Source organism: Myotis myotis, unplaced genomic scaffold (assembly GCF_014108235.1).
Source record: "Myotis myotis isolate mMyoMyo1 unplaced genomic scaffold, mMyoMyo1.p scaffold_m19_p_23, whole genome shotgun sequence".
Lineage (NCBI taxonomy): Eukaryota > Metazoa > Chordata > Mammalia > Chiroptera > Vespertilionidae > Myotis > Myotis myotis.
Window position 1 is genome coordinate 943,192 of NW_023416328.1, and position 58,396 is coordinate 1,001,587.

Below are 58,396 nucleotides of genomic sequence, written 5' to 3' on the forward strand. Positions count from 1 at the left end.
CCATTTCCTTCTCCGCAGCGGAAACCACTTTCTCTCCTTTAGCGGATCCTGCGCAGATTTGCTTCTTTATCTCTCACCCGTATGCACGTCCTGCTCTGTCTTGATTTCTCAGATTTAGTCACTGTCTGTTGACTTTCCACTGGAGAGGATGAAGGTTGAACTCTCACTGTTAGAATACATGCATATGCGCATGCATGCACTACATACACACACACACACACACACACACACACACACACCCCTTCCCAGTCCTCCTGAGCGGGTAGGAGGTAGGAGAATGAATGAATGAACTTTAGTATCCTATATAATAAAAGGCTAATATGCAAATAGACCAAACAGCAGAACAACCAAACAACAGGCTGCTATGACGTGCACTGACCACCAGAGGGGGTGCGTGGAACATGGCAGGCATTGGCCGTGGCGGAATGGTGGAGCAGGTGAGCAGGGGCGCCAGACCAAGGCGGGGCACTGGTGGCTGTCATCAGAGTGAGCCTCTGGTGGTTACTGAAAATTTTTTGCTCCCGCGTGCCGCAGCCCCGCCTGGCGCTCGCACCTGCTGCCAGTGCCCGGTACCAGCCCCAATCGCCCCTGAGGGCTTCTCCACCGCCCCCTGCTCACACCCACTGAGGGCACCGGCCCCGCTCAAACCTTCTGCTGGCACCAGCCCCAATCGCTCCCCGCCATCAGCAGAGCCATCAGTGGGAGCCAGTGTGTGGGGGCGGTGGCAACTGGAGTGGGGCTGCCGGCAGACAGGGGACTGGGGGCCGCGGCAGGAGGGGCCGGGCGGGGGTGTGGAGGATGGGCCAACACCCACAGTTCCTTTCAAGGTGCACGAATTCATGCACTGGGCCCCCAGTGTTCAAATAATAGGCCATCACACAGCTGTGAAAATGAAAGAACTATGGCTTCAGGTAACAACCACTTCAAATCCGGACGGTATAATGATGAGTGAAGAAAAGCATGTCTTGCCCGGCTGGCATGGGTCTAGTGGTTGAGCATGGACTTATGAACCAGGAGGTCACGGTTTGATTCCCGGTCAGGGCACATGCCTGGGTTGCGGGCTCGATCCCCAGTAGAGGGTGTGCAGGAGGCAGCCTATCAATGACTCTCTCTTATCTTTAATGTTTCTATCTCTCTCTCCCTCTCCCTTCCTCTCTGAAATCAATAAAAAAAGATTAAAAAGAGAAGAAAAGCATGTCTCAGAGACCACATAATGACATCTTTAAAAAATTTTATTATTTTTTTTTTTATTGATTTGAGAGAGAGAGAGACAAAGGGAGAGAGAAACATGGATTTGTTGTTCCACTTACTGATGCATTCATTGGTTGCTTCTTTTTTTTTTTTAAATATATTTTATTGATTTTTTTACAGAGAGGAAGGGAGAGAGATAGAGAGTTAGAAACATCGATGAGAGAGAATCATTGACCGGCTGCCTCCTGCATGGAATCAAACCCACAACCCAGGCCTGTGCCCTTGACCGGAATTGAACCCAAGACCCTTCAGTCCGCAGGCTGACATTCTATATACTGAGCCAAACCAGCTCAGGCAGGCTATATATATATATTTTTTAATATATTTTATTGATTTTTTTACAGAGAGGAAGGGAGAGAGATAGAGACTTAGAAACATCGATGAGAGAGAAACATCAATCAGCTGCCTCCTGCACACCTCCTACTGGGGATGTGCCCGCAACCAAGGTACATGCCCTTGACCGGAATCGAACCTGGGACCTTTCAGTCCGCAGGCCGACGCTCTATCCACTGAGCCAAACCGGTTTCGGCCATTGGTCGATTCTTAATGTGTCCTGACCGGGGATGGAACCCGGCGTATCTGGACGCCGCTCTAACCCACTGAGCTACTGGGCCAGGACCTCGTATCTTGCATTTCTGAGTTAAGAGCCTCTGACTGCTCTGGGCTTCTGTAGCAGTCATCTTCTTGCGAGTGGTTTATGCTGCAATTTCCGCCTTTAATCTCGTCTCATTCTCTTTCCTTCTTCCAAGGGTCCCTGACCACTTCTGGTCTATTGAGAGCACTCCTGGTCTTTCCAGTGTTGCCATGGTGTGTGCGTGTGTGCGCGCACGCGTGTGTGTGTGTGTCTGCCTACCTCATATCTGATCCAGTAACTACGATTTATATTCATGAAAAGAATAGTGCCGAAACCGGTTTGGCTCAGTGGATAGAGCGTCGGCCTGCGGACTGAAGGGTCCCAGGTTCGATTCCGGTCAAGGGCATGCACCTGGGTTGCAGGCACATCCCCAGTAGGAGATGTGCAGGAGGCAGCTGATCGATGTTTCTCTCTCATCGATGTTTCTGACTCTCTATCTCTCTCCCTTCCCCTCTGTAAAAAATCAATAACATATATTTAAAAAAAAAAAAGAAAGAAGAAGAATAGTCAGGACACGAACCTTGGTTGCAGGCTCCTCCCCAGCCTGGGCCCTGGTCAGAATCGTGCAGGAGGCAACCAATCGATGTGTTTCTCTGTCTTTCCCTCTCTCTTCAACTCTCTCTAAAAAAAAATGAATGGGGCCCTAACCGGTTTGGCTCAGTATATAGAGCGTCGGCCTGCGGACTGAAGGGTCCCAGGTTCGATTCCAGTCAAGGGCATGTACCTTGGTTGCGGGCACATCCCCAGTGGGGGGTGTGCAGAAGGCAGCTGATCGATGTTTCTCTCTCATCGATGTTTCTCACTCTCTATCCCTCTCCCTTCCTCTCTGTAAAAAATCAATAAAATATATTTTTAATAAAATGAATGGGAAAATATCCTTGGGTGAGGATTAATAAATAGAAAAAGAAAAGAAACAGGATACTCTTTAATATTCTGGAACTTGAATCTGGGAATGCCCTTAGGCACACCTTGCTTCAAATAGGGAGGTATTGTCGCTCAGAATGTACCTTAGCATGGGGGTTCCTGCTGGGCAGAGAGAGAGAGAGAGAGAGAAAGAGAGAGAGAGAGAGGCCTGCCAGGGAAGCCCTAAGCCCTAAGGTTGATTGTCACGCCAGAGGTTCTAATTGGTCTGGAGTAGATAGATACACCTATACAAACAAGTGCAGGAGGAAAATTCAAGGTCAAGTTAAGAAGAGTGACAAGGGGCATTTGCCTAGTTATGGAAAAATCTCATAGAACTACAGACATGAAAACATCACGGACCCACACAGGCAGACAGTGGGCCAGAATAAAAAGCCAAGAAATAGGCCCCAGTCGGGCAGCTCAGCTGCTTAGAGCATCGTCTGATACGACAAGGCTGTGGGTTTGGTCTGTGGTCATGGCACGTATGAGAATCAACCAATGGCCCTGGCTGGTTTGGTTCAGTGGATAGGGTATCGGCCTACGGACAGAAGGGTCCCGGGTTCGATCTAGGCAAGGGCACGTGCCCGGGTTGCAGGCTCGATCCCCAGTGTGGGGTGTGCAGGAGGCAGCCGATCCATGATTCTTTCTCATCATTGATATTTCTAGCTCTCTCTCTCTCTCTTCCTTCCTTTCTGAAATCAATAAGAATATATATATTATATTCTGGAACTTGAGTCTGGGAATGCCCTTAGGCATTTATATATATGATTTATTTATAATATATAAATAAACTTATATATATATATATATATATATATATAAATGAATCAACCAATGAATGCATAAATGAATGGAACAACAAATCAATGTTTCTCTCCCTCTCTCTAGAATTGATAAATACATTTAGAAAGGAATATCTGCAAGTAGAGTAGCCATATATATTTTTTAAACGATCTAGCAAAGATGGCATTTCAAATAAACTTTTAGGGATGCGTTTAGTTCTGAATATAATGACAAATTAGGGAGGGAGGAGGGAATATGAGGAGACTTATAGATGAACAAGAATTAGCTCGTATTTCATAACTTATGATAACTCCATGACTTATATACACTGAGTGGCCAGATTATTATGACCACCCCATCAGTACTTCATTGACACGTCCAAAAATACTGAATATTGAAAACTTCCTAAGCAAATACTCTCAAGGTTTTATTATTATTATTATTATTTGCATAACTAATTCACTTCGTTGTACTGATGGGGTGAATTATGCTCATTTCCGTGAATGAAACATACAGACAGTACAGGAGCTCATTTTCTCATGTCCTCATCAACTGTGAGCTTTATTCGTTTTTAAGTCCTTCCTAAAAAGATGTTATTTCCACGATGTTTTCATTTGCATCTCTCTGATTACAGCTGAGATGGAATATTACGCTGTTTCCACAGTTTAAAAAATTAACTAGTTTTTAATTGAAGAAAATAATTCGTGTACATGGTACAAATCTCAAAGAGCATCAAAAGCTGCACTGTGAAACATGCATCTCCTTCCCACGCCCGAGGCGCCGCAGTCCCTGAGGCAGCCGCCGAGATCCGCTTCTTCTCTCTCCTTCCAGAAATATGACGTGCACAGACCAGCACATTATGGAAGAAGAAACGCATCTGTGTACCTCTGTATCCTCCTTTATTTTATGATTATTTTTTAACACAACGAGAACATGTTTTTAGAGTAAAATACAAAATCTGAGCCCTTTGTACCACTCAGATGTCATCTGTACCCCGGCTGGACTGGCCAGCATTGTGGCCCTTGGCGCTAAACTCTTTCCTGTCTTTTCTTTTTTTCTTTCTTTCTTTTTTTTTAAAATATATTTTATTGATTTTTTTACAGAGAGGAAGGGAGAGAGATAGAGAGTTAGAAACATCGATGAGAGAGAAACATCCATCAGCTGCCTCCTGCACATCCCCCACTGGGGATGTGCCCGCAACCCAGGTACATGCCCTTGACCGGAATCGAACCTGGAACCTTTCAGTCTGCAGGCCGATGCTCTATTCACTGAGCCAAACCGGTTTCGGCATCTGGTTCTTGTTCTTTTCTTTGTATTTTTATTGATTTCAGAGAGGAAGGAAGTGGGAGAGAGAGATAGAAACATCAATGATGAGAGAGAATCATGGATCGGCTGCCTCCTGCACGCCCCACACTGGGGATCGAGCCCGAAACCAGGGCATGTGCCCTGACTGGGATTCGAACTGTGACCTCCTGGTTCATAGGTCGATGCTTAATCATTGAGCCACACCGGCCAGCCAACACCTAAGTAATTTTTTAAAGTATTTTTATTGATTTCAGAGAGGAAGGGGGAGGGAGAGAGAGATAGAAACAATGATGTGAGAGAATCCTTGACTGGCTGCCTCCTGCACGCCCCCTACTGGGGATCAGTCAGAAACCCGGGCATGTGCCCTTGACCGGAATCGAATCCGGGACCCTTCTGTCCGCAGGCTGATGCTCTATCCACTGAGCCAAACCAGCCAGGACAACACCTGAGTAATTTGGATGCCTCTTCACGCCAAGGGGTTTTCACCACCCACTTACCATTAGCAATCATGTCCCTTTGGCCATTGGAACAATAGGCAATGCGATTTCTCAGTCCTATCCGGAGAGATCTCTTGTAAGGAGCACGCTGGGGACCGGTTGTGTGAGGGGCAAGTGGTGTGGCGGGGCCATAAGGTGAGGCGTGGAGGATTGCTTCTGCCTGCAGCCAGCGGAGCCCAAGCAGAGCTGGTCACCAGGGCGGAGGGGCTGGGACAGGCCGCGTCAAAGGCCCTGGGAGGCCGAGAGGCTGGGATATGGCAGGACGAGCTGTCTGGTACGAAGGCCTGTCACGGATTTTCCTTCCAAACAAGGCCTGCCCTATTTGCATTTATTGATGCCACGTGATGGATAGGTTTGGTTCTTATTCTGACATCTTATTTTACACGATGCCTTCTCTCCGGCGTGCTTTCTTTGTTGTGCGTCTTCTGCTCTGTGCCGTGTGTGTGTGTGTGTGTGTGTGTGTGTGTGTGTGTGTGTGTTTCCTTCAGGTAATTTCTCTGCGTTTGTGGCCATTTGGCATTCTAGCTCTGGAACCACCAGACTTTGTCAAGACGAGACAGACGTTGTCAGATCTGCTAAGATGTGATCCGACGCATAGAGACCTAAGACTCCAGCCCAGCTGGTGTGGCTCAGTGGTTGAGCGTCGACCCATGCACCAAGAGGTTGCCTGTTCGATTCCTGGTCAGGGCACATGCCCAGGTTGTGGTCTCAATCCCCAGTGGGGGGCGTGTAGGAGGTAGCTCATCAATGTTTCTCTCTCTCCTGCTCCCTTAAAAAAAAAAAAAAAAAAGGCAAAGCCCTAGCTAGTTTGGCTCAGTGGATAGAGTGTTGGCCTGCGGACTAAAGGGTCCTGGGTTTGATTCTGATCAAGGGCACATGCCCGGGTTGTGGGTTCAATCCCCAGTGGGGGTGGGAGGGTGCAGGAGTCAGCCGATCAATGATTCTCTCTCATCGTTGATGTTTCTATTTCTCCCTCCCTCTTCCTTCCTCTCTGGATAAAAACAAAAACAAAAGAACAACTAAGCCCTGGTCGGTGTGGCTCAGTGGATAGAGCGTCAACCTGTGGACCAAAGGGTCTTGGGTTCGATTTTGGTCAAGGCATGTACCTGGGCTGCAGGCTCCTCCCTGTCCATGGCCCTGGTTGGGGGACATGCAGGAGGCAACCAATTGATGTGTTTCTCTCACATCTATGTTTCTCTCTGTCTTTCCCTCTCTCTAAAAAGAAAAAAAAAATTAATGGAAAAACATCCTTGGGTGGGGATTAACACACACACACACACACACGACAACTAAGACTCCAGCCCTGTCCTGGCTCAGTTGGTTGCAGTGTCAGTGCACCCTACAAAGGGACATATTTGGACAAAGGGCAGTGGGGAGCCTGACGGGTCCAAGCACGCCAAGGGAGGACAGAGAGGGGCAATGCTGTGTTCCGGAGCGAGTTTATGACTCTTTACAGCCTCCCCGCTACTAACCTCATTTTATTTTATTTTTAAAAATACATTTTTATTGATTTCAGAGAGCAAGGGAGAGGGAGAGAGAGAAACATCAATGATGAGAGAGAATCCTGGATCGGCTGCCTCTCGCACGCCCCCTACTGGGGATTCATCCGCAACCCAGGCCTGTGCCCTTGATGGGAATGGAACCTGGGACCCTTCAGTCCGCAGGCCGGGGCTCTATCCACTGAGCCAAACCGGCTGGGGCCTAACCCCGTTTTACAGAGGAGGAATCACAGGCTCAGAGATTGAGGAACTTGTCCAAGCGCGCACAGCTGGGGCGCACAACCCGCGGGGAGCCCCGGATCTGACACCCAACCCTAGGTTCCTGCATCGCAGACCCCAGGAACCTCAGCCATTGTGGGACCTGGGAGGGGGGGCCCGAAGAGCAGGCGCCCCCCACCGCCCCCCACCCCCTCACCCCAAGAGCTTTTCCCTTTTCTCCATTCCTGTTCTCTGGAAACCCGCCCTTTCAGAGCTGATGCTATAGCATCTCGGGGCCTCCATTTCTCCTCTGTGCGTGTGTTGGGGCAGGGGTCTCTCTCCAGTAACAGGAAAAGGGAGAGAAAAAGGAAGGAAGCGCTCGGGCCCCAGCCCAGGGTCTTCCCCGATGTCCCCTCCCTGCGCGCATGGTCCCAAGGGCAGGAATGAAGCTCGGCCCCTTTAGGTCCCGCCCAGGAACTCCCGGCGCCGCGGCCTTCCCGGAACCGCAGCGGGAATCGCTGGTCTCTGCTCGTCGTCCCGGTCCCGCACAGCGGCCCGGCCCGGCCCGGGGAGGATGAGCCGCATCTACCAGGACAGCGCGCTCCGGAACAAGGCGGTGCGGAGCGCACAGCTGCCCGGCGCCTGGGAGCCGGCCGCCCACCAGGGGTAACCCGCGCGCCCCTCCCCGCGCCTCCGCCGGGCCTCCCGCCGCCCGGCTTTGAACTGGGGCGCCTGGATCGGGTGGGGTCTCCTGGGCGGGGGCCGGTGGGAGGAAAAGCAGGCGGTGCCAACGCTCCTCACGCGCCCCCCTTGGCCCGCAGGCGGGGCGCACCCCCTGACACCGATCGAGCGCTTTAAAGCGCCCTTGCTCTCCCCAGACCTTTGGAGAGGGTTGGGTTTTGACCCCCCAAACGTGGCTCAAAAGTGGGTGCTGGGTTCTCACGATCGTGGTCTCCACCCCACCCCCTGGCACCCCCTTGCCAGCTTGCCGTACCTTCCTTCTGGCCCGGGCACGGGTTGCACCGGATCCAGAGTCCAGAGGGAGAATCACCAGCGGATGTCAGGCCCGAGGGGTGGGGCGAGTGTGGGATGGGAGGGCCAGGCCTGCCGGGAGGGACCCCGAGGTTGTGAGAACGAGTGGGCCTTTGAGGGTTGAAGGGGTCTTAGGGGCACTTGGGTACAGCCAGCTGCCAGGTTTTGCACCCCGCACTCCTCTCCCATTTCTGTGGTTCCGGAATAAGAAACCCACAGCTTCTGCTTTTATGAAAAGTGGAATCAGGAAGTGGGGTCCAGCTCCTCTAGGTGGGAACCCCGCGATCTGGACTGGGGGCTTCTTTGCCTCCACAGTGGCCATGAGAACAGGAATGTGAAAGTGCTTTAAACAGGTGAAAAGGGAAAGCTTTTATTTTAAAAAAAATTTTTTATTGATTGATTAGAAAGAGAGAGAGAGAGCCCTGACCGGTTTGGCTCAGTGGATAGAGCGTTGGCCTGCGGACTGAAGGGTCCCAGGTTCGATTCTGGTCAAGGGCATGTACCCTGGTTGCGGGCACATCCCCAGTAGGGGGGGTGCAGGAGGCAGCTGATGGATGTGTCTCTCTCATCGATGTTTCTAACTCTCTATCCCTCTCCCTTCCTCGCTGTAAAAAATCAATAAAATATATTTTAAAAAAATAAAAAAGAGAGAGAGAGAAAGCAATAGCATCAATTTGTAGTTCCACTTATTTATTCATTGGTTGATTCTTTTTTTAAAATATATTTTTATTGATTTCAGAGAGGAAGGGAGAGAGACAGACATCAATGATGAGAGAATCATTGACCAGATGCCTCCTGCACGCCCCCCACTGGGATCAAGCCCACAACCCCAGGCATGTGCCCTTGAATGGAATCGAACCCGTGACCCTTCAGTCCGCAGGCCGAAGATCTTATCCACTGAGCCAAACCAGCTAGAGTGATTGGTCCTTATAGTAGTATATGCCCTGACCCGGGATCAAACCTGCAACCTTGGTCCACCAGTGGTCGGCAAACTCATTAGTCAACAGAGCCAAATATCAACAGTACAACGATGGAAATTTCTTTTGAGAGCCACATTTTTTAAGCTTAAACTATACAGGTAGGTACATTGTTATTAACTTAATTAGGGTACTCCTAAGGCTTAGGAAGAGCCACACTCAAGGGGCCAAAGAGCCGCATGTGGCTTGCGAGCCGCAGTTTGCCGACCACGGGTAACCAACCGAATTACCTAGCCAAGGCAGGAAAGATACTTGATAGCAACTGAGACACCCCTCCTAATTTGGTTAAATAAAAAAGTAAAATCCTTTCTACTTATTAAACACTGATTAGTTTACCAAACACTTCACATACATGATCTTATGTCATCATCATAGAAGCAGAGTGAGATGACTGTTACTCTCCCATTTTGTAGATAGGAAGACTGAGTCTCTGGTTACAGTCCTCCCTGCAGGAGGGGCCGTAGTTTGGCCTTGCAGCCTGACAAGGTTCCCTCCTACCCCCTGAGCAGCGAGCACCCCAGCCTTTGGGACCCTCAAAGGAATGGAGGCCCCATGTGGGACGCACAGAGAAGGGGGCTGCTCATACACATGGGCATTGCCTCAGTCCCGGTGCAGACTCTGACCTGGGCCTGGAACTTGGGGCTCTTTCCTGGCGCCTGGCAGAACCAGCTGATCCCTCCTTCTCCTTTCATCCCAGGGGAAGTGGTGTGCTGCTGGAGGGAGAACTGGTTGATGTATCTCGGCACAGCATCTCGGACGCCCATGGCAGGAAGGTGAGGATGCTGGGGGCACCGGCAGGAACAGGCACAGAGGCCCCACGGTCCTCACCCACCAAGGCACCTCCCCGAGTCTTGGGTCCAGCGCTTTCCTCCCTGAGGGACTCAGGTGGGGAGATGGATCGGGTGGAAAAGGATCCGTTATGGTGCGCTAGGCTATGGACAGATGGGAGGGCCTGGGTTCTTTCTGAGAAGACAGACCAGGCCCTGAACCCAAGTGGTGTGTTTGGGGCAGAGATTGGGAGGGTTGAGCGCAGGAAGGGGTGAGGTGAGGTGAGGTGAATGGTTCGGGAATGGGACCATGGGTGTGGAGTGGGCTGTAAGGCCCTTGGAAGAGGTCCCACGGCCTTCTGATGGAAGAGATTTATTTTATTTATTTACTAGAGGCCTGGTGCACCCGGTGGGGTCCCTCGGCCTGGCCTGCGGGGATCGGGCCGAAACCGGCTCTCTGACATCCCCTGAGGGGTCCTGGATTGTGAGAGGGCGCAGGCCAGGCCGAGGGACCCCACCAGTGCACTATTGGGGCCAGCGAGGGACCGCGGGAGGTTGGCCAGGCAGGGAGGGAGGGCTCCAGGGCGTGTCTGGCCCATCTTGCCCAGTCCCAATCAGCTGGACCCCAGCAGCAAACTAACCTACCAGTCAGAGCATCTGCCCCCTGGTGGTCAGTGTGCATAATAGCGACCGGCCCAACGGTTGAACAATCGGACACTTTGCATATTAGGCTTTTATTACATAGGATTTAAAAAATATATTTTTATTGATTTCAGAGAGAAAGGGAGAGGGAGATAGAAACATCAGTGATGAGAGAGAATCATCGATCGGCTGCCTCCTGCAGGCCCCCCACTGGGGATTGAGCCTGCAACCCTGGCAGGTGCCCTGACCGGGAATCGAACCTTGACCTCCTGGTTCATAGGTCAATGCTCAACCACTGGGCCATGCCGGCTGGGCTGATGGGACAGACTTAGTGCCGGGTGCCTTGCTGGTTGTTCCACCTTCAGGGCCTCGCTTTCCTTCCCTGTTTCTCCCCGGAGGCGGTTCCCTCTTCCTCGTCGCCGGGAGCATTTTGCCGCCTGCTTTGATTAGAACAGCTGCAGCCGGCACTACAGACTGTTCATGCTTTCCGCTGTGCTTGCTCCCGCGTTACCTCACTGACCCCGTGCGACATTCCTGAGAGCAGACGTCACGTTGTCCCCGTGCGACAGGGGAAGCTGAGGCTCGGATGCGCCCCAGGCGCCGGATCTGTTGGAGGAGGCACAGCGGCTGCCCTCAGTCAGACCTCCCTGTCAGCGCCTTTCCGGGGCGTCTTGGCTGTGCCACGCCTGCTGCGTGGTATTTGGGGCCCTTGGCGCTCAGGTTGGGGCTGTCTGTGTGTACTTTTTGTCTTGGCTGTTAGGGGACCTTGGGGTCAGGCCGTGGGCCCACCCTCTCATGGACGTCTAGCCTGGTTCATCGTGTGTGGTGATACTGTATGAAACACGCGAATGGCCCGTCCCGTGTGGCTCAGTGGTTGAGCGTCCATGTATGAACCAGGAGGTCACGGTTCGATTCCCGGTCAGGGCACATGCCCAGGTTGCAGGCTCCACCCACTAGGGGGTGTGCAGGAGGCAGCTGATCAATGATTCTCTCTTATCATTGCTATATTTCTTTTTTTAAAAAAAACATATTTTATTGATTTTTTAAAGAGAGGAAGGGAGAGGGATAGAGAGTTAGAAACATCGATGAGAGAGAAGCATTGATCAGCTGCCTCCTGCACACCCCCCACTGGGGCTGTGCCCTCAACCAAGGCACACGCCCTTGACCGGAATCGAACCCGGGACCTCTCAGTCCACAGATCGACGCTCTATCCACTGAGCCAAACCGGCCTCGGCGGTATATTTCTTAATGAGATTTATTTATTCATTTAATTTTAATCTTCACTTAAAGATATTTTTCCATTGATTTTTAGAGTGGAATAGAGAGGGAAAGACAGAAATATAGATGTGACACAAACACATCAATTGGTTGCTTCCTGCACGAGCCCTAACCAGGGCCCGGGCCGGGGTGGAGCCTGCAACTGAGGTCCGTGCCCTTGACCGGAATCGAACCCAGGACTCTTTGGTCTGCAGGCCGACGCTCTACCCACTGATCCAAACCGGCTAGGGCTATCATTGGTATTTCTATCGCTCTCTCTCCCTCTCCCTTCCTCTCTCTGAAATCAATAAAAATATATCAAAACAAAACGTGAATGAATGAACGGTGTACGTATGGATGGATGAATGGATCGATATTGGAGTAGGGATCTGCGGAGCTTGAATATTTTTGGAGCTGAGGGTGGGGTTCCAGGGTAGAGAACGAGTTTGGGGCGGGCTGCGTGGAGCCCTGCAGGGCGTGTGTGTGTATTGGGGGTGAAGCGGGGAGTGGAGCAGCCCCCTGACTCTCTGCCTGCCCCCAGGAGCGCTACTACGTGCTGTATGTCCGGCCCAGTCGCATCCATCGCCGGAGGTTCGACCCCAAGGGAAATGAAATCGAACCCAACTTCAGCGACACCAGGAAGGTGAACACTGGCTTCCTCATGTCCTCCTACAGTAGGTACCCCTGCCCTCTGCCCTCTGCCCTCTGCCCTCCTCTCTCCCGCCCTGTGGCCCGAGAAAGGGTCTTTTCAGCATGATTGACTTTATTTATTTGTTATTTATTTCTTTATTTTATTTTATTTTTATTTTTTTATTTTTTTTGTTATTTATTTCTAAATATATTTTTATTGATTTCAGAGAGGAAGGGAGAGGGAGAGAGAGATAGAAACATCAATGATGAGAGAGAATCATGGATCGGCTGCCTCCTGCACGCCCTCCCCCCACCCCCCCAATGGGGGAACTGAGCCCGAAATCTGGGCATGTGCCCTGACGGGAATCGAACCTGGACCTCCTGGTTCATAGGTCGAGTCAAGTGCTGAGCCAAGCCAGCCGGGCAGCACGATTGGCTTTAACGTCTGGCCTGAGGGCCCCTGGCTGGACTCCTTCCTGTACCCCGTTCACTCAGATGATCCCAGTGCCTCCTCAGTCTGGCAGGATCGTCCATGAACCTGGCTCTGGCTCTCACTTTCTTGGTGCAGAGCCCAGGCTCGGGCCCTGAGGGCCTCCACTTTCCTGCCAAATTCTCATTTGGGTCTTGGGCCCTTCAGGATGTCATATCTCGCCCTGGTTTTGGCAGTAGCAAGACCTCTGCTATCTACCCCCGTGTGGGAAGGTTTTGAGGTTGCGCCACATCCATCCATCCCTCTGTCATTGCATTCACTCGTGCTTTCCACGGCTCATTCATTCTCTGCATTCTCTGATCATTGTTGTTGTTGTTAATCCTCACCCGAGGATATTTTTCCCGTTGATGTTTAGAGAGGGGAAAGGAAGGGGAGAGACAAAGAGAAACATCGATGTGAGAGAGACACATCGATTGGTTGCCTCCCGCATGTGCCCCGACCAGGGCCAGGAATCAGGCCCGCAACCTGTGCGTGCCCTTGACTGGAATCGAACCCGGGATCCTTCAGTCTGCAGGCTGACACTCTGTCCACTGGGCCAAACCGGCTAGGGCTGAACATTATTTATTTATTCATTTATTTTCTACTGATTTCAGAGAGAGGAAGGTAGAAGGAGAGATAGAAACATCAATGATGAGAGAGAACCATTGATCAGCTGCCTCCTGCACGCCCCCTACTGGGCATCAAGCCTGCAACCCGGGCATGTGCCCCGACTGGGAATCGAACCGTGACCTCCTGGTGAATGGGTTGATGCTCAAGCACTGAGCCACACCAGCCGGGCAATTGTCTGCACATTTATTTATTTTTTTAATATATTTTATTGATTTTTTACAGAGAGGAAGGGAGAGAGATAGAGAGTTAGAAACATCGATGGGAGAGAAACATCGATCAGCTGCCTCCTGCACATCTCCCACTGGGGATGTGCCTGCAACCCAGGCACATGCCCTTGACCAGAGTCGAACCTGGGACCCCTCAGTCCGCAGTCTGACGCTCTATCCACTGAGCCAAACCGGTTTCGGCTTGTCTGCACATTTAATGAGCATCTACCATGAGCCAGGCCCAGAGCCCATGCCTGACCACCTCCGCCGTGAGCTCCTTGATGAGTCCTGGAAGGATGGGCTCACTCCTGCCCTCAGTTGGCTGTGAGCCTTAACTTCATTTGAGAATATTTTTCCATTGATTTTTAGGGAGATAGAAGAGAGAGGGAAAGACAGAGAGAAAAACACATTGATTGGTTGCCTCCTGCTTAGGGCCGGGGAGGAGCCTGCAATTGAGGTACGTGCCCTTGACCGGAATCAAACCTGGGCCCCTTCGGTCTGCAGGCCGACGCTCTATCCACTGAGCCAAACCGGCCAGGGCCCTCAGCGCTGGCCCTACAGCAGGAACAATCCTCTTGTGCTGTGTGCCTGCAGAGGTGGACGCCAAGGGGGACACGGACAGACTCACGCCTGAGGCACTGAAGGAGCTGGTGAATAAGCCGGCGCTGCTCGCCCTGACGGAGAGCCTCACGCCCGAGCAGACCGTGGCCTTCTGGATGCCCGAGTCGGAGATGGAGGCCCTGGAGCTGGAGCTGGGGGCCGGGGTTCGGCTGAAAACCCGAGGCGACGGCCCCTTCCTGGGTGAGCAGTGCAGCCCTTGCTGCGGCCTCGTGTTCCCATTGGCCTGGGGGTGCCCCCACCCCCCACAACCCAGGAGCAGCCAGGTCTGGCCTCTGCGGGGACAAGACCACTTGAGATATATTCCTAAGTCCCAAGGCAGTGCCCTGAGGCCAGTAGTCTGGACACCCTGGATCGTGGGGTGCTGTCTAATCCCAGGGTACCTGTGGGTGGTGCCCTCTCCTATCTAGGGCTTTGGGGGTCGCATCCAGGGTCTCCCCGAGGTCCACACCCAGGCCTGCAGAGAACAATGGGTTACCCCCAGCCTCAGGGACCCCAGTAGAATGAGCCAGCCCCCCCCCCCCCACTGTGTTTCTGCCACAGGAAGAGAGGCCACTCACCTTCTTTCCTTCTCTCAGATTCATTAGCCAAACTTGAGGCTGGAACAGTGACCAAGTGTAATTTCGCTGGTGATGCAAAGACGGGGGCATCGTGGACCGACAACATCATGGCCCGAAAGTCTTCCGAGGGGACCACGGCGGAGACCCGAGAGCAGGGGGACGGGGCAGAGGATGCGGAGTGGGTAGGTCAAGGGCAATGACTATGGACCTGGCGTGGGAGTGGTTTACCTCTTGGCAGGAGTTGTGTGTTTCTAATATGTTTTTATTGCTTTTTAGAGAGGAAGGGAGCGGGAGAGAGAGATAAAAACATCAGTGAGAAGAGAGAATCATGGATCGGCTGCCTCCTGCATGCCCCCTACTGGGGATCGAGCCCACAACCCGGGCATGTGCCCTTGACCAGGAATGGAACTGTGACCTCTTGGTTCCTGGGTCAACACTCAACCGCTGAGCCACACAGGCCGGGCTTGGCAGGAGTTTTGTTCGTACCAGCGGTGGTTGTGCGTAGGACAAGGAGACAGCATGTAAACTTGACCCTCCAGCCTGTTGGAATTCCGTGGCCTTCCTAGAGTGTGTTAGCATAGGGAAAATTCCTTCAAGGTGTGAATGAGGACAATCTGGACCTTCCTTTTTTTTTCAATATATTTTATTGATTTCTTACAGAGAGGAAGGGAGAGAGATAGAGAGTCAGAAACATCGATGAGAGAGAAACATCGATCAGCTGCCTCCTGCACATCTACTGGGGATGTGCCCGCAACCAAGGTACATGCCCTTGACCGGAATCGAACCTGGGACCCTTCAGTCCGCAGGCCGACGCTCTATCCACTGAGCCAAACCAGTTAGGGCTCCTTTTTTCCATTGATTTTTAGAGAGAGTGGAAGAGCGGGAAAAAGACAGACAGAAATGTTGATGTCAGAGGAACACATCGATTGGTTGCCTCCTGCACAATCCCTGACCAGGGCCCGGGCCAGGGAGGAGCCTGCAACCGAGGTACGTGCCCTTGATCGGAATTGAACCCAGATCCCTTCAGTCCGAAGGCCGACGCTCTATCCACTGAACCAAACCGGCTAGGGCCCGGCACCTTTCTTTTTGGTGGATCTGAACTGTGCCAATCTACAAGAAATCCCCAGAGATTTATAAAAGCAAGGGACAGCCCTAGCCGGTTTGGCTCAGTGGATAGAGCGTCAGCCTGCGGACCGGGAGGTCCCAGGTTCGATTCCGGTCAAGGGCATGTACCTGGGTTGTGGGCTCATCCCCAGTGGGAGATGTGCAGGAGGCAGCGGATCGATGTTTCTCTCGCATCCATGTTTCTAACTCTCTATCCCTCTCCCTTCCTCTCTGTAAAAAATCAATAAAATATATTGAAGAAAAAAAAAAGACTTATAAAATGTGCTCAGTTCATGTCTCTTTGCTTTATCCCCAGGACGACTGAGGTTCCTGGGAGAAGCGGGGTCCCCGGGGCTCACCCGCACTGAGAATGTCTTCCATCGACTTCCATTCTGGAGTTCAAGGATGAGCCCCGCAGCCTTACTCGCCTTGCACAGGCCGTGCTAAGACCAAATCCACAACCACACGCTTAGCAGCAGGGCCCCCTGCCCTGGCTCACGGAAGGCCTTCCCTGAGTGGGAGTGGAGCCTCCTAGTGTCATGACAACCACGCCCTGATGGCAGTGGTGTCTCTGGAGGCCGGAGGTGAGCGAGTGCCCGGCTCAGACAGGGGAAGTGGGCTTGGTCTTGGTGCAGAATCGGGGGACATCCCTCTTGTATATGCAAAGCGGCTCAGAGCGGGAGCTGGCAGCCTCCTTCCTCTGCCCTGGTCTTTTCTGCTTTCCTCCCTCGCCTGCCTGCCCTGGTGCTCTGGGCTGTGGTCTCTGCTCTCCTGCTCAGTCCTCCTGTCCCCTGCGCCCTTTTCTCTCCCCGAAGCTGCCAGTTCTCTATTCCTTTTTGGTTTATCAAGGTTATTTTGGTTTATCAGGTTATTTCTATTTTAAAATAGAAGCATTTGCCATATTTTAACAACTTTTCCATTTTTATTTGTTCATTTTTATTTTTTCCCCATGTTTAAAAATTGGTTTTACAAATATGAAGTCTTTATATAGAGCTGTTGGCTTGTGATTTTTATTGCTTCTAACATATTCTCTTTTCAGATGTTACTCAACTTCATTTTCGTCCATTTTGGTTATTATCTAGTTTTATATTTAAGTCTCTTGCCGAGGCCGGTTTGGCTCAGTGGATAGACCGTCGGCCTGCGGACTGAGGGGTCCCAGGTTCGATTCCGGTCGGGGGCATGTGCCTGGGTTGCGGGCACATCCCTGGTGGGGGATGTACAGGAGGCGGCTGGTCGATGTTTCTCTCTCATCGATGTTTCTGACTCTCTGTCTCTCCCTTCCTCTCTGTGGGAAATCAATAAAATATATTTAAAAAAAAATAAGTCTCTAATACACTTTACCTTTAATTTGTAGAAGGATATGAAGTGAGATAACTAAATTGCTTAATTTCAAATTGCTAACCAGTTATCCCAACATATTTATTGAATTTTCCCCCACTGTCAGGTTATCATTTCTCCCACATCACATAGGAAATTATTTTATACTAGAGGCCCAGTGCATGAAATTCATGCACGGATAGGGTCCCTAGGCCTGGCCGGTGATCAGGGCCATGAGGGGCCTTCCGGCTGCCAGCCGGGGCCTTCGTTCTGTGCCGCACCCTGGTGGTCAGTGCACGTCATAGCAAGCAATCAAACTCCCAGTCTCCTGGTCGAACTCCTGAGGGGAAACTTTGCATATTAGCCTTTTATATATATATAGTTTCAATTAGCCATTATATTTCAGTAGGTCTACTATAAGGACAATATGACTATCACAGTAGGTTGTTGTGTTTTTTTTAATGTATTTTATTGATTTTTTACAGAAAGGAAGGAAGAGGGATAGAGTTAGAAACATCGATGAGAGAGAAACATGGATCAGCTGCCTCCTGCACACCCCCTACTGGGGATGTGCCCGCAACCAAGGTACATGCCCTTAACCGGAATCGAACCTGGGACCCTTGAGTCCGCAGGCTGACGCTCTATCCACTGAGCCAAACCGGTTACGGCCACAGTAGGTTTTGATAGTTGGTAGAGCTAGGTCCCCTCATTCTCAACACTGAAAACATTTTGTCAAGTTTCAGTGCGTATTTACTGCCTTTGGATTTTTTTGAATTGAAAAATCTTGGCTACAAGAGTAATACATATTTCTTTTAGAAAAAAATTTTTATTGATTGATTTTGAGAAAGAAATATTCATTTGTTGTGTCTACTATTATTATTTTTTTAAATATATTTTTATTGATTTCAGAGAGGAAGGGAGAGGGAGGGAGCGATAGAAACGTCAATGACGAGACAGAATGATTGATCAGCTGCCTCCTGCACGCCCCACACTGGGGAGCCAGCCTGCAACCCGGGCCTGTGAGGGCTGGGCGTGGGTCTAATACATTTCAAAGGTGTTTGAAACATTTCCAGTCATTTGGGTAAATGATCCCGTTTGCACCTCGATCTATAACATAAGAACGTGCTCCACCTCACCCCGACTGTCAAACGAAAAAAACAACAAATTTTACCAATATGGGCTCGCCAGTACCTTTTAAATGGGATTGCATTAGAGAGCTCTTGATTCCACCATTCACTATCTACCATGGATGGAATGCCGGAAAAGCAAAAGGAAAAAAAAAAGACCTTAATGTGCCCCAACTGGGGGAAATGGCTAAATGAGCCTGCATCTCACAGCGGGAAAAGCAGGACGTCATGTCGGGATGCGGACGGTGAGAAAGAGAGGCCCCCGTCGCTTCGCGCAGGCGTTCCTGCGTGGGAACCTGCTTTTCCCACGAGCTCGGGGAGGCAGGCGGGCGGCCTGGGCAAAGGACACCGATCCGGGCCCGCGTCCCGGCCAGGCTGACCGCGGAGACGACCCTCCCCAGCTCGGGGTCTCGTGGTCCCCACCAGCCCCCCAACCGCGGGCCCTGGATCCTTCTCTGCGATCGGGAAGCCGGACTCTTCGCGGTCCGGCCCCTGGGCGCCGGGCAACGTTTCCGCCGGGGAACTTTCCACGGCGCACCCACCGGAAGTGTCCGTGTGGTGGCGGAAGTGGATGTTTTCTGGAAACAGCCGGGCGGAGAGGAGCGTGGCCGGCAGAGATGATTCAGGCGATTCTGGTTTTCAACAACCACGGGAAGCCGCGGCTGGTCCGCTTCTACCAGCGTTTCGTGAGTGCGGCCCAGCGTCCTCACGTCCCTCCCGGGCACCGCGTCCCCTTCCTCCCGACCCTGAGGCCCCGACGGCGCCCGCGGGCCCCCACCGCCCCCGCCCGCTGCCCGCCTCGGGCTCCCGCACCACGCGCGACCCTCACACTCGAGTCTAATCTCTTTCCCGACCCCTTTCTGGACCCCGGCGTTTCTGTGCCATTTTGTGACATTTCTTCTTGGTCTCAGCGTTCTCTCTGTAAGTGACCGGGGTGCCTCGTGGAGACCCTGAAAGATTTTTAAGCCACTTTGATCTTGTTTAAACTCGGTTTCCCGAGGAGGAAGGCATATGCAGACTCTTAAAAAGTTTTTGCTTTCGCCGGAGAGTCAGGGAAGGTGCTTTCTTGGGATAATTTCATTTCCGAGTTGCCTGGGACCGCTCAGCGACTCGGAAAAAGTCACTTCAAAAGTGGGGACTGTGCCTTGACGGTGCGGCTCAGTGGTTGGGCGTTGACCTATGAACCAGGAGGTCACGGTTGGATTCCTGGTCAGGGCACCTGCCGGGGTTGCAGGCTCGATCCCCAGCAGGGGGCGTGCAGGAGGCAGCCGGTCCATGATTCTCTCTCATCATTGATGTTTTTCTCGCCCTCTCCCCTCCTCTTTGGAATCGATGCAAATATATATATATATATATATATATATATATATATTATATATATATATATATATATTTTTTTTAAAGTGGGGAAGGAGCCCTAGCTGGTTTGGCTCAGTGGATAGAGCGTCGGCCTGCGGACTGAAGGGTCCCAGGTTCGATTCCGGTCAAGGGCATGTACCTTGGTTTCGGGCCCATCCCCAGTGGGGGGTGTGCAGGAGGCAGCTGATCGATGTTTCTGTCTCATCGATGTTTCTGACTCTCTATCCCTCTCCCTTCCTCTCTGTAAAAAAAATCAGTAAAATATATTTTAGAAAAAAAGTGGGGAAGGAGAAACTGTACATGCTGCTGCATGAGGGCTCAATAAATAATAATGTGAACTTGGAACTTTTCAGAAAGCATTTCTGTGGGAAAACGCAAACATCACCACTTGCCTCCTGTCCCTGAACGTTTTGGAACGTTTTGTTTCTCGGTGATGAGGTTTCAAAATGTTACATATGCAGTTGGTGGACCCCTGAAACCTTGGAGGGGGGAAGAGAAAATTTACGTTCAAGCCTTAACTCCACCTTTTTTACCTTTGTGTCTGTTGACAAGTTAACGAACTTCTTTCAGGCTTTATTTCCTCTTCTTCCAAGTAGAAATGAAAGAAGAAAAAAAAACACACACCATTACAGTTTCATAGAATATTTTTCAGCCAGATTACATTTTATTAAATAATTACATCGAGGTAAAAATTTGCATTTTGTGTGTGTGTGTGTGTGTGAATTTTCCCCTCTGTTTTCTACTTTTATTTTTTTATTGATTTCAGAGAGGAAGGGAGAGAGAGAGAGAAACATCAATGATGAGAGAGAATCGTTGATTAGCTGCCTCCTGCAAGCCCCCTACTGAGGCGGGGGGGGGGGGGGGGGTGTTGAGCCCAAAATCCTGGCACGTGCCCTTGACCGGAATTGAACCTGGGACCCTTTAGTCCACAGGCCGACGCTCTATCCACTGAGCCAAACCGGCTAGGGCTCCCCTCTGTTTTTTTAAAGTTGAGATATGTCACATACCACAGAATTCACCTATTTAAAATGTTCAGTTGAGCCCGGCCACGGTGGTTCAGTGGTTGAGCATCGACCTATGAACCAGGAGGTCAAATTCCCTGTTAGGACACATGCCCGAGTTGCGGGCTCAATCCCCAGTAGGGGGCGCTGCAGGAGGCAGCCGATCCATGATGCTCTCTCATCATTGATGTTTCTCTCTCCCTCTCTCTTCTCTGAAATCAATAAAAATATATTTTTTTAAATAAGTAAAATGTACAACTCATTGGTTTTTGGTAGGGTCACAAAGCTATGCAACCATCACCGCAATTTTAGAACACTGTCATTAACCCAAAAAGAAACTCCTACCCATTAGCAATTATTCTGTATTTCACCCTCTAGTCCCCCAGCCCTAGACAACCACTAATCTATTTTCTGTCTCTCTACATTTGCCTATTGTGGGCATTTCATGTAAATGGAATCATATAATATGTGGGTTTTATTTTTATGACCGGCTTTTTTTACTTGGTACAGTATGTTCTCAGGGTTATCCATGCTATAGTGTGTATCAGTTCTTCATCCCTTTTTGTTGCCAAGTTTTATTTATTTATTTATTTTTATTGATTTTTTACAGAGAGGAAGGGAGAGGGATAGAGAGTTAGAAACATCGATGAGAGAGAAACATCGATCTGCTGCCTCCTGCACACCCCTTACTGGGAATGTGCCTGCAACCAAGGTGCATGCCCTTGACCGGAATCAACCTGGGACCCTTCAGTCCGCAGGCCGACGCTAAACCGGTTAGGGCCTAAGTTATACTTTATCGTATGGATGGATATGTCACGCTTTGATTGTCCATTCATCGGTTGATGTTTCCACCTATGGCTCTTGTGAATAATGGTGCTATGAACACTCATGTCCAGAAGTTTGTTTTTTCTTTATTGTTTAAAGTATTACATGAGTCTCCTTTTTGCCCCCATTGACTTCTCCCCTGCCATCCTCTCTCCCAAACACAAGCCCTCACCCCCCTACTGTCTGTGTCCATTGGTTTTGCTCATATGCCAGCATACAGGTCCTTTGATTGATCTCTTACCCACTCACCGCCCGCCTTGCCTCATAGGTTGTTCAGTCTGTTTGATGCTTCTATGTCTCTGGTTCTATTATTGTTCATCAGTTTATGTTGGTCATTATATTCCACAAATGAGTGAGATCCTGTGATATTTATCTTTCTCCGACTGGCTTATTTTGCTTAGCATAATGCTCTCTAGTTCCATCCATGCTGCTGCAAATGGTAAGAATTCCTTCTTTTTTTACAGCAGCATAGCATTCCATTGTATAGATGTACCACAGTTTTCTAATCCACTCTTCTGCTGATGGGCACTTAGGCTGTTTCCAAATCTTAGCTATTGTAAGTTGTGCTGCTATGAACATAGGGGTGCGTATATTTACAAGTTTCTTTTTTTTTTAATATATTTTTGTTGGTTTCAGAGAGAAAGGGAGAGGGATAAAGAGATAGAAACATCAATGATGAGAGTGAACCATTGATTCGCTGCCTCCTGCACACCCCCTACTGAGGATCGAGCCTGCAACCAGGGCATGTGCCCTTGACCAGAATCAAACCTGGGACCATCCAGTCCACACACCAACACTCTATACACTGAGCCAAACCAGCTAGGGCCACGTACTACAAGTTTTTATGTGGACATGTGATCCTCATTTCTCTTGATTTTATACCTAGGAGTAGAATTTCTGGGTCATATGGTAACTTTATGGTGAACGTTTTGAGGAACTGCCAAATTTTTTCAAAGTGGCTGAACCCTTTGGCATTCCCATCAGCAGTATGCGTTCCGATTTCTCTATCTCCCTAGTGACTTTTGTTCATCTTTTCGATTACAGCTGTTTTAGTGAGTGTGAAGTAGATTTTCATTGTGGTTTTAATTTCCATTTCCCTAATGTCTAATGGTGTTGAGCATCTTTTCCTGTCCTTGTTAACCATTTGTAGATCTTTGAAGGACATAGTATTTTTATAAGAACCGTATTAGCTCAGGAGTGAAAATTAACCTTGTAAAAAGAAGAGTATTGAAGGCTATGAGGGATTATTAAAACAGTTGAGGTCTAGCCTTAGCTGGTGTGGCTCAGTGGATAGAGCGTTGGCCTGGAGACTGGAAGGCCCCAGGTTCGATTCCAGTCAAGGGCACATGCCTGAGTTGCAGGCTCCATCCCCAGTGTGGGGTGTGTAGGAGGCAGCCAATCACTGATTCTCATCAGTGATGTTTCTATCTTTCTCTCCCTCTCCCTTCCTCTCTGAATTCAATAAAAATATTTTTAAAAAAATAATTGAGGACTATAAAAAATTGGTAGTTTACCTTTTTGTTGAATTAGAAATTAGGTAGCTTTGTCATTTCATACCATTTTCCCACTAACTGCTGCCACCTCCACCCTAGAGTCAGATTAAAGGCTTTAGCTTGAAAGATGTTTTTCTCAGTTTAAAAAAGTGCTGATGCTTCCCCCTGTGAGCGTCTTTAAATGGAAACCAGGAAAGTACCTGGTCGATTTACTCAAATTTACAGGGGCCAGTGATTAGTACGGTTTCATTCATCCTTCAGTAAATACTGAGCCGCTGTATACCCACGGCGAGTCAGACCTCTGAAAAATGGTTTCTCCACAGTGACATTTTCCCTGTTTTTACCTCTTTCTTTAAAAAATATATATATATATTTTATTGATTTTTTACAGAGGGGAAGGGAGATAGATAGAGAGTTAGAAACATCGATGAGAGAGAAACATCAATTCAGCTGCCTCCTGCACACCCCCCACTGGGGATGGGCCCGCAACCCAGGTACATGCCCTTGACCAGAATCGAACCTGGGACCTTTCAGTCCGCAGGCCGACGCTCTATCCACTGAGCCAAACCGGTTTCGGCTCTTTTAAATAACTAAACATTTCAAATATACATTGCTGCAGAAAGAAAGGTATTAACATTTTTGAGTCTATTATCTGACTCTTAGGGCAAGTCCAGTCTGAAGGTTTGCTTAAGCTTTGCTTCTCAAAGTGTGGTCCCAGCAGCATTGGTATCGCCTAGAAACTTGTTAGAAACGGTCTCAGGACTTACCCAGACCTACTAAGTCAGAATAATCGGCATTTTAATAACATTGCCAGGTGATTTATTGCACACTTATCAAGATTTGAGAGCACTGGTCTAGAGCTTTTGATTGCTTCTGTAATGACTGGTTTCTCACTCCCATCCTTTTTTTTTAAACCATACTCATTTTGAACCTTATATGTATAAATAGAAATCAAATGTGAATTATCAAGACATTCCATCACAGTCGACCTTTCTCGGATGTAGTAAGGGGGGAGGGAGTATTTGTAGCTCTGCGATTATTCAAAATTCTTATTCTCTATAGAACCATCTTTCTCAGTAACACTGTTGGTAACACAACATCTTACATGTAATACCTACATCACCAGCACATAAGATGGCAAGTTCAGTTTTGTTTGTTTTTTAATGTGTACACAATTACATCTTGACCTCTTTAAGGTGTTAGACCTGTTGACATTATTTACCCTGCCATAGATGTTTTCGAGGGCAAGAAAAAATATTTCAGGAGCAGGCCTTCTAGTTTTTATTTCACCTCGCTGGAGAGTTATCAATTCTCCTTTCTTCGTTATTAACTATAAAGAAATATCAGCTTACCTGTCAGGACAGTGGTCAGTGACTACATAGCTAGTTAAATATACCCCTTCTTATTTGTTTGTTTTGTTTTTATGATATTTTTATTGATTTCAGAGCAGAAGGGAGAGAGAGATACAACCACCAATGATGAGAGAGAATCAATGATCAGCCGCCTCCTGCACACCCCACACTGGGGATCGAGCCTGCAACCCAGGCATGTGCCCTGATGGGAATCGAACCGTGACCTCCTGGTTCATAGGTCAACGCTCAACCACTGAGCCACACCGGCTGGGCAATATACCCTTGCTTAATTCCTATAACAGAGCCTTGTCCATTTTTCCAGAGATTCCCCTATTATTATTTTTTTCTCTGCTCATCACGTTTTTTCTGGAATCTGGTACCATACGTTCAGATCATTCCCAGCTTGGAAGCACTTCTCTCCCTGTCCACCTCCATCAGTGGGATATATTTTCAGATGCCCCGCTGATTCACTTTATTTCTCTATTCCACAGCCAGAAGAAGTTCAACAGCAGATTGTGCGAGAGACCTTCCATCTAGTTCTCAAACGGGATGACAACATCTGTAATTTCTTGGAGGGTGGAAGGTAAGCGATCAGCTTCCGTTTTCTCCTCGTGTCCACTTTTGGGCGGCCATCATTACTGCTTCCTAAGGCAGTGTTCAAGTGTCACGTGGGTCCCCAGTGCAGCTGGAGCTGACCGTAGCATGATGGGCCGAGGGAGAGACCCGATTCTGTTTGGAAGCTGTTGCACGGTTGTATTTCGGATTTTTGTTTGGTTTCTGGGAGGATGGGCAGAAGAAAAGGTGAGGAAAGTGATGTAGGCACCACTGCCAAACTTGGTCACATTCACCTGGTAGAACTGCACTGTGCTTTGGCCCATCCTCCCCCTGTGTGTTGGCTCAGTTCTCCTGCCCTGGGACAGGGTTTCTCTTTGATGTGTTTAATTAAGATGCAGGGATTTATATATTTCTTTACTGACTTCAGAGAGGAAGGGAGAAGGAGAGAGAGACAGAAACATCAATGATGAGAGAGAATCATTGATCGGCTGCCTCCTGCACACCCCCCACTGGGGAATGAGCCTGCAACCCAGGCTTGTGCCCTCGGCCGGAATTGAACCTGGGACCCCTCAGTCCGCAGGCTGATGCTCTATCCACTGAGCCAAGCCGGCCAGGGAAAGATGCAGGGATTTAAATGTTTCCTGTCTTCCACAGCTTGATTGGTGGTGCTGATTACAAACTGATTTATCGGCACTATGCTACCCTCTACTTTGTATTTTGTGTGGATTCATCGGAGAGTGAACTTGGGATCTTGGACCTCATCCAGGTATGTGTAGTCAGCTAATGATGGCAGGTGCTTTGGGTTTCTCTGGGTTTTTGAGGAGCCACCCTGTAGATCAGTGGTTCTCAACCTTCCCAATGCCGCGACCCTTTAATACAGTTCCTCATGTTGTGGTGACCCCCAATCATAAAATTATTTTCATTGCTACTTCATAACTGTCATTTTGCTACTGTTATGAATCATCATGTAAATATCTGATACGCAAGATGTATTTTCATTGTTACAAATTGAACATAAAGCATAGTGATTAATCACAAAAACAATATGGAATTATATATGTGTTTTCTGATGGTCTTAGGTGACTCCTGTGAAAGGGTCATTCGACCTCCAAAGGGGTCGCGACCCACAGGTTGAGAACCGCTGCTGTAGATCCTTTTGTCAGTCTCTTTACTGATAATTGGTAAAAGTTGCCAGATGTCCACCAGGTGGTGCTATGAGAAAGCTCCATAGCAACCCTTAAACACTCAGAGCTTTTGGATTCATTGGTTAGTACCTAGCCATCTCGCTGCCCTTGGTTTCCATGTACAATTCTGACACCGGTTTATAACTCAGTTCTGTGGACACTGACCAGGTGGCCCATAAGTTTAACTCAATTCTGGCACAGTATATCTGGAGATAGACAGCAAACGCAAGACCAGGTTGTCTATCACCTGTGCTTCTGACCGAATGGCTATAGATGAGAGATTCCCATGACCTCCTCCGTGGGCTTGATTAGTTTGCTAACGCAGCTTACAGAACTCTCTAGAGAAACATTGTACTTACTAGATTGGCAGCTTGTTATGAGGATAAAACACATAATAGGCTGATGGAAGAGATGTGTAGAGCGAGGTATGGGGAAAGGGCACGAGCTTGCATGCTCTCTCCAGGCACACCACTCTCCCCAAATCTCCTGGTGTTCACCAGCCTAGAAGCTCTCTGAGCCCTGTCCTTTTGGGGTTTTATGGAGACTTCATGGCATAGTTAAGTTCAACTAAAAATCATTGGCCATTGGGGATTGATTCAACCTCCAGTCCCCCTCCCTTCCAGGGAGGGGTGGGTGGGAGGAGGCACTGAAAGGTCCAAACCCTCTAATCACGTGGCTGGTTCCCCTAGCAACCAGACCCCCATCCTTAGATGTTCTCCGAAAGTCACCTTAGTGGAAGCGAATAGCTTCCTTTTCTCTCAGTAGGTACTGAAAGAAATGATCATCCAAATCGTATTCCTAAATACTCTCACATTGGAATAGGAAGCATTTTTATTTGATTATTTAGTGTGTGTTTATTTATTTAGCATAAACTATTTATTGTTGAAGAAATAATACATTTTTGTGGTTCAAAATTCAAAAGGCACACCAGAAGTATATACAGTGGGAAAGTATCTTTCTTCCCCACCCCCCGCACCTATTTTATTTTTCTGGAAGTAGCCAATTTTAGTTTTAAAACCAAGAGCCAGGGGCAGTGTTACCTCAGGGGCACTCAGGTAGACAAGGTGTATCTTACTGTTTACTTCCTTTTGGACAAACATTTGTAATGAGTGATAAAAAAAAGAAATGAAGTAACATAGTAAAGGAAGAGAGAGAGACGTTATCACTGTAAGATGGCCTAATTATGTACCTAGAAAACCTAAAAAGAAAAATGCAAAATGTATCACAAGTAATGGTTGATATGAGAGCAAAATAGCAGAATATGAGATTGAATTCATCAAAATTGAATTTCTTATTCCTGCAGAAATAGCTAGAAAATTCATAATTAATGAAATTTCACTTCCAGCAGTAACAAAAGGTATTTAGTGTTTTGAAATTAACTTAGTATGGAATACTTGACATTGATTCCAATAACATAAAATCTTAAAGGAAAGACATAAAGGAATGTCTTTTTTGGTAGATTTATTGATTTCAGAGCAGAAGGGAGAGAGCTATAAGCCTTCCCCCTGTTGGGGAGAATCAAGTAAAGATGACAGTAGTAATCAACAGATTAAATGGGAAACCCAGGTATAATTCCATCAGATCTTACAGAACTTGGTAAAGGAAAATTTGTCAGGAAAACAAACGGCCAGGAAATCTAAAAGTATGTTTTGAGGGGAAAAGGGCAGTATTGGGGTATTGGCTTTACTAGCCTTAAGAATATGTAATGTTTGGCTCTGGCTGGTGTGGCTTAGTTGCTCGGGCGTCATCCGGTGCACTGAGAGGTCAAAGGTTCGATTCCCTGGTCAGGGCACATGCCCGGCTGCAGGCTCCATCCCCAGTAGGGGGCGAGCAGGAGGCAGCTGATCAATGTTTCTCTCTCCTCTCCCTCCCTCCCTCCCTCCCTCTCTTCTCTCAAATCAATAAAAACATATTTAAAGAACATGTAATGTTTGCAGATGAAATTATCTACCTAGAAAACCCAAAACAACCAGATAACAATTAGAGTTCAGTAAGGGGACTGGATACATGTTTAACATATAAAAATTCATAGCTTTACTTTAGAATAATAAGTTAGAAAACAATATTTGAAAGGGGCCGACTCGCAATAGCAAAAAGGTCCATAAACTACCCAGGAATAAATGTAAAAAACCGGCACGGTCTATATAAAGAAATCTTTAAAACTACTGAAAATATGAAAAAAAGAGCAAACTAAATAAATCAAACTTGTTCTTTACCAGGTGAGAAAACTCATTAAAATGTCAGTACTTCCAGGTTATAAATTACTGAAATGCTTGTCAGAATCCCAGAAAGATTATTATTGTTCTATAAATTATTTTTGAGTGTGAAACATACTGTGTATACATAAAGTATGCAAACATGCCTATATTCCATAGTGTAAAAAATGCCAATAAAATGAAACTGTCCCTCAGATTAGAAATAGTATGTTACCTAGTCCCTTAAAGCTCCTGTATCCTCCTCATTCATTGCCTCCTCCCTTAAGACTTTTTTTTTTTAATTTTTTATTGATTTCAGAGAGGTAGGGAGAGGAAGGGAGAGATAGAAACATCCATGATGAGAGAGAATCATGGACCGGCTGCCTCCTGCACGCCCTCTACTGGGGATGGAGCCCACAACCTGGCCATGTGCCCTGACCGGAATTGAACCGTGACCTCCTGGTTCATAGGTGGATGCTCAACCACTGAGCCACGCTGGCCGGGCTAGACATTTTTTTTTTTTTTTTAAATCCCTCCTTAGACTTTTGAGTTACCATTCCTTTGCTTCTCGTTATAGTTTTACTGGGTGATGTATATTCCCTAAATTATAAAAAGCTAAGCACAAACTTAGCTGTGTAAGGAAAGGGTAATTTGCCACTTTTATTTTATTTATTTATTTTGTGAATCCTCACCCAAAGATATTTTTTCCATTGATTTTTAGGTAGAGTGGAAAGGAGGGAGGAGGAGGAGTGGAGGGGGGCGGGGTGAAGAAACATCGATGTGAGAGAGACACATCCGTTGGTTGTCTCCTGCACAAGGCCCCGGTCGAACCTGCAACCAAGGTATGTCCTCTTGACTGAGAATTGAACCCATGACCCTTCAGTGCTCAGGCTGATGCTCTAACCACTGAGCGCACCAGCCAGGGCGAATTGCCACTTTTAGATGAAGGCTCCCAAGAAGAGATAATGTGAGCAAAGTGTCTGGGTCATGGTCTGGCTTTAGTATCCCTGATAGTTTACACAAGAGCCCCTTCTGGGGAAGCCTGAGGTCAAGGGTGAACCCCGGGAAACTTCGAAGAAGATTTGATATTTATAAAAAATGAAATTTTCTTTTTTCCTTGGCTTCACTGAGATATAATTAACATATAACATTGTGCAAGTTTAAGGTGTGCAGCCTGTTGACTTGGCACTCGAATGTATTGCAAAATGATGACCACCATAGTGGTATCTAACCTCTTTTACCACCCCACACAACCACCTTTTTTGTATGTGCAAGAACCAGATTTTTTTTTTAATATATTTTATTGATTTTTTACAGAGAGGAAGGGAGAGAGATAGAGAGTTAGAAACATCGATGAGAGAGAAACATCGATCAGCTGCCTCCTGCACACCCCCCACTGGGGATATGCCCGCAACCCAGGTACGTGCCCTTGACCGGAATCGAACCTGGGACCCCTCAGTCCGCAGGCTGACGCTCTATCCACTGAGCCAAACCGGTTTCGGCAAGAACCAGATTTTTTAATGGATGAAGGTACAACACCCTTGCAAGCTAGAATGCTAGCTGTTTGGTGACAGAGGACCTAACATTAGAAGAAGAAGTCTGTAAAGCCCCAAACTTTAAAAGTGTGACCTTTTTCCAACTGCTTCCGCCCCTGGACGGAAGCCATGAACCGCACTCCACTCCTCCTGCTGTGTGGGTTTGTGATCTCGCCACGTCAGGCTGGGCTTCTGGATTTCCAAATACTTCTTCCTGTTGTTCAGTCTTGTCACCTTATCAGCTGAGCTACATCCATCTTCACTGTTCATACCCATTCATTTTCGAAATTTGACATTTTGGTCTTCATTTTCAAATTCAATGGATCCCATATGTAAGCAGGCTGGATTTGTCTCCTGTTTCTCTCACCGCCGAGGCGTTTTCCTGTTTTTTTCTCTTGTTCAACAAGTTTCATGTGATTCCCAGCTGCTGGGTTATAATCGCTAAACCTGGTTATTCTGCTTCCTGCGGAAGCTTCGCTCCGGGGGCTGCCACGTGAGCGCCATCGCTGTCCAAGGCGCCACTGTGTTCCCGGTGCCCACAGGCCAGCACATTGAGAACTGAACTTCCAGTAGCTCGGCTTCTTGTTGCTTTTGCTTTTCAGCCATTTCCTTTTCTCGCTGTTCTTGTCATTTCTCTGCCCTTCCCAGCCTCCCAGCAGTCAGGCTGAAACTTTCGCTAAATCTTCCTTTCCCCATTCCCCTCTTTCTCTCTCGACTTCTGCTTTTTGGGGCACTCGTGCTGCTACCCCTTGACCTTGAGCAGGAAGAGGTCTGATCGCACATTTCTTGGCTTCTGGATCAGGATTCTTCTGCCCCCTGGTCCTGGATGGAGACTCTTCCCACTTCCGGCTTTAACTACCTTTTACGCGACTGAGATCTTTTTATATATATATATCTTTATTGATTTCAGAGAGGAAGGAAGAGGGAGAGAGAGAAACATCAATGATGAGAGAGAATCATGGATCGGCTGCCTCCTGCAAGTCCCCCACTGGGGATCGAGCCCGAAACCCGGCCATGTGCCCTTGACCGGAATCAAACCTGGGACCTTTCAGTTCGAAGACCGACGCTCTATCCACTGAGCCAAACCGGCCAGGGCGCGACTGAGGTCTTGAGTGACTTCTGCCTCTTGAGGATTTCCTTTGCATTTGTGTGTCCTCACCATTTTCAGATGAATTAGTCACTCGCTTCCTCTACGTGACGAATGTTCTTTGTCATTTTGTTCCTCAGAATTGTGTTTTTAGGGATTGAATTTTAGATACGTATCTTATTATTTGGCTGCCTGAGCCTGCAGTACCTTCGTTTCAGTCTCTTCACGCATCAGCACGCCTTTTGCCTCAGTTTTGACTCCTTCGGTTCTTGATCTTGATCATGAACTTGAATGATGGTGTGTTGAGGCTCGAGGAAAAACATACATGTGACTGCTCTTTTTTTTATATATACGCTCTTTTTTATTGATTTTTTTTATTTAGAGAGAGGGAGAGGGAGAAACAACCCCTTATCTCTAAGCCACAGAGCAATAAAAGAAGACAAACATGGGCTGCGAATCAAACAAGAAACAAACAGAATGATCTCTTAGAAATTAAAAACCTGAGAGGAAAATGGGAGAGAAAAGATAAGAAAATAAGGCGATTTTGTTTTGTTTGAGATTTACCTTAAGGTAAATAGTATGGCTTCCCCCTTGACTTTCACATGTGATATTTATGAAGATGTGGATATTCCCTGTTTCTCTTCTTTACCTATTTCTTTATGTTTTCCTAGGTTTTTGTGGAGACCCTGGATAAATGTTTCGAAAATGTTTGTGAATTGGATTTGATCTTCCATATGGATAAGGTACCTTCTCTCCCAAACCAGGGTTACAAGAAAGCCAAGAGCCTCGGCCATCCCAGCCACCTCTCACCTTCATGTGCTTTTTTTGTGTTTTTTTTCACTCTGGGGATATTCCTAGAACCTGGTTTTGCTTTTTCTTAATATGTTTTTTTTGACGCTCCACCAACTAAGCCACACCGGCTGGGCCTAGAACCTGTTTGTTTTTTAAATATATATATATATATTATTGATTTCAGAGAGGAAGGGAGAGGGAGAGAGAATCATTGATCGGCTGCCTCCTGCACGCTCCACACTGGGGATCGAGCCCACAACCCAGGCATGTGCCCTGACTGGGAATCAAACCCTGACCTCCTGGTTCATAGGTCGACGTTCAACCACTGGGCTACGTCAGCTGGGCAGAACCGGTTTTTATTTAATAACTGAAGTGTGATAGTTTTGGGGGTATTTTGCAAAGATCTGTTACCAGTTGTAACACACAGAGACTACCATTGGGCCTGTATCATGGTTCAGCTTTTCAGACAGACCTCCTGGTAGATGGCAGTGATGTCCCTAGAAAGTGAAATCAGTAGATTTATGTTGGTTATCAAATGAGTTTCCCCGCAATAGTCCAGTGAGAGTGAAGCTTTCGAATAATCACGATACAGAGGCTTTGACTTCATGAAATTTTTACTGTTCCTGAACAGTAAAGCAGTGACTAAGACATCATTAATGCAGTTTAAGGTCATGTGATGCTCCGTAGGGAAGCTGATATCAGGCAGGATTGAAGTGGTTCGTAGTCCATGTTCTCCGCATGGCCTCCACCCTCATGATCCAGATTAAACGTGGGCGGCTGCCAGCACGGGGACAGCAGCTGCCGAGTTTGTTTTATTCCCCTGGGCACACACCCCACCCAGTCCTGCTCGCTGGTGGAAGTCCATGCATCTCAGGTTTGCTTGGTCCTGGTGTTTCTTCAGCTGATTGTCACTGTGATCCTTGGCCCTTGGAGGGTGGTAGTGATTTTTAGGAGACTATGTGCTCGTTGCTAAGCCATGATCCTTTATTACTCCGTTTCCACCCTGATGAGGCAGACGTTTTCATTTTTATTTATTTATTTATTTTTTTAATCCGCACCCAAGGATATTTTTCCATTGATTTTTAGAGAGAGAGGGAAAGACAGAGAAATAGCGATGTGAGAGAAACACATTGATTGGTTACGTCCTGCACATGCCCTAACCAGGGCCCGGGCCAGGGAGGAGCCTGCAACCTAGGTACATGCCCTGGATGGGAATCGAACCCAGGACCCTTTATCTGCAGGCCGATGCCCTATCCATTGAGCCATACCGGTGAGGGCAAAGCGGATGTTGTTAGATCCCTCACTGTAGCATTGCTGTCCGGGGTGCACTCGCCCAGGCTCTCAGGTGGCACTCTGCCGGCTAGCGCAGGCTGGCCATTCTCAAGGTTGGCTGTTGGAACACTGGAAAGTTCCTCTCAGCATGTACCTTGACTCTGACTCCACAAGGAGCCTGGTACCAGGGAGTCACAGAGCCCCATTCCTTCTGGTCTTTGAATAACGTCCTTTTGTTCAGTGTCGTTTCACTGTGACATTGGTGAGATGTTGTTCATATCGATCAGCCCATGGTACAGTGGTTTCATGTATGTCATTTCACTTCAAGATGTGTTTACCTGTCATTGACGTTAAACGAGGACTTGCTGTACTTGACTTGGCGCTCCCCGAGCCTCACAAGGCTTCCAGAACCCTGGTTGCTGGTTCCATTCCCAGTCAGGGCACATGCCCAGGTTGTGGGCTCGATCCCTGGTAGGCGGTGTGCAGGAGGCCGCTGATCGATATTTCCCTCTCACATCGTTCTCGTTCTCTCTCTCTCTCTCTCTCTCTCTCTCTCTCTCTCTCTCTCTCGCCCTCGCCCTCTCTAAAAATATTTTTTTTAAAGTTTTCTCTTATCTCCTGAGATAATTGTGAGCTTTTGCCTTATCACTTACGTTATTTTTAAAATATTTGTGAGGATACCTGCTAGGGCTGTAAAGTAATTTGAGGCCCAAGTACTTCACTGGACATGGCTTTAAAAGGAAATAAGAGGCCATAAAAATGTTGTTTCTCATATGTCTTATCTTCGCATAAGTTCTGTGCAGTGTTTTGACACCGCTGCAGGTTGCTTTTACAGTCCGTAGAGCTGTAATGTTGGATTGTTCTTACGACATCAGGACATTGCTCTCCCTGTGTCCTGGGCTTTCTGAAACGTGAGGATGTGAGGAGGCGGACTCTCTCTCTGCCCCCCTGGAGCCTGCCTGAAGGTGTTTTCCGGCAGGTGACTTCCTTTCGCTGGGATTTCAAGCTTATCTCTGCCCCCATGTAGAGCGTTTCTGGCTCAGCCATATCTTCTTTCGAGAATAGAAAGTGATCTTCTTCACTCAGACGCAAAGGCCGCGTGGTGGGATCATTGGAATGCCACCTGGAACTCTCCATTCTAATTAGCTGAAGACTCTCTGCACTTTAAGTCAGGAACTCCCATGGGTCCCTAGACCTTTCCACTGTGCGTGGGGTTGTCCTGGGTGCGGCCCCATCACCCGAACAGGTGTGGCTGGAGCAGCAGGCCTGTGGGAGGACCAGAGATGGCAGTCCTGCTGCCTGGCAGTCAGTTACTTTCTAATCTTGGGATTTTTTTTAAAGTATTTTTATTGATTTCAGAGAGGAAGGGAGAGGGAGAGAGAGAGAGAAACATCAGAGATGAGAGAGAATCATTGATTGGCTGTCTCCTGCCCGCTCCCTACTGGGGATCAAGCCCGCAACCCGGGCATGTGTGCTTGACCGGAATGGAACCCGGGACTCTTCAGTCCGAAGGTTGATGCTCTATCCACTGATCCACACCAGCCAGGGCTAATCTCGGGATTTCTCTTTTCAGCTCCTGTGTTGATAACCTGTTTTATTTCTGCGGCTCTCTTCCTCTCTTCTCTCTCCCCTTCTTCCTGTCTTCCATTCCATTTCTGGAGTTTATAGTCATTCCGCTTCCTTTCTCTTCCCAACGTACACCAGTCTCGCTTCTGCGCCTCATCGCCAAGGTGTGTCTTTCTTGATTCCGTTTCCTGTAACCACAGATCTCCCCAGTCTCCCCCGGAACGCCACTTTTCCCATGCTTCTACCGCCTCTTCCAACTGGAGTTCCATCTCTGTCATTCATTTAAGGACTGTAATGAGTGAGTGGTCTACACCCTCTCTTGCGTTTCTCCTTCATCTGCTCCCTTTCTGGGGCCCAGTCGCCTGGCTTCCACTCCTGCCCAAGCAAAATTCCCTGATTTCTTAACCCCATTGCCGGCCATCACCTTTAATGTTTCTGCTGTATTTGGTGCTATTGACCATTCCCTGGAGGGCTGCCTTCCTCCTCCTCATGCTGCCTTGGTTCCCGTCATAGGCCCCTCCTGGCTTTTCTCTTACTCTCCTCCCACCTCCTACCAGTAAATTATATCGTCAGTGATCTCTCACCTCACTCTTCTCCCTCTCCTGCTTCTATCTGAGATCTCGTCCGTGTTTCCTACTGTTATCCATTTAGGTGGGCACCGCCTTGGTAACTACCAAGTGGCCTGAGTCTTGTTCCTATTTTTCCAACTTCCGGAGGCATTTCCCTCACTTCCTCCCAGCACCTTGTTTCTTCCCGCCACCTCTTACCCAGGACCAGATTCAGCATCTGTCTCCTGGAAGCCAGCTCTTCCCCAGCTCCCCTCTTCCAGGGGGCAGCCCCATCCTCTGCCAGGTACACCCTAAACCTTCCCTTCCTCTTCCTCACCCCAGCAGCCAGTCAGGCACCAAAATCTGGGCTTCTTCACGTAGAGTCCCTTTAAAAAAAAAAATTTTTTTTTTATTGATTTCAGAGAGGAAGGGAAAGGGAGAGAGAGCTAGAAACATCAGTGCTGAGAGAGAATCATCGATCGGCTGCCTCCTGCACATCCCACACTGGAGATCCTGGAGATCAAGCCTGCAACCCGGGCATGTGCCCTGACCGGGGATCGAACCTCCTGGTTCATAGGTTGACACTCAACCTCTGAGCCACACCAGCAGGCCCCATAGAGTCCTTCTTATATCTGGTTCTCGGCTGTTCACATTTGGCACACATGCTTTTGTATCTCACTGGATAGGTACATTTTTCCTGACCCACCTGAAAGTTAGTTGCAGGTATCATAACTTTTCATCCCCAAGTACTTCAGCAGACGTCTCTGAAGAACAGGGACAGTGTCTCAGATTATGCTGTGCCTAATTCTCTAACACACCTAATGGCCACATAACTAGTTAGCAACCACAACATAATTAACATATTTAGGAAATGTAATGTTAATAAATACTCTTTTTTTAATTTTTTTTTTTTTTATTGATTTCAGAGAGGAAGGGAGAGGGAAAGAGAGGTAGAAACATCAATGATGGGAGAGAATCATGTGCCCTGACTGGAGTCGAACCCAGGACCCTTTAGTCCCTTAGAGGACACTCAATCCACTGAGCCAAACCGGCTAGGGCTCGTTTTGCTCTCTCTCCTGGGAGCAATCACAACCACTGCATCTAGTCAAATATATATATAGCAAAGCTGCACGTCGCACTTCATAGAACTGTGTGTAAATTATACCGAATGATACAGTATCTACTCATGAGCTCTTTCATATAAGGACATTTGATCAGAGGTAGAGAAAGAAGAACGGGACTGGGAAGAAATGGCTGCTTCAGAGCCTGGGCTCTGAAAAGCAGGGGGCAGGAGAGATGGGGGCCCATTGGCAGCTTTTGGCTGAGAGCCTGGGGTCCCGGATGCGGGAGCACGTTGGGCAGCACTGGTGGCCCTTGTGTGCCGGGTGTGTCACAGCCTCAGTAAAGCTGGGTGAGCACCACAGGTGTGACGACCATTGGAGGTAGATCAGTGCCAAGTGAGAAAAGCAGGAAGGCTATATAAATTCCTGAGTGGAGAGTCACCAAGGGCAGGGCGGCCAAGGTGACTGGACAGCTGCCAAGGGCCGGGCCTGTGCTGGGTGCTTCATGTCCAGTCATCTTACATAACGTGGGTGTGATACCCCCATGTAACAACCAGCAAGCTGGGGCTTAGACTAAAGGGCCCGAAACTTTAAAAATTCATGTTTTAGCCCGGCCGGCGTGGGTCAGCGGTTGAACGTCAACCTTTGAACCAGGAGGTCACGGTTCGACTCCAGTCAGGGCACATGCCCGGGTTGCGGGCTGGATCCCCAGTGTGGGGCATGCAGGAGGCAGCTGATCAATGATTCTCTCTGATCATTGATGTTTCTAGCTATCTCTCCCTCTCTCTCTCTCTAAAATCAATAAAAACATATTTTTAAAAACTTCATGTTTTATCTAGGAAACCACAGAATTGGAGAATTTAAAAGCATGATTACTATAATAGACATGATATATAAAATTTTACAGAATTTGGCGACTTCTGTAAAAAAACCAGAATTCCAGGAGAGTCTAGACTTTCAGAATCCTCACACCTGACACAGCAGGAACACAAGCTGAAGGTACGGCGAGGGGCGGAGAGCAGTATGTGCAGGTTAGGGGTGAAGGCCACTGGCGATTTGGAACTATGCATAAACTCCAGCTCGACAAAGGGTCGCCAAAGAGGTGCTAGTGACATTTTGGCATCTTTTCATCGAGTTGCTGATACTTAGCATCGCTTGCCCCTCTGATAAATGCCAGCGGGACCCCTGCCCGACGCCTCTCCAGAGGCCCTCAGGTGGGAGCAGCACCGCCCTACATGAGCGCTCTGGGTAGGGTACGCAGAGGGTGTATGTGATCAGCCAAGAGAAGTCTGAAGAAGAAGAGGGTGATCAGACTGGAGAGCCTTGTCCTCTGCGTTTCTTTCTCTGAAGGACACTTCCCAGTGTCCCTTTCACCCAGGAGTTCTGATGCTTCCTCATTCTTTCCTCCTTTAAATATGTTTGTATTGATTTTATTTTATTTTTTATTTATTTATTTATTTTTAAAACATATTTTATTGATTTTTTACAGAGAGGAAGGGAGAGGGATAGAGAGTTAGAAACATCGATGAGAGAGAAACATCGATCAGCTGCCTCCTGCACATCCCCCACCGGGGATGTGCCCACAACCCAGGTACATGCCCTTGACCGGAATCGAACCCGGGACCTCTCAGTCCGCAGGCCAACGCTCTATCCATTGAGCCAAACCGGTTTCGGCCATGTTTGTATTGATTTTAGAGGCAGGAAGGGAGAAGGCTAGAGAGAGAAACATGGATGTGAGAGAGGGGCATCAAATTGGCTGCCTTCCGTACACACCCCGACCGGGGACTCAACCTGCAACCTGGGCACGTGCCTGACTGGGAATAGAGCCAGAGACCTTTGGGTGCACAGGACGGCACTCAGCCAGCTGAGCCACACTGGCCAAGGCACTCACATTCTTAAAGCTTTCTCTGTTCCTGATTTCCGGGATACACATGTACCTGGTTTTTGTCTGTCTTATCTGGCTGTTCCATCTGGCCTTTTCTTTCCTCTTAAGTGGTCACTCTTCTCTTTTTTAAACTTTCTCTTAGGAAATCTCATACGATATCATGACTTCAGTGATTTGTCTGCTGGTGAATCCTAAATTTCCACCAAAATTCACTTCACTTTAAACTCGGTTATGCCTAAAACTGAATCTCCAGCCTGGCCGGTGTGGCTCAGAGGTCGAGCGTCGACCTATGAACCAGAAGGTCATGAGATCAATTCCCGGTCAGGGCACAAGCCCAGGTTTCAGGCTCCATCCCTACAGTGGGGATGCAGGAGGCAGCCAGTCAGTGATTTTCATCATTGCTGTTTCTATATCTCTCTCTCCCTCTCCCTTCCTTTCTGAAATCAATAAAAATATTTAAAAATAAAATAAAACTGAATCTCCAGTCGCTGCCTCTCCAGACTGACAACTCTGACTCACCCTTCAAGGAAATTAGTTTTCAGAAAACCTTTCTTGACACTCCTTGCCCATAAACTGAAATACCCGGACCTGTCTCATTATCCCCCATCCCCCTCCACCCCCCCAACACCCTGGTGCCGTTGCTTATTTGCCTGATTTGCTTATTTGCCTGATTAAGAGCAGACACTCTAGAGCCCGTATGGCTGCGCTGGATCCTGGCTCTGCCCCTTAGGCACTGGGTGTGGACAGGGCGTCATGGTAGCACCTGGCTTCTGTGGTGGATGTGAGCATTACATCTATGGAAAGTGCTTAGAACAGGGCCTAAATGTAGTATTTCTTTCTTTTGTTTATTTGTCCTCCCTTCTAACCCCCCAGATATTATTAAGGTAAAAAACTGTTCAGTTTTGTTTTTTTAATCCTCACCCCGTGACATGTTTTTATTGATTTGAGAGAGAGACAGGGAGAGAAACATCGATCGGCTGCCACCACCCTCTATATGTACCTCAACCGGGGATTGGACCCACAAGCTAGGTATGTGCCCTGACCGGGTATCGAACCTGTAACCTTTCAGTGCATGGCCTGATGCTCCAACCAACGGAGCCAGCTGTCCAGGGCCAGGATCAGACTGTCTTGCTCGCCACAACTTTTCCAGGTGTTAGCACAATACTTGGCACATACTAGTTCCTCGTTGTTGAATTCATTTATCCATCCACTGTTCCCAGTGCTGGGAAATAGATAATAAAACACCCTGTCTTCATGAATCTTATCTGTTGGGGGAGACAAAATAAATGCTAGGTCGTGATGAATGCAGGGGAGAAAATAAAGCAGGCCAAGGAGTGGGTAGCTACGGCTTGATAATTTTTTTTAATATATATTTTATTGGTTTTTTTACAGAGAGGAAGGGAGAGGGATAGAGAGCTAGAAACATCCATGAGAGAGAAACATCGATCAGCTGCCTCCTGCACACCCCCTACTGGGGATGTGCCCGCAACCAAGCACTGTGCTTATGCTCTTAGTGGTTTTAGTGCTTGAGGATGCAATTCAGACTTTCAATCTGGTGGTTCATAATTCCTTAATCCTTGACTGGAATCGAACCTGGGACCTTGCAGTCTGCAGGCCGATGCTCTATCCACTGAGCCAAACCGGTTAGGCTACGGCTTGATATTTCATATGGGGTGGCCAGGGAGGGCATCTCTGAGAAGATGGCATTTGAACATAAACCTGAAGGAAGGAAGAGAGAGGTGTGTGGCTCCCCAGAGAAGAACAGGTGGATGGAGGCAGTGCAGAGGCCTGAGCCAGTACGGCTGAGCGGGAGTGAGAAAGGGGGGAAGGAACGGGGCGGGGGGCGGGGGTGTAAGGTAGGGGTGGGGAAGGGGATCGGATCGGATCGGTCCTTGTTACACGAGAAACCCATCCCTGCCTAGGGGAGAGGGGGGCTTGGTACGCGTGGGAACTCCCTTCCAGAAATGCACTATGTTCATGTGTGGTGTGGCGGAGTACAGGAAGTCCTCTCTCTCTGCTTTATTGCCTGGCACAGTAAACAGCTTAAACTCTCTGCTGCTCAAGGCAAAGTCTGAGCTAGAAGCCAGATGAATTGATATATTGTGTGCACATTATCCCTTCACCCTGGGCTAGGAACTACATTAACTCCCAGAGCCCCAGTGGGGAGGGCCCCAGAGTGTGGGCGCAGCGATGGTAATGGCTCCGTTGGCCTCGGGATATGTTTATGAGTCTCCCGAGCAGATGGATCTGTTAGCTTGGGGAAAACACTACATTTATATCTCTATCATCTGAGAGTCTCGGTGACCTGACCTGCCTATGACCTTCGAGTTAACATTCTCTAGAGAAGTTTCTGAAGTCAGCCAGGTCTGCACCCCGAAACAGCAGCTTATGGCAGAGGGATGCCCAGGCCCCTCTCTGGTGGCTTAACTGCTGGTAGCACTAAGGGCAGCCATCCTGTCACAGTCTGGGGCTGAGCATTTCCTAGGTCGTCTCCCCCCCACACACCCCCACCCCGATCACTGCACAAGTGCTTCCCTTTAGATTCTCAGAATCCATGCACCTGAATTTCCCCGAAAGTATCAGGTTTAATGTTGGTTGTGGAAACCTCAGGGAAGGAGTGGAAGAGCTCCCACTGACGGGCCCTGACCCCTGGGCTGCTCCCCTTCCTGCCCACAGCGGGCACCTCCCCGCCCTCTGTCCCCGGACCCTGCTGCTCTCTGCACCCCCGGGCACTCCTCCGCAGTGATGCACGGACGCATGTGTACCTCACTCTGACCCAGAGGGGGCGTGTGCTTCCAGGTCAGGGTGCACCGAGCCACTGTTTCCCCTCCGAACCCACCTCTATTCCTGCTTCCCCCACCCACCCAGTATCTTCTCTTCTTACCTCCCCTAGTTCTCTTAGCGGTAGCCGTCTTCAAGGCATGAAGTCTCAGGGATGCCTGCTTTCCCTTCTGCTTCCAAGTGGTCACCAGATGGCATTGGTTCTTCTTTCAGTATCTGCTTCAGGTCCACCGCTCCCTTTTCTGTTCCGTCTAAACTCACTGAACCCGAATCCAGGGAACTAACTTACCAGCTCTTCAGCTCTATCCAGTCTGGCCCCCACCCCTCTCACCTGGTCTAATCTCCCACAGGAAACATTGTTCCCATTTTCCTCTCCACCTGCATTCCTGCCTCTGGCCTCCAAGGATCTCTGGATTGTAGGCCCTGGGGGCCCTCAGGCTCTCCCTGACCTTCACCAACCCCATCCAGCTTTCCAGACCTCGGGGCCCAGCTCACGTTTGACGTTCCGTGAAGTCTCTGAGCTCCCTTGTGGTCATCCTCCAGCCAGTTTACCTTCCTGCTCGTGCGCTCAAGGTTTCCGTCCTAATTGTTTCCAGCTTACTGTAAACTCCTGGAATAGTGCCCATATGTAATACTTCGGCCCTGGCCGGTTTGGCTCCGTGGATAGAGCGTCAGCCTTCGGGCCGAGGAGTCCTGGGTTCAATTCTGGTCAAGGGCACATGCCCACGTTGCGGGTTCGATCCCCAGTAGGGGACGTGCAGGAGGCAACCGATAGGTGATTCTCTCTCATCATTGATGTTTCTCTCTCTCCCTCTCCCTTCCTCTCTGAAATCAATAAAGATAGATTTAAAAAACAATACCTTGTTGGTTATCAGAACAGTACAGGACACTCAGATATGATTGGTTGATTGATTGTCCAAATCCTGTGTGGTTTTTAATTTTTTAAATTTTCATAGTACTTTTCAGATGTAATGTCAGATGTGCATATTTAAAAACCAGATACTCCAATTAGTCCCTAACTTTCAGGCGGATGACCTGTACATGCTCCCTAATTTCAGGGTTCTAATCGTGTGACTTAGGCAACCCTCTTAAAGACCTCTTTGTGCCTCAGTTTCTTCCATTGTAAAACAGGGATGATACCATATTTTATCAATTTAGTCTCCCTTTTTTTCTAATAATTATAATTTTAACAGATCAAGATTTGTCTTACAGTCATGCCATTTATAGTTCGATTGACAATGTTTTTCTTTTTTGGTGGTACACACAGCAATGATGTGATTTATAGTCAGTGGAGTCTTAGCTGTGATGAAAAACATTAACATCCACTATTCAGGTGATTTTGAGGATTGCAGTTAGTAATGCTTAGCTCAGTAAATGGTGGTTTTTGTCTTTATTTTTACTTTTTTCCTGCCGTTCTCTCTTACTCCAAATTCTCTCTTCACTCCATCCTTACCTCTGTTTGATGACATAGTTAAAGGGCTTTTGACTCTCTCACCCCCTTGTCTGAGCTATTCTGTGGCTCTTTACCCCCTACAGCAGCTGTTCTGATGGAGGAGGACATGCCTCACGCCTCCGCCTGCCGTCCTTAAAGCCTCTGAGTGCCGAATGACGCCGAGTGGTTGAGGGACGTGTGTTGTGCCAGTGAATTCCCGGGAATGTACACAAAGAGATGGGGCCACTGCCAGAAGGATGGGGCGAAGGCCCCTTCACCTGCAGACCTTCCCGCCTGCCTCTCTCTCTCACTCACCACTTGCTGTTCCCTCCCTTCCACTTTGTGCTGCAGCAACACTGAGCTCTTTTAGACCTTGTCTGCAGGGAGGTCACAGCTTTGTAAGGTTTCGATTCCCCGTAAAGGGCTAGCTCGGGCGGGGTGGGGCCAAGGCCGTTGCAGGAGCAGCGCTTCAGAAGGAACAGGAAGCACGGGATGGCGATCATCTCAGAAACAGGTTTATGGCACTTGGAAGTTTTTCTTTTATATATATACATATATATATATATATATATATATATATATATATACACATATACATATACATATACATATACATATACATATATATATATATTTACACACACATATGTTTTTATTGATTTCAGAGAGGAAGAGACAGGGAGAGAGGGAGAGGAACATCAATGATGAGAGAGAATCATGGATAGGCTGCCTCCTGCACGCCCCACACTGGGGATCAAGCCCACAACCCCAGCATGTGCCCTGACTGGGAATCAAACCGTGACCTGGTTCATAGGTTGACGCTCAACCACTTGCCGCTGGCCGGGTGGAAATTTTTCTTGATGGTCAAATGAATTGTGCTTCACTTACCTGCCTGCCTGCCATTTGGGCAAATTAGGAAAAGTGATAGAATCCCGGGTGTATGCCCTGGCTCGTTTTGCTTAGTGGTTAGAGCTTGAGGCCCAAAGGGTCATGGGTTTGATTCCCCGTCAAGGGCACACACCTCGGTTACAGGTGCTTCAGCCCTGGTAGTGGCTCGTGCGAGAGGCAATCAACCAATTGATGATTGATGTGTCTGTCTCTCTCTCTCTCTCTCTCTCTCTCTCTCTCTCTCTCTCTCTCTCTCTCCCTCTCTCTCCCTCCCTCCCTTCCACTCTAATAATCAATGGAAAATATATCCTTGGCTGAGGATTTAAAGAAACAACAAACAATCCCAGAGTGTAGAATCTCGGAGTGGTGTGCAGGGACTTATTCTTTGCTACCAGGGGGCACAGGTCAGGCCGGGGATGGACATGGCTCCATGCACATGGCGGCTCAGTAAAGAACCCTGACAGTTCCTGCTGCTGCTCAGTAGACCAGGCGGCTTGGGAGCAGCGTGAGCTCTCTGCACCGAGGTGAAGGGGCTGTCTGTCTCCGGAGCCAAGAATCAGTCCCTGTGTTGGGAAGGAGGTTGGTCAAGAAGACTGACTGTAATTACTCCATCAACTATAGTCATTCACTGCTTAAGTATCTGGCACCTAACGGCTACACCATCTATTAATTTTGGAAAAGGCATCAGTAAGGACTCTAGTTCTCCCCATTTTACAGATGAAGAAGCTGACGTTTAGAGCCGGGACACCTGTTTCTTTAAAGCCACACCCTAGTAAGTGGCAGCGAAGTGTCTTCACCGAGAACTCTGACTCATAATGGGAATTTGTTTTTTATTTTTTAAGGAAGGAATACTGTGCAGCGAGCACACTTCGCTGCAGTCAGCTATATTTCAAAGCCCAGAAGTGAGTGATCCTTTTATCGGAGAAGAATTACTTACCAGGGCCCACAGAAGAGTTAATGAGTTGCTGGGAGATTTGTCATTCCTTCCTCCATTTACCATTCGTCTGAGCCCCGCCCTTCTCTGAACTTTTATAGCTTTTGCCCTTGGTCATGGCACTTATCACAGTCTTCCTTTTATTACAGTTATTTTATGTTCCGTAGTTATTCTAAGCCCTGTGAGGTCAAGGTCCACAGGCTGTCCTCATTTCTTCCTTACGCCCTGACCATCCTGGGGTGGGAAGCATAGCTGACAGTAGACATGGCTGCAGGTCACATGCTCTTGGTGAAAACGGGCGAGAGCCTTGACCCTGACACACGATCTTGTGTCTGGCGGGTCCAGTGGGCTCCCATGTACTGACTTAGCTAACACAGGGTCCGCTCGAGCCATTCAGCAAAAAGAAAGAGAATAAAAGTTCTAAGTACAGAACGATTCTGCCCACAATTCTGCTCACTCAGCGTGGGCCTGGAGTGAGACAGGTTTGAATTGGCTCTTCTTTGCCTCTACTCTCGCGTGCCTGTCACTTGCCTGTCATAAGCATGCCACGGTGCCTGGAGTGATTTTAGTGCTTGAGGATGCAATTCAGACTTTCCATCTGTGTGGTCCCTGAATAGACCACTTTGTCTAGTGCCCAACTGGAAAGGCAAAATAATCCTTGTCATTGGTGGAGGGAGAATGGCCGGGTTGGACTGTAGAGGTGATGTAAGGGATTTTTTTTTTTATGTAAGGGATTCTTGGCTGTGTCTACTTTCCTCTTACTTGGTGGCTTTAGGGCTTGATCTTATGTAAGATGAGGTTCCACTAGATTCACTTGTTCATTGAAAGAATGAATGATCACATGACTGAAAGAGAGGAAAGACCATCAGGAGCGAGGGATGGAGTCTTACGGAATTTCATGACGAGAAGACATCTGGAGAAAAGGGTGGAATTGCCCAGTCTGCAGACCAAGGCAGGTCATGAAAGTGCTGCAGGAGACACTGATCGCCAGCAAGAGAGAAATAATTTATGGAACTTTACAAAGCAGGTTGCTGTCTTTGCTTTAGCGGAGCTGGCTGGGACCAGACCGCCCTGCGTGCGTGAGTTCCCAAGGGCATCTCAGCATAGAGTAAATTCATTGATCACCGTTAGCAACGAGAGGCAAAGGAAAGGCTAAGTCAAGGTCAGAATATTCTGATGTCCAAGTCATGGGAGTGCGTCGTTCACGTTTGAAGGTTTTCCTTCAGATCGTTTAATGGTGACTGGACATTTGGACGCACCGTGTCCTCTCCCGGGGGTGCCCGGTGCTGCTCCGTGTGCTCCGTTTTGTTCATGGCAGATGGACCTGCAAAGACACTCAGCCCACAGCGGTCGACTGTAATGACCATGTGTTCATTTGTGGACCCGTGAGATAAAGGGTGAGCCATGGGGACAGGCAGTCCGTAGCGTGACTTAAAACACTGATAAAACGTTGGACTTTGGAACGAAAGTGGGGGTAAGAGAGAAGGCTGGTGTGCCAGGTTTCTGGAGGGTGTTTTTACGCCCTCTTCCTCTTTCATTTTTTTTTTCGAGAATAGATCATTTGGGAACTAGAGATTGACTCTGGACCAAGGTGACTCAAATAATTTCCTCTTCCCCGTCACTGCTCCGTCCTCTTAAAGTGTCCCCTGTCCTCTTCCTTGGTTTATTCGCAAACCAGCGCACCCTCTGCAGGGACTACAGGTGATACGTACCCCAGCTGACCAGGACTTCCCTTTCCTTACGCGCGGGAGCCCTTTCCTAGGAATTAAGTCACTAAGGGGTAGAGAAACCTTATCCACCTTAGCTTTTTATAATGGTAGAGTAGATATTTATTTATTTATTTATTTAATATCCTCACCCGAGGATATTTTTTCATTGATTTTCAGAGAGAGGGAAAGACAGACAGAAATACCGATGTGAGAGAAACACATCGATTGGTTGCCTCCTGCACTCGCCCCGACCAGGGCCTCAGCCGGGGAGGAGCCTGCAACCAAGGTACATGCCCTTGACCGGAATCGAACCCGGGACCCTATGGTCCACAGGCTGACGCTCTATCCACTGAGCCACACCGACTAGGGCTGGACTGGATATGTTATTAGTGATTACCACTTCTTTTTTAAAACTTGAGTCTTGCAGTATCGGCAGCCTCACATTTCAGGACAAGCACTGTGCTTACGCTCTTAAATGATTTGTTTTATTGTCTTCGGTGCAGTGACAACGGTTTTAAGAAAGGTATGAGAGTCCGCATCGGCGATGTGAACCTTGTTTGTGGTACAACAGGCTTTTGTCCCGCAATGAAAAACACCCCGGGAGATGTTGATCTAGTCTAGAGGCTTCTGTGGGGGTGAGCGAGCTTGGGTTGTGGTGTGTGTTAATGTGCCCCTGGTGTCTCGCAAGATCTTACCTGCCCTCTGCCCCTGGCATTCCGCTAGATGGGTTCCTGCCATTCCCGTATAGGACCGCATTTTACTGTAGAAGCTGTGCTATTCACGGCACTTACCTGTAGCTGCAGGGTGCCGTGTGGTACCACGTTCTAGGTAGCATTGTGGACGTGAGTCAGCTTTTGTGAGCTGTGAGCGTGAGGACCCTACTTCTTACATCTATAGAAAAATACATTGTAAGTTTAATACTGGAGTTTATTAAAGAAATAAACTTTTAGGACATGACCAGCTTAAGGTTTGGAGCTGTTTTCACTAGCGGAAAAAAGTCATGTTCGGGAAAAAAAAAAAGATAAAGAAAATATTGGGCAAGTGAAAAAAAAATCCAACTTATTCAATTAAAAAAAAGAAAGTCATTCATGTTCGTTGTCTTCTGGCTCCAGATCATTTTGCTCCTGGTGATGGTCTCTGTTGACCTGGGATAGGACTCGCATCTTTTTTATTTTTTATTTTTTTAATATATTTTATTGACTTTTACAGAGAGGAAGGGAGAGGGATAGAGAGCCAGAAACATCGATGAGAGAGAAACATCGACCAGCCGCCTCCTGCACACTCCCCACTGGGGATGTGCCCGCAACCCAGGAACACGCCCTTGACCGGAATCGAACCTGGGACCCCTCAGTCCGAAGGCTGACGCTCTCTCCACTGAGCCACACTGGCTGCGGCTGGACTCGGATCTTTTTTGTTTTGTTTTGTTTATTTTCTGGACTCAGAATTTTTTGACTTCAGTGCGAAACATGAAGGTGGCACTCGAAGACCCTGCAGTCCTCTGTCCGCGGGCGGGGCTGTCGACACTGCCTCCGCCCCGTCCCCAGCAGTCCCCGCGCTGTGTCCCTAAGGAGCACCTCTGTCCTTGCGGCGGGTGACACTGGTCTTTCCTCTGTCCATCCTGACACAAAACCAGCAAGCTCGTCGTGACTCCCTTTCTCTGTGGAGGTGAAGTCTGGCCCAGGCAGGAACATGTGTTTCTCTGAGTTGTGTACGTGGCAATAACAGCCACACAGGTAGGGTTTTTATTAAACTCAGAGACAGGATAGGGATCCAGGCCCACTCGGAAGGCCTGTCTCCTCAAAATCAGAGCTGGGCCTGGGCACTGTGGCCTCCTCGGCACTCACTGGATTTCCCCTCTTTCCTCTGTTAATACAGTGGAGCCCCGGGCCCAAACTCCTAGCTCTCCATTTAAAAAAAAAAAAAAATATATATATATATATATATATATATATATATATATATACACACACACACACACACACACACACACACACATATATGTGTGTATATATATATATATATATATATTTTTTTTTATTGATTTCAGAGAGGAAGGGAGAGGGGGAGAGAGAGAGAGAGAGAAACATCAACGATGAGAGAGAATCATGGATCAGCTGCCTCCTGCACACCCCCTACTGGGGATCAAGCCCACAACCCTTGACCAACATTGAACCCGGGATCCTTCAGTCCTCAGGCCAAATCTGTCCACTGAGCCAAACCGGCTAGGCTAGGTCTCCGTCTTGGCCAGGGCATTCAGAGTGCCTCCAGGGGAAGAGGCGGGGGAGGGCTCAAGCAGTTCCCTTCTATTGACAGAACAGAGAGTGGAGCCAAACTGGATGTCCAGTGCATCCGATCATAGAAGCAAGTACCTCCAGGGGCGAGGGGGTGAGGACGATGGGACAGCTTCCTGGAAAAGAAACAGGAAGGAGGACAGATGTCCGTGCGTGTGGGGAGGAGGGAATAGAGGCTTGGTAGGGCGTTAGAGTGCCTTCAGAGGGTAGACTCTGGTAATCATCCGTACTTTTTTACTGCTCTGAGGGGTTTTAAGATAAAATTTTTAATGGGACAGAATTATAAACTGCAACTCTCAGTCACTAATGTGTGGCCATACATTTATGTATTTTGGGCTTGTAAAAAAACATGTTTCCATCCAGCATTTCACCTGTTGAGATTTCAGCTTCATCACCAAGAGTATTTTCACTGGCCCTGGCCCGTTTGGCTCAGCCTGCGGACCGAAGGATCCCGGGTTCGATTCCGATCAAGAGCACGCACCTCGGTTGCAGGCTCCTCCCCGGCCCGGGCCCTGGTTGGGGCGCATGCAGGAGGCAGCCAATCGATGTGTTTCTCTCACATCGATATTTCTCTGTCTTTCCCTCTCTCTTCCTCTCTCTAAAAAATCAATGGAAAAATATCCTCCAGTGAGGATTTAAAAAAAAAAAAGAAAAAGTATTTTCTCTGTTGCCTTCCCTCCCATCAAGATAACCTGTAGTTTATTGGGGTTATCGTAATCTTTATGTTCAGATGAAACTCTTCCTGGTTGTGATTATTCCTGGATCGAATTGCTGGTGCATTTGCCAAGAACCAAGGAATCAGTGGTACTCTTGTTCTCTGAACAAACACTTTGGAATGAGTTTTGCTGGTGTCATTGTTTTAGGTGGCTGCTGAAATAGCAGAATGTTGTGAATTGTTATTAATTGGCAGTTCATATTTGTTCAGTGCCCGCTGTGTGTGGCTGGGTTAGGGCTCTCGACCTTTACCTCTCTACTTTCTTCTACTTCTGTGGTTTTGTTGTTGTTTTTCAGTCCTCACCCGAGGATATTGTTCCATTGATTTTTAGGGAGAGTGGAAGAGAGAGGGAAAGACAGAAGCATCAATGTGAGAGAGGCACATCGATTGGTTGCCTCCTGCACACGCCCTGATCAGGGCCGGGGCCAGGGAGGAGCCTGCAACCAAGGTATGTGCCCTTGACCAGAATCGAACCTGGAACCCTTTGGTCCACAGGCCAACACTATCCACTGAGCCAAACGGTCTAGCAGGGGTGGGCAAACTTTTTGACTCGAGGGCCACAATGGGTTCTTAAACTGGACCGGAGGGCCGGAACCAAAGCATGGATGGAGTGTTTGTGTGAACTAATATAAATTCAAAGTAAACATCATTACATAAAAGGGTACGGTCTTTTTTTTTTTTTTTTTAGTTTTATTCATTTCAAATGGACCGGATCCGGCCCGCGGGCCGTAGTTTGCCCACGGCTGGGCTAGGGCTACTTGTGGGGTTTTTATTGCCACCTTCACGACTCAGATTTCAGATTTCCCTTTCCCCTGCCTCCCTTTGTCATGTTGGTCCTTTAACTCTCGGGGCCCTCTGAGGTGTTTACCCACATTTCTCTTGACCTCAAGATCACTCCATCAGTCCACGGCTGTCATTGGACAGAACCAGGCTTTGTGATTTGACTGGCTGACTGCCTTCTCCCCACACCTGTGCTTGGCAACCTCTGACTTTCGCAAGTCCCCTTGACCTCCACTCAGAGAACGATGCCCACGTTCAGGGGAAGAGGTCTCCCCGGCTTGTCAGGTGGACACAGGCCGCTGGGCGGCTGTCCCCTAGTGGCTTGGCCTTGCTTATTTACACCACGAGAGACTGTGTCCACCTAAGGTCAGTGTGACTGACGTGTTCAGACCTGTTGATGCCACTTCCACTGGTATTGTAATCATGTCATTCACTCAGTAATAGCCAGGTAAGCCATGCGTGAGAAACGAGAATTTGTCCCATGAAAACAAAGGGGAGCGCTCTGGCAAGGCCAGGTCCCTGGAAAAGGCAATGGCGTGGAATTAGGTTTGGACAAGGAACCTTGAAGATGAGGGATGGGCCTGAGCTGGTTTGGCTCAGTGGACAGAGGGTCAGCCTGCAGACTGAAGGGTCCCGGGTTCAATTCCAGTCAATGGCACATGCCAGGGTTGTGAGCTCGATCCCCAGTAGGGGGCGTGCAGGAGGCAGCTGATCCATGATTCTCTCTCATCATTGATGTTTTCATCTCTCTCCCCCTCTCCCTTCCTCTCTGAAGTCAATAAAAATATTTTTTTAAAAAGATGAGTGGTGGGGGCCTAAAAAACCTACAAGGGTTCTGTACTGAATGCTTCACTGGACTCTGAGTGCTCCCTGTTCAGGGAAACTGGAAATTGTAGGGGATGCATTACGGGCGAAGGTTATGCAAGAAAAATAGCATAGAACGCATCAGACAAAAAGGTCCTGTTGGCCCTAAATCAAAAGTTCGGTGGCTCTGAAAATACTGTTGATAGCAAATGATTGTGGGCTTGGACGTGAGGGAAGTCATAACGCCCATTTCTATTTTTTTTTCTTTTTTTAAATGTATTTTATTGATTTTTTTACAGAGAGGAAGGGAGAGGGATAGAGAGTTAGAAACATCCATGAGAGAGAAACATCCATCAGCTGCCTCCTGCACACACCCTACTGGGGATGTGCCCGCAACCAAGGTACATGCCCTTGACCAGAATCGAACCTGGGACCCTTCAGTCCGCAGGCCGACGCTCTATCCACTGAGCCAAACCGGTTAGGGCATGCCCGTTTCTTTACAAGATGAGTTGTTGGTTTTAAGTGCTATCCATCGGCTCTCAGCCATTGAGGATGAGTTATTGTTACTGTTATTCTATCTACTGCCCTCCTGTTCTCCCCTGTGTCTTCCTAATGTTGGTGCCTTGTCAGGGCAGCACTGACATTCTGTCATCACTCTCATCGCCTTTAGTCTTAGTCCTACCAGTATGTGGGCTCACTGCTCACCACCCGTCCTTCTGCCGGCAGTTTTCCAGTCACCCCTCAGCTGCCAGAAGTGCGTCCTGTAGATCCTCCAGAAAGACCCGCGGGAGCAGTGGTTCCTACTGTATCACTCTTGGTTGATGATCAACGCAGTATAAAATGCTCTGCTCATACTTTTTCTTTTTGGGCATTTTGTAGGTATTGCTCCTTTTCTGCTAGAATTTTACTGTGGAAATCTTCAAGATTTGCCCCCCTTTTTTTTATCCTCACCAGGGATATGTTTATTGATTGATTGATTGAGAGAGAGAGAGAAGAAAAAAAAAACATCGATGTGAGAGAGAAACATCTATCAGTTGCCTTTTATATGTGCCCTGACCGGGATTCGAACCCACAGCCTTTTGGTGTGTGGGATGATGCTCCAACCGACTGAGCCACCCAGCAGGGCAGATACTGCCCCTCTCAGTGATTTGATCTCTTGCCTGGTTGCGGAAGTCCAGTTGTCTTGCCCACAAGGTCTGGCGCTGCCTGTGGAGGGTCAGTTTTCCCTGGGACCCACGGTGTCCTTTTGGCGCGTAGCTCCTCTCGTATCCCAGCTACGCCCTCAGGCCCATCTTTATGGAATCTTTATGAACAAGTCACTGTATGTTTATGGAATCTTTATGAACAAGTCGCTATATATTTGTCCATTTTAGTTTCAGGCATGTGTAGCCTCTCCTTAGCTGTCTTCTGTAACTTGTTTTCTCTCTGTTCCTTTCAAGTATTTTTTTTTTGTTTGTTTCAGTTTACTTGCTGTTTTTCATTGCTCTCCTTTTTCGCTCCTTACTGTGCTAGCAGCAGCTCTCCTCCCTGTCTTTCCTTGCACGTCCACCTTCATTTCTGCACGTTTTTCTGAGCTGTGCTGGAAGGCGTCTTCTTACCTCCCTGCTTATCCCATAAGCTCTTGCTTGCATCTCTGCTTTGAGCTCTTGCTTCAGAGTTTTCTTTTTTTTAATTTGCAAAATATTTTATGACAATTTTATCTGCCCCGCGGCAGTGTTTTCCCAAGGTGTAGTGTGAGCCTGCCTCTTTGCTTTCCTGTTTCTTTCCTCATTGGTTCTTGTGAGTCTTTATATAAGTCCTTTTTTATAACTCGTCTTTAAGTAGGTGAGTTTTCAGGGGCCGGCTGTTTGCAGAATGCTTGGTTGGGGAGGTGTCAAGTCTGTGTTCCCGGCTCGCGGCAGTTGTCACGGTGTGGGATTCTGGGTGAGTTCCCTTACCTGTGTTCTCTCCAGCCAACAGGCAGGCACCGTGCGCTTGCCCACAGCGCACGCCTGTCGTTTCTGCAGCTGCAGAGACCAGCTCTGGGAGGCAAACAGAGCTTGTACGTGTGGTTTCTCATTTCACCTCAGCTCCAGCTCCAAGGAAGCTCTGTCGTCCAAAAACGAGGAATCTGTTTGTGCCCAGAGGGTGTGCCCCCTACCTCCAGGAAGTGGATTTGTGCCATTTCTCTGAGCTTCCCAGCCTGTGTTCTCTCTCCATAGCATCCTTTCATCCTTTCGTGCTCTGAAGGAGAGGAGCCCTTGCATTGAGCTCCCTGCTCTTGACAGCGTTTGGGGGGCCTGTACTTCTTCCAAGTGTTGAAAATGGAGATTGCATTTTTATTTATTTCTCCCTTTTGCACTTTGCACTGATACATTTTGAATAGCATTTAAAAGTTAAGAGTTCATGATGCAGTGTTCAAATCAGAAGTCTTAACTGCTGTTGTCGATTAGCCAGTGGCTGGTCCTGTATCAGGCCTTTCATACCTTCTCCATGAAGCCTCCCACCACACTGCCACCCGCCTCCTAAGCACAAGGAATACGCTGCTCAGACTTACAAAAGGCCTGTCACTCAGTGCGCCTGCTCTGCCTGGGGCACAGTTCGGGCCTTGGGGATGAAGCACGGAAAAATTCCTACAAGATCCTTGGCACAGCAAAGGCAAGTCTTAAGCGATTCCATGTGGACGAGGGATGAGCAGAGGGAAGGCATTTGGGATTTCGAGGAAGTGTGGTGGGAAGGGTAGACCGTGAGCTCTGCGGCCAGGCCGCCTAGATTCAGCGCTCGGTTCTGCTGCGAATACACGTGACACTGGGAGGTTCCACGTGTCCGTTTTCTCATCTGTAAAATGAAGATTGCATTACCTGTCTTGGGTGGATGTTGTGATATTAAAATAAGTCGCATATTGCCCTAGCCGGTTTGGTTCAGTGGATAGAGCATCGGCCTGTGGACCAAAGGGTCCCGGGTTCGATTCCGGTCAAGGGCACGTACGTTGGTTGCAGGCTCCTCCCTGGCCTGGGCCCTGGTTTGGGCTCCTGCAGGAGGCAACCAATCGATGTGTTTCTCTCACATTGATGTTTCTCTCTGTCTTTCCCTCTCTCTTCCACTCTCTCTAAAAATCAATGGAAAAATAACTTCGGGTGAGGATTAAAAAATAATAATAATAAAAATAAAAGATACTTAAAAATAAAATAAAATAAGTCACATATACAGTGCTCAGCAGGTAGTGGATGTTCCGCCGGTACTGCTTCTCCGGGAAGACAGTGCGCTAAACAAACGGATTAATGCTAGGAGTATAGGTGTGGAGACCTGTTATTTTTCATTGTGAAATTTATCCAACGTGAAGTTTACCGTCTTCGTCTCCAAGTGCAGTTCAGCAGTATTAGGTGCATTCGCTGTCTTGTGCATCCATCTCAGAACTCTTTTCATCCTGCAAAACTGAAACTCTGCCCATCAAACATCAACCCCCCGTGCCCTCCTTCCCCTAGCCCCTGGCAGCCACATCTACTTCTGCCTCCATGATTTTGACCACTAGGTACCTCATAGAAATGGAATCATACCCTGTTTGTCCTTTGGTGTCTGGCTTATTTCACTCAGCTTCGTGTCTTTAAGGTTCATCCATGTTGTAGCAGGTGTGAGAATTTTCTTCCTTTCTAAGGCTGAATTATAGTCCATTGTATGAATATGCCACATTTTGTTTATCCACTCATCTGTGGATGGATGTCGATGAACGATGATAATGTAATGAATGCCGTCATTATCTATTTAGGTTCCACTGTGTGTGGGCACCAGGTTATCCTGTTCAGTCTTTGCCACCATCCCGGAAGCATTGAAAGGATAGTGTGGCCCTGACCGGTTTGGCTCAGTGGATAGAGTGTCGGCCCGTGGACTGAAGGGTCCCAGGTTCGATTCCGATCAAGGGCATGTATCTTGGTTGCGGGTTCTATCGATGTTGCGGCTGATCAATGTTTCTCTCTCATTGATGTTTCTAACTCTCTATCCCTCTCCCTCCCTCTCTGTAGAAATCAATAAAATATATTTTAAAAAAGAAAAAAGGCTAGCGTGCCCAAGTTCACAAGCTAACAACAGAGCGGAATTTAACCGAGGTCTGCCCCACCTCAGAGCCCGTGCTCTCAGCACCGCCTCCCTACCTTGAGTGTGGCCAGGCACCTCCACCCCTGCTCCTGGGAGATTCATGTATGACGTGTACACATGAGGGAAGCCCCTGTGGCCTCCCTTGAGAGGTGGATGACCCAGGGGCTTCGTGTCTGTTTGGGGGCCGGTGTCCCGTCCCACGGCCCTGCCGCCGCAGGAGCGCCCGCGAGGCTCCCACACTAACTGCCCAGGGTGCTCTGACCCTTCTCATTTCTGCTTCCCCTCTAGGTGCACTACATCCTACAGGAGGTGGTGATGGGAGGGATGGTGTTGGAAACAAACATGAATGAAATCGTGGCTCAGATCGAAGCTCAGAACAGGCTGGAGAAATCGGAGGTGAGCGCACAGCTGTCCTGGCCCGTTTGTGTCTGGGAATGTTTACACTCCTTTCTTCCTTGAGTCCGTGAAAGCTCATTGATTTGAAGGCCAGGTAAGAAGGAGGCAAAAAATGTGCATGGAAAAGCCAGATAGCACCGGAAGGCAAGCAGCTGCGGGGGGCTGTGGCCTGTGTTTATGGTTTGTAATTCTTCCTCTCAAAGCCACACGTTCAAGGCCCAGCACCCCTTCTCCAATTCAGTGTGGTTTCCTAGTTTGTGTGCCAGATGAGTCTGATCTCCCAGCAGCCATTTCTCGCGGTGTCTTTCGGACCTCAGAGTCGCCAATGTCCGTATTTACAGTTACAGCCTTATAACGAGCTACAGGAGTGATTGAGCTGGGCTTGAAAGTAACATGCCCCAGTCCACCCCGACGTGGTGCAGATGCTCCCAGGAAGTCTGTCCTGTCCCCATTGGGCCTCCATCACCTTCATCCGCCTGGCAGGGGCCCACCTTCACACGCTGCGAAATCGCGGGGCAAATGACCGCTTTAATTTCCCCCGTGTCGGAGGCAGCTTCCTTGCTTTGGGTAACAGATTTGATCTTGCGAAACCAGGAATTCTTGTTTCTGTGAGGACTGGCAATCCTGCTGAGGAAGCTTTTCCAGACCACAGCTATTGTGGCAACCGTAGTTCTAGAAATGCAGGCTGGGATGGTTCCAGGAATAGTAAGTGACTCAGAGGCGATCGGGCTGGGAACCAGAAGAAATGGAGACTTGCGAGGCGAGGGTGGAACCGAGGGTGAAATGGGACTCAGGATCTAGAAGGCAGACGACGAGGAGGAAATGGTTTGGAGTCTTTGTCAGTCTCCTCCCCTCCTCTCTGCGCAGCAGGCGAGAGCCTGGAGGGTGAAGGTGACCGTAGGTGCCTTGCCTTCTTGGGTCTGTGACCAGTCCCTGCGGGTGTGGGTCCACTGACCTCCCGCTGGTCCTTCCTCCTATCTGGCTGCCCATGACGTTGCGAAAGCCTGTTCTTTTCCATCTCACATTCTTCGTTGGCAAGCAGGTGCCCTAAGCGGTGACATTCATTTTCCTTTTAAAAATGTCCCCGTGACTGCACTTGTTTATAAGAGCCCTCAGTCTCCTGAGGAAAGGGTTTTGCTTTGTTTTGTAACCTGAAAAGTGCCCGCTACTGAGTGTGACTTAGTTAAACCATCTCGGATTATTTCCGCAAGCATTTATTGAGCACCGACCGTGGGCCAGGCATCTGAGGTGCTGGGGCTGTAAAGCTACCTCAGTGACAGCCTTCAGGAGCTCAGGGTCTGGACCCCTATTACCATAGCGCCGGGTCAGCTGAAGATTGTTTTGTTGGCTGGCTTCAAGGACGGGGGGAGGCGAAGCTTGCCTTGTGTGTGCTCAGGCTGGACATTTAAAAATGTATACACACACACACACTAGAGGCCCAGTGTATGAAATTCGTGCACTGATTGGGGGGGGATGTCCCTCAGCCCAACCTGCACCCTCTCCAATCTGGGACCCCTCAGGGGATGTCTGACTGCTGGTTTAGGCCCGATCCCACAGGCAGTCAGACATCCCTCTCACAATCCGGGACTGCTGACTCCCAGCCGCTTGCCTGCCTACCTACCTGATTGCCCCTAACTACTTCTGCCTGCCAGCCTGATCACCCCCTAACCACTTCCCTGCCAGCCTGATTGATGCCTAACTGCTCCCCTGCTGGCCCGGTTGCCCCAAACTACCCTCCCCTGCCAGCCATCTTGTGGCTGTGGGCGCCACCATCTTTGAGGGCAGGGCAGTCAAGTAGCATATTCCCTCTTTATTGGCTGTGGGTGCCATCATCTTTGCAACAGTGTGAGGGTCAATTAGCATATTCCCTCTTTATTAGGTAGGATATATTGATTTCAGAGAGGAAGGGAGAGGGAGAGAGAGAGAAACATTAATGATGAGAGAGGATCATTGATCGGCTGCCTCCTGCATGCCCCCTACTGGGGATCGAGCCCGCAACCCGGGCATGTGTCCTGACCGGGAATCGAACTGTGACCTCCTGGTTCATGGGTCACCACTCAACCACTGAGCCACGCCGGCCGGGCCGGGCTGAACATTGTTGAGACCTCCGTCACTGGGTTTTCTGCGCATTAAGTCCACGGCACCGAGGGTTTGTCTCATTCCCACCTCTCGTTTCTCCCCAGGGCGGCCTCTCGGCAGCCCCCGCCCGGGCCGTGTCCGCTGTGAAAAACATGAACCTGCCCGAGATCCCTCGGAACATCAACATCGGTGACCTCAACATCAAAGTCCCCAACCTGTCCCAGTTCGTCTGAGGGGTGAAGGCTCGGCTGAACTGGAGGCCTTGAGACCAGCAGAGCCAAGCCAGTCCCACGACAGAACCCACCTGCGCCCGGGAGACAAGCCTTGGACCTGATGCGCTGCCGGGGAGCGGGAGGGGAGCCCGGTGTCCCTGTGGAGCGCTCCTTTCTCACGTGCCGGTCTCTGACGCACGTGGCCACTGCAGATGTGAGGGGGCCCTGGGTCTCCTAGTGAGGGGATCAGTGTGTCCAAGTCACTCGCCCCCTCTCCCTCCCACATGCAGCCGTTCCCAGGGTTTGGGGTTGTATTGAGAGGCCCACCCGCTTCCCAGGACCCCCACTAGGACCTTGTCCGACTGGACTCTTCCTTAGCAGCACGAGGCGTCTGGTCCAGTCGCATGTGCTTTTGCCAGTGCGGTGCCACGGCTGGCAAAGGGCTGCCCTTCAGCTCTGGGATGTGGTGAGTGGCAGGCAAGGGCCTGCTGGCTCTGCTAGGTTGTCAGCCCAGAGTCCTTTCGTGCGGCCACGCTTTCTGGTTACCCTCCTGCAGAGTACGTCGCCCCTGCCATCGTCCTGGCTCTGCCCGCACAGACCAGACCATGGGCCTGGTGCGTGCCCACCACATTCCTGCTACCTGGGGGAGCACCCCCACACGGCACCTCTCCAGCCCAGCCAGAGGCGTCCCCCGTCAAAGGGGAGTGGTTTTGTGTCTGTAGAAGCTAAAGGCAGCATATGGAGCATCTCAGAGTTACGACTCTTTCTGGGTTTGAAATACATTGACCTCACGAGGAGCAGACGGTCTGTCGCTGTGTTATGAATGATGAGTCGTCTTTCTCCGGATGGGGAACCCACGGCCATCCGAACCAGCTGGAGCATGAGAGCCTGGGCCGGGGCCAGGGTGGGGGCACGGGAAGCGGCTGGCTGAGACTGGTGGCGGCAGCGTCTTCCGCCCCGTGTGCGAGGGTCCTCCCTGAGCTCTGTATGGGCACACCTTGTTCCCACAGGCGACGTTCTCGCAGAGCTGGCTTTGGGAACCTGTACACGGACCTGTGCTCAGAGCCCTTCCCTCGGTTCATTTAGAGCTTAAACGGCTCCTCGGAGTCAGGTCTCAGGGACGGCGTAGAGCTGCCTTGAGATTACGGAGCTCACCGCACCATCATGGCGCCCACTGGCCGGGGGACC

At 48.9% G+C, this 58,396-nt stretch overlaps 2 protein-coding genes across 3 annotated transcripts; both read left to right on the top strand.

The window, feature by feature from the left end:
* Positions 1-7,539: 7,539 nt before the first annotated feature.
* On the top strand, positions 7,540-16,956 carry LOC118679220 (arpin). Its single transcript, XM_036355696.1, has 6 exons — positions 7,540-7,736; positions 9,777-9,852; positions 12,287-12,419; positions 14,275-14,481; positions 14,877-15,040; positions 16,279-16,956. Exons 1-6 carry the CDS (start codon positions 7,645-7,647, stop codon positions 16,285-16,287), a joined length of 681 nt encoding a protein of 226 aa, XP_036211589.1. The 5' UTR covers positions 7,540-7,644; the 3' UTR covers positions 16,288-16,956.
* Positions 16,957-18,936: 1,980 nt separating this feature from the next.
* On the top strand, positions 18,937-58,019 carry LOC118679219 (AP-3 complex subunit sigma-2). 2 transcript variants are annotated; one of them, XM_036355694.1, is made up of 6 exons: positions 18,937-19,092; positions 24,928-25,019; positions 25,646-25,757; positions 31,664-31,735; positions 54,810-54,917; positions 57,101-58,019. In XM_036355694.1, exons 1-6 carry the CDS (start codon positions 19,024-19,026, stop codon positions 57,227-57,229), a joined length of 582 nt encoding a protein of 193 aa, XP_036211587.1. In that variant the 5' UTR covers positions 18,937-19,023; the 3' UTR covers positions 57,230-58,019. The 2 variants fall into 2 exon arrangements, with proteins under 2 accessions (XP_036211587.1, XP_036211588.1); XM_036355695.1 differs by lacking the exon at positions 31,664-31,735 and having other exon boundaries at positions 57,101-57,238.
* Positions 58,020-58,396: the final 377 nt, after the last annotated feature.

Excerpts from the sequence above, each read along its gene's own strand:
- LOC118679220 (XM_036355696.1), top strand. The coding sequence starts at position 7,645 with ATGAGCCGCATCTACCAGGACAGCGCGCTCCGGAACAAGGCGGTGCGG. Across the intron at positions 7,737-9,776 it reads GAGCCGGCCGCCCACCAGGG|GGGAAGTGGTGTGCTGCTGG; the intron begins GTAACCCGCGCG and ends CTTTCATCCCAG. Across the intron at positions 12,420-14,274 it reads CTTCCTCATGTCCTCCTACA|AGGTGGACGCCAAGGGGGAC; the intron begins GTAGGTACCCCT and ends GTGTGCCTGCAG.
- LOC118679219 (XM_036355694.1), top strand. The coding sequence starts at position 19,024 with ATGATTCAGGCGATTCTGGTTTTCAACAACCACGGGAAGCCGCGGCTG. Across the intron at positions 19,093-24,927 it reads TCCGCTTCTACCAGCGTTTC|CCAGAAGAAGTTCAACAGCA; the intron begins GTGAGTGCGGCC and ends TCTATTCCACAG. Across the intron at positions 54,918-57,100 it reads ACAGGCTGGAGAAATCGGAG|GGCGGCCTCTCGGCAGCCCC; the intron begins GTGAGCGCACAG and ends GTTTCTCCCCAG.